This window comes from Heteronotia binoei, chromosome 3 (assembly GCF_032191835.1).
Source record: "Heteronotia binoei isolate CCM8104 ecotype False Entrance Well chromosome 3, APGP_CSIRO_Hbin_v1, whole genome shotgun sequence".
Taxonomy (NCBI): Eukaryota; Metazoa; Chordata; class Lepidosauria; order Squamata; family Gekkonidae; genus Heteronotia; species Heteronotia binoei.
In genome coordinates this window covers 188,373,558-188,444,648 of record NC_083225.1, presented here as the reverse complement: position 1 = coordinate 188,444,648, position 71,091 = coordinate 188,373,558, and the positions used below count along the sequence as shown (strand labels likewise).

Below are 71,091 nucleotides of genomic sequence, written 5' to 3'. Positions count from 1 at the left end.
GCATGGCGCCATGCCATAAAGTCCACAGTGCTTCGAAGCGGCCATTTTCTCTGCGAGCTGGAGATCAGTGGTAAAAGCGGGAGATTTCCTGGAGGCTGGGAACCCTACCTAGATGCCACGGAGTCTGCCCTTCAAAGCTGGAGACTGACAACTTTCCTGGCTTGCAGCTCACAAACATTATCTCATTTAATATTTTTTATTAATTTTTGAAATGATCGTAAGAACATAAGAGAAGCCATGTTGGATCATGGGCTGCCACCGGACATCCTACAGAAGCTGGTGGTCATAGTCAGAACCCAATACCGCCAGACTGGATTGAGATAGCGTAATAGTTTTAAACTGATAAATGTATTATGGTTTTATATGTTTTATGGAATTGATTGTTTTTATGATACTGTAAGCCGCCCTGAGTCCGCTTGCGGAGAGGGCGGGATATAAATGTAAAGTAATAAATAAATAAATAATAAATCAGGCCAATGGCCCATCCAGTCCAACACTCTGTGTCACATAAGAACCTAAGAGAAGCCATGTTGTATCAGGCCAAAGGCCCATCCAGTCCAACAACCTGTGTCACATAAGAACATAAGAGAAGTCATGTTGGATCAGGCCAGTGGCCCATCCAGTCCAACACTCTGAGTCACATAAGAACATAAGAGAAGCCATGTTGGATCAGGCCAGTGGCCCATCCAGTCCAACACTCTGAGTCACATAAGAACATCAGAGAAGCCATGTTTGATTGGGCCAATGGCCCATCCAGTCCAACACTCTGTGTCACATAAGAACCTAAGAGAAGCCATGTTGTATCAGGCCAAAGGCCCATCCAGTCCAACAACCTGTGTCACATAAGAACATAAGAGAAGCCATGTTGGATCAGGCCAGTGGCCCATCCAGTCCAACACTCTGAGTCACATAAGAACATAAGAGAAGCCATGTTGGATCAGGCCAATGACCCATCCAGTCCAACACTCTGGGTCACACAGTGGCCAATATATGTGTGTGTGTGTTTATATACATATATACACACATACATATATATATACATATACACACACACACACAAACATATATATATATATATATATATATATATATACACTGTGGCTAATAGCCACTGATGGACCTCTGCTCCATATTTTTATCTAATCCCCTCTTGAAGCTGGCTATGCTTGTAGCCACCACCACCTCCTGTGGCAGTGAATTCCACATGTTAATCACCCTTTGGGTGAAGAAGGACTTCCTTTTATCCGTTTTAACCTAACTGCTCAGCAATTTCATTGAATGCCCACAAGTACTTGTATTGTGAGAAAGGGAAAAAAGTACTTCTTTCTCATCTTTCTCCATCCCATACATAATCTTGTAAACCTCTATCATGTCACTCCGCAGTCGACGTTTCTCCAAGCTAAAGAGTCCCAAGCGTTTTAACCTTTCTTCATAGGGAAAGTGTTCCAAACCTTTAATCATTCTAGTTGCCCTTTTCTGGGCTTTTTCAAATGCTATAATATCCTTTTTGAGGTGCAGTGACCAGAATTGTGCACAGTATTCCAAATGAGACCGCACCATCAATTTATACAGGGGCATTATGATACTGGCTGATTTGTTTTCAATTCCCTTCCTAATAATTCCCAGCATGGCATTGGCCTTTTTTATTGCAATCGCACACTGTCTTGACATTTTCAGTGAGTTATCTACCACGACCCCAAGATCTCTCTCTTGGTCAGTCTCTGCCAGTTCACAACCCATCAACTTGTATTTGTAGCTTGAATTCTTGGCCCCAATGTGCATTACTTTGCACTTGGCCACATTGAACCACATCTGCCACGTTGACGCCCACTCACCAGCCTCAACAGATCCCTTTGGAGTGCCTCACAATCCTCTCTGGTTCTCACCAGCCTGAACAATTTAGTGTCATCTGCAAACTTCGCCAAGTTAATATCAATATTAATATTCATGTACAATTAATCTTATTAAATCAGGTTACAAACAAGCACAAATACTTACATACATATAATAAAATATCAAATAAGGAATTTAAGTTACATAGGTGTATCTAGATATGTAAACCATTTTCTATTCAAGGCAAGAGGTCAAGATGGATACAACTTCAAAATTAAGGCAATAATTCCTGTATCAAGATACAGTCAATCTAATTGAACCTATATTATTATAAAAATATCAATTATGCATTGATATGAATTCTTAACTCTAAATACTGTCTATGCAATCTATAAAGGTTATTCCTAAAATTACTATCAGGTAATTATTCTTAGGTGTGATCCACAGCTAGCACAGTAATAGAAAATGAAGGTAGAAAAAGAGAGAAAAGGAAAAAAAAGTATTAAAAGAAAGAAAAGAAACAAAAAAAGCAAAAGGAACATTTTTAATAACTTATAAGTAGGCCGAGTGCAGAAGAATAGATGCTTTTGAGCTGTGGTGCCGGAGAAGACTCTTGAGAGTCCCTTGGACTGCAAGAAGATCCAATCGGTCAGTCCTAAGGGAAATCAACCCTGACTGTTCCCTGGAAGGTCAGATGCTGAAGCTGAAGCTGAAATACTTTGGCCACCAAATGAGAAGGGAGCGCTCACTGGAGAAGACCCTGATGCTGGGAAAGACAGAAGGCAAAAGAAGAAGGGGATGGCAAAAGATGAGATGGCTGGACAGTGTTACTGATGTAACAAACACGAATTTGAGCAGACTTTGGAGGATGGTGGAAGACAGGAGGGCCTGGCGTGACTTTGTCCATGGGGTTGCAAAGAGTCGGACTTGACTGTGCGACTGAACAACAACGACAACAATAAAAGAGAAGATCAAACTGATTTGATGTTTACTCCGTGTGGCTATTCCATTAAGCACATTTGTCCACCCCTGGCTTAGAAGGACTATTGTCCTCAGGCCGTGACTGCCTCCTGATCTCCAGGAATTTCCCAAACTGGAGCTGGCAACCCTATAAGTGGCCAAGGAGGGGGGGGGACCCCAATCCGTGTCTGAATGCCCCATTGCCAACAGAAAAGTAATCGCGTAAATATGATCCCTTTCCCCCTCCGTTCTGGCCAGTTCTTGTACAATGCAGCTAGCAGTGCCCAGATCCAAGGCGCTGTGCTGGCTATTTTCAGGTTCCCCCCCCCTCCTTCTGCCCTTTCTAAATAAACAGTCGTTTTTTGTGGGTTTTTTAGAAAAACAAAAAGATGGCGTGACCTCTACCATGAGGGCAAGCCTTTTGTGTCGCTTGAAATAAAATCTCTTCGCGAAGCCCCATTGCCTCCGGAGATCAACGAGTGAGCAAAGGGCTACGTTTCTTAGGCCAATTATCCTTATTACAAAACCCAGTTCCTTTTCTTCTCTTTTTCCTCTGGGGTCCGTATGACTAGCGTTAAACCACAGGAGGGGAGGGGGGTTAGCTACAGGCAAGACGTTTTCCCCCTCCTCTCCCCCCCCCCCCCGCTACAAAAACACCATTTCTACTGGCTCGTACACTCCTTCTGTGAACTCAGGCAGATCATGAGAGGGAGGGCAGGAAGAGCTGTGTCAGTACTGAGTTCTCCCAGCCCTTTCTTACATGCCACTGGAATAAACTTTCTCATGTGGATGTCCGCCTGAGAATGTAATATAGAAAGTGGACCAGAAATTAGATGGCTAGCCTGCCTGTGGTAGAGTAGAGATCTGGGATTTCAGCTAAAGGGGGGAACTCCACATTTCAGAGGCACTAGGCCTCTGAATCCAAGAGCCAGGAGGCAACATCGGGGGAAGGCCTCAGCCTCCATGCCCTCTTAGGATCACATAATCATAGAGTTGGAAGGGACCTCCAGGGTCATCTTGTCCAACCCCCTGCACGACGCAGGAAACTCACAAATACCTCCCCCTAAATTCACAGGATCTTCATTGCTGTCTGATGGTCATCTAACAGAGGTTAAAAGCCTCTAAGGAAGGAGAGCCCACCACCTCCCAAGGGAGTCTGTTCCACTGAGGAATCTCTCTAACGGTCAGGAAGTTCTTCCTAATGTTGAGCCAGAAACTCTTGATTTAATTTCAACCCATTGGTTCTGGTCCTACCTTCTGGTGCCACAGAAAACAATTCCACGCACTCCTCTATATCAGGGGTGGCCAACGGTAGCTCTCCAGAAGTTTTTTTTTGCCTACAACTCCCATCAGCCCCAGCCAGCATGGCCAATGGCTGGGGCTGATGGGAGTTGTAGGCAGAAAACATCTGGAGAGCTACCGTTGGCCACCCCTGCTCTATATGACGGCCCTTCAAGTACTTGAAGATGGTGATCGTATCATCTCTCAGCCGCCTCCTCTCCAGGCTAAACATCCCCAGCTCCTTCAACCTTTCCTCGTAGGACTTGGTCTCCAGACCCCTCACCATCTTCGTCGCCCTCCTCTGGACCCGTTCCAGCTTGTCCGTATTCTTCTTAAAATGTGGTGCCCAAAACTGAACACAATACTCCAGGTGAGGTCTTACCAGAGCAGAGTAAAGCGATACCATCACTTCACGTGATCTGGACACTTGTTGGCCTTCCAAAGGACCTGACTGCCCACTGTGTGAGACAGGATGATGGATTAGATGGACCATCGGTCTGATCCAGCAGGAATCTTCCGATGTTCTTGGGAAGGCCTCGGCCTCTCCACCCTGCTGTTGGACTTCCAGAGGAACTAGTTGGCTACTGTATGAGACAGGGTGCTGGAGCAGATGGACCCTCAGTGGTCTGATCCAGCAAGGCTCTTCTTATATTCTTATCAGAGGTAGGCTTTGGCCTGTATGCCCTATTGTTGGCTGTCCAGAGGAACTGGTATGCCACCACTGGTCTGATCCAGCAGGGCACTTCTTATGTCCTTAATATTAGGGAAAGACCTTGACCCCTATGCCCTGTTGTTGGCCATTCAGAGAAATTGGTTGGCCACTGTGTGAGACTAGATGCTGGATTCATCTGATCCAACAGGGCTCTTCTCATAGTTTATGAAGGCCTCAGCCTGTCTGCCCTGTTGGGCCAGCTACCTGAACCAGCTTCCGCTGGGATAGAACTCAGGTCGTGAGCAGAGAGCTCAGATCACAGTACTGCAGTACTGCTGCTTTACCACTCTGCGCCACGGGGCTGCTAAAATGGAAGAGAGAACAATGTCAATCACTTTGGGTCCCCTTGGACACCGTTACCTGTCTTGACTGACAAATCTTCAAAACACCGAGGACTAGAAATTTACTTGTTGAGGAATTTAAAAAAAAAGAAAAGAAATGGAACCTGAGGTTCCTGGGAAGCCGATTTCTGCTGCCGGTACAACATTCTCCAGCTTCTGTGTTTCAGAAACAAGGAGCGCACACACACAACCCTGCCCTTGAATATAAAACACCGTAACACAATCACCCAGCTGATGCCATAGGGTATTTTTGTGTGTGTGTGTGATGGCCTAAATTCAAGCTTTGTCATTCTGATAGCTGCAAAAGCCAGTTTGGTGTGGAGAGCCAGTTTGGTGTAGTGGTTAAGTGTGCGGACTCTTAACTGGGAGAACCGGGTTTGATTCCCCACTCCTACACTGGCACCTGCTGGAATGGCCTTGGGTCAGCCATAGCTCTGGCAGAGGTTGTCCTTGAAAGGGCAGCTGCTGTGAGAGCCCTCTCAGCCCCACCCACCTCACAGGGTGTCTGTTGTGGGGAAAGAAGGGAAAGGAGATTGTGAGCCGCTCTGAGACTCTTCGGAGTGGAGGGCGGGATATAAATCCAATATCTTCTTCTTCTTCAAAAGGGACTCTGAGCTGGCTTTTGGAAAATGGTTCCTTAAATAATGTCATGGAACCTCCCCACCCACCCACCCCCGCCGCCATGATTAAAAGAAGAATTGCAGATTTATACCCCGCCCTTTTCTCTGAATCAGAGACTAAGAGCGGCTTACAGTCTCCCATATCTTCTCCCCCCACAACAGACACCCTGTGAGGTGGGTGGGGCTGGAGAGGGCTCTCACAGCAGCTACCCTTTCGAGGACAACTCCTGCGAGACCTGTGGCTAACCCAAGGCCATTCCAGCAGGTGCAAGGGGAGGAGTGGGGAATCAAACCCGGTTCTCCCAGGTAAGAGTCCACACACTTAACCACTACACCAAACTGGCTCTCAGGCCTTTAATTCAGCGGGAGCTCACAGGAGCACAGCTCCTAAACCTTTCTGATGCCCCCTTCCTCCTCCCCACCTACCTACCTGCCTGGTCCATTGAATAGTCGCAGCTGCATAACAATCCCTGGATTAGGAGAGCAGGCAGCCAGCCAGCCACCAGGGGCTTTGCCACACCCCCAGCAGCCCTCATTAACCGCTGGAGAAGCCCCCAACGCCCTTTCTCCACTTCTGATGTGATTTCGGGCAGTGGGTGGCTTGCTGGGGGAGGGGGTGGCCAAGGAGAGCCCCAGGTGAGCGAGGCCTGCTTGGGCTGGCTGGATCTCAAGCCAGCCCAAACAGGCCTCATCTGCCTGGGGCTCTCCTTTCTTGCGTCAGGTTGCTTTCGGTTGGCAGGGGGCGGCATATGGTAATGAGTTATTACTAATGAGCTCCACCACCTATTTTTCTACAAAACGACCCCTGATTAAAACACAAGGCTGGGGTGGACGTCTACAGCTCACTTTTGTCTTTCCCTTTCAAACGCAGCACGTCCCTGGTGTGCAGCCAGCCGACGTTGAAGAAGTAATTCAGAAGGGTGCGAAAACCGTAGTGATCGGCCGTGGCATGAGCGAAGTCCTGCAGGTAACCGTGCCGGAGGATGCTGGGCTAGATGGACCGCAGGCGGGGCTTTCTTTGCAGCAGGAACTCCTTTGCATCGGATTGGAGAAAGGGCAGAAAAGGGACAACTGGAATGCTTAAAGGGTTGGAACCCTTTCCCTATCAAGAAAGGTTAAAATGCTTGGGGACTTTAGCTTGGAGAAACGTCGACTGCGGGGTGACATGATAGAGGTTTACAAGATTACGCATGGAATGGAGAAAGTAGAGAAAGAAGTACTTTTCTCCCTTTCTCACAATACAAGAACTCGTGGGCATTCGATGAAATTGCTGAGCAGTCGGGTTAGAAAGGATAAAAGGAAGTACTTCTTCACCCAAAGGGTGATTAACATGTGGAATTCACTGCCACAGGAAGTGGTGGATGGGACATTGGCGTGATCCCACAGGGCTTCTCTTGTGTTCTTATGTGACACAGAGTGTTGAACTGGATGGTCCTTTGGCCTGATCCAACAGGGCGTCTCTTACGTTCTTATGTGACACAGAGTGTTGAACTGGATGGGCCTTTGGCCTGATCCAACAGGGCTTCTCTTTTGTTCTTATGTGACAGAGAGTGTTGAACTGGATGGGCCTTTGGCCTGATCCAACATGGCTTCTCTTACGTTCTTATGTGACACAGAGTGTTGGCCTGGATGGGCCTTTGGCCTGATCCAACGTGGCTTCTCTTACGTTCTTATGTGACACAGAGTGTTGGACTGGATGGGCCATTGGCCTGATCCAACATGGCTTCTCTTATATTCTTATGTGACACAGAGTGTTGGACTGGATGGGCCATTGGCCTGATCCAACCTGACTTCTCTTATGTTCTTATGTGACACAGAGTGTAGGACTGGATGGACCATTGCCTGATCCAACATGGTTTCTCTTATCTTCTTAAGGCAAATAGATGGGGGGGAGGAAGGTAGGTAGGTGGGGAAAAGGAGAAGTGGAAAGAAAGCAACTTTAACTTTATATGCATTCTCCAACTGCCGGCTGGCTTGTCTTGGAGAAGTGATTTAAAGAGAGAAATGCCTTCTCCAAGTTAGCCAGTGGGGCAGTGGGCGCTTTGAGAGCCGCACAACATGTGCAAAAGAGCCAGCAGACATGGTTCCCGAGCCACAGTTTGGCCACCCCTGCTCCAGGGGATCGAACCTCTGTAGATCAGTCGCGATTCCACTCGTAAGGCCTCGTAGAGGGGCTTCTCACCAAGGTGTTTTTCTGCCGAAGTCACTAAATCCGTGTCCCTCTCCCTCCCTTTCAAGGTGCCGTCCTCCACTGTGGACTATCTCAAGAAACACGGGATCGACGTGCGAGTCCTGCAGACTGAGAAGGCCGTGAGAGAGTACAACGCTTTGGCTCTGCAAGGGGTTAAAGTGGGCGGGGTCTTCCATTCCACCTGCTAGAGCCAGATTTACCACGCCCCGCCCCCCCCCTCAACTGTCCCACCATCTTGTGCCTTGGGCCGAATAAAATAAATTGGGGGTAGCGCGCAGTTTCTCGGTTTCTTGTCCGTTTTTAAGCCCAAAATTACAAAGCTGTTATCTAACCATTTTAAGAAAGATTATTTATAAATGCAAAGATTCAGAGTCTGATCGTAGCAGGCAGGATTAACCAATAAAAGCGGCAAGAGGTTAAGTCACTGATTGTCTTTTTTTGTTAACCCTACTGGCCACATGTCAGATTTATGGTCTGGTTTTTAGCATTTTCCATTCACCGTTATGGATCAATCAATCACCTTTTATTTGTATCCCGCCCTCCCCGCCGAAGCAGGCTCAGGGCGGCTAACAACAAGAATTCAATATATACATTGTACAATACAGCATTTTAAATACAATTAATTAAAATCTATCAAAATTCTGAAAACAGTGAAATTAATATTTTTGTGCTATTACCTAGATGGCAAACTTACTTAGCAGTTCTAATCAGCGAAGGCCATTCGAAACAAGATGGTCTTGCAGGCCCTGCGGAACTGTTCAAAGTCCCGCAGGGCCCGCATTTCTTCTGGAAGTTGATTCCATAATTGTGGAGCCATAACAGAGAAAGCCGGAGTGCGGGTACTTTGGAGTTTTACCTCTTTTGGCCCGGGGATAGTCAGCAGGTTATTCCCTGCTGACCTCAGTGCTCTCTGGGGTTCGTGTGGAGAGAGACAGTCCCTAAGGGAGGCAGGTCCTCGGCCATATAGGGCTTTAAAGGTGATAACCAGCACTTTGTAACGAACCCGGGTATACAACTGGCAGCCAGCGCAGTCCACGCAGCCCCGGCTGTATGTGCTCCCACTTTGGGAGCCCCAACAGCAGGAAGCCCCAACGTGAGGAAGGAGGGCTATTCTGTCTTGGGGGGAGGGCCGTTTCTGCTATTTCTCTTCTCCCCAATGAAAACTCCCCCTTTGCTGTTCTTGTGCTAAGACTGTGGCACAAAATTTCAGGGATGTAAGCTGACGGAGAGCCCCACGGCACAGGGTAGTAATGCTGCAGCATTGCAAACGAAGCTCTCTGCTCGCGAGCTGAGTCCGACCCCGGCAGAAGCTGGGTTCAGGTAGCCAGCTCAAGGTTGACTCAACCTTCCATCCTTCCGAGGTCGGTAAAATAAGTGCCCAGCTTGCTGGGGGGGGAAGTGTATATATATGGGGGGGAAAATCAAAATATATAGTGCGTTCGTTACCTACATTCAACAGAGCCCCGTGGCGCAGAGTGGTAAAGCCGCAGTACCGCAGTCTGAACTCTCTGCTCACGACCTGAGTTCGATCCCAGTGAAAGCTGGTTCAGGTAGCTGGCTCAAGGTTGACTCAGCCTTCCATCCTTCCGAGGTCGGTCAAATGAGTCCCCAGCTTGCTGGGGGGGGAAAGTGTAGACGACTGGGGAAGGCAATGGCAAACCACCCCGTCAAAAGTCTGCCGTGAAAAAGTTGTGAAAGCAACGTCACCCCAGAGTCGAAAACGCCTGGTGCTTGCACAGGGGGACTACCTTTTTATCTACATTTATGGCTTTATGTCTTCGGAGGCTCCAGTGGTGGCAAGACGTGCCCGACGGAAGATCACAAAGCACTTCCCTTCCCTTCCCTTCTTCCTTTCTCCAGTCGCCCAGCAAGAAGGGGACGCTTCCCCTCCTTCCACCAGCTGACATAAAAGCCACCCCTGCAATCTCGGTTAGAGCGCAGAGCCATTTCTGGGCTTGGCGCCAGGAATGTCTGACCCTCCCAGCTCCTGCCAAACGAAGGCAGACCTTAGCTTATCTCTGCGGTGCAGGGAGGGCAGGAGAAGCCAGCTGAAAGCAGAGAGGGCGGCAGCCTCCTTGACAAAGGCCGGAGTCCCACGTTGTGCTTTCCTCTCCGCGCTTAACAAACACACAGAGAAAGAGAAATTGCAGGCAGTTTTAAGTCAGACAAGTAGAGGTGCCGGTCTTCAGCTGGAGACCAGAGAACTCTTGGAATTACAAGTGATCCCCAGGCATACAGAAGGTCCCAGGTTCGATCCCCGGCATCTCCAGTTAAAAGGGCCAGGGAGTATAGAATCATAAGAGTTGGAAGGGACCTCCGGAGTCATCTAGTCCAACCCCCTGCTCAATGCAGAAAATTCACAAATGCCTACCCCCCCGCACACATGTTACCCGTGTTATGTATTTGCTGTGTTACCCGTGTTATGTATTTGCTGTGTTACATATTGCATCTCGTTGGGTTGTTATTGCCTGAGCTTGACAGTCACTCCTTGCAAACCAGGATCCTGAAGCCTGGAAGAACTGGCCAATCAGGATGCTAGGCATGGAACAACTTGTAACAGAAATGCAAATGAAGGATTCTGTAGTGAGCCAATAGGAGTAACAGTTGCCTGCTGGGGGGGGGGGGAACTGGCCAATCAGGATGCTAGGCATGGAACAACTTGTAACAGAAATGCAAGTGAAGGATTCTGTAGTGAGCCAATAGGAGTAACGGTTGCCTGCTGGGGGGGGGGGGACTGGCCAATCAGGATGCTAGACATGGAACAACTTGTAACAGAAATGCAAATGAAGGATTCTGTAGTGAGCCAATAGGAGTAACGGTTGCCTGCTGGGGGGGGGGGGGGGGGGGCATGGTTAACCATGGCTAAAGTGTATGTAATGAGTTGCCTGTGATGTTTGTGACTGTTTCTTGCAATAAAGTGTTTTTGGTTGATTCAAAGCTGGCGGAACTCACTTTACAATACCCTGCTCCATGCCCAGAAGATGGCAAAAAGCCTCCAGGATCCCTTGCCAAACCGGCCTGGAGAGAATTGCTTTGTTGTTGTCGTTTCTTGCATGTCTTTTTCTTTGGGATGGTGCTGATTGCTGCCTTCTGTACAATGTCACGAACCTCCGTCCATAGTGCTTCAGGCACTCTGTCTAGTTCCTTAAACCTATTCTTCACCTCCACTGTATATTCATAAGGGGTATGATCAAGGTCAAACCTGAATGGTCTAATGGCTTCCCCAGTTTTCTTCAGTTCAAGCCTGAATTTTGCAAGGAGCCGCTCATGATCTGAGCCGCAGTCAGCTCCAGGTCTTGTTTTTTGCTGACTGCTAGGAGCTTCTCCATCTTTGACTGCAGAGTATATAATCCATCTGATTTCTGTGCTGCCCATCAGGGGATGTCCACGTGTAGAGTCGCCTTTTAGGTTGTTGGAAGAAGTTGTTTGCTATGTAAAAAAAAAAGGTAAAGGCAGTCCCCTGTGCAAGCACCAGTCGTTTTTCGACTCTGGGGTGCTGTTGCTTCCACAATATTTTCACGGCAGACTTTTTACAGTTTGCCATTGCCTTTCCCAATCGTCTATACCTGTGGTCCCCAACCTTTTTGGCACCAGGGACCAGTTCTGTGGGAGACAATTTTTCCACAGTCTGGGGGAGGAGGGGGGATGGTTTCGGCAAAATACAACTGTGCACTTTACTTTGATGTGGTGGTTTAAGTGTGCAGACTCTTATCTGGGAGAACCAGGTTTGATTCCCCACTCCTCCACTTGCGGCTGCTGGAATGGCCTTGGATCAGCCATAGCTCTGGCAGGAGTTGTCCTTGAAAGGGCAGCTGCTGTAAGAGCTCTCTCAGCCCCACCCACCTCACAGGGTGTCTGTTGTGTGGGAGGAAGGCCTAGCCCAACATGGCAACAAGGTCTCATTTATATCAGTCCTCATAACAAATGAGTTCAACGCCCAAACCACCCTAGAGCAAAATATGACATTTTCAAAAGTGGGGAAACCGTTTCCAGTTACATTGGAGCCTGACTTCTCTGCTCTGGGCACACGACCTCTAGGTTCAAGCACTCTCACACACTCCTGGTAAATCCAATTAATCTTTATTTTAAAAAAAACCCAGCTTTCCAGAAGTGCTTTCACCGTCTAGCTGGCTTTGGCATGATGTACACTTTGACGGGCTTGCTGAACGGGATGGTCCCTTCGATGCCGTTCTCGGACGGGGGGAGGAGCTCGGTGCTGTCCCCCCAAGCGGCCCGCGAGAGCCTCGTAGGGCTTTGTTTCTGTCAGAATTGTAAGCCAGAAGCAGCCGCACTTCAATCTGACATGGCTCTGGGTGGGGAGAAAGCAGGGGATGGGGGGAAAGAGAGACAAAACAAAAGGAAATGGTTAGGGTCACAACCAATGTTTCCTCTAAGCTGCAGAGTCTCGCGAACTAAAATTCTATTTTGTGAGCTGCTGGCATGAAAGTTGTGAGCTAGTGCATAAATTAGTGGGCTCTGGGGTCATCCTTCCTGAGCCAAGACAAAAATGTGTGAGCTGGAGGCTAAAAATCTGTGAGCTAGCTTACGCTAACTCAGCTTAGAGGGGACACTGGTCAAGGGCCATCCTTCCTGAGGTAAAACAAAAATGTGTGAGCTGGAGGCTAAAAATCTGTGAGGTAGCTCACGCTAACTCAGCGTAGAGGGAACACTGGTCAGGGGCCATCCTTCCTGAGGTAAAACAAAAATGTGTGAGCTGGAGGCTAAAAATCTGTGAGCTAGCTTACGCTAACTCAGCTTAGAGGGGACACTGTCAAGGGCCATCCTTCCTGAGGTAAAACAAAAATGTGTGAGCTGGAGGCTAAAAATCTGTGAGGTAGCTCACGCTAACTCAGCGTAGAGGGAACACTGGTCAGGGGCCATCCTTCCTGAGGTAAAACAAAAATGTGTGAGCTGGAGGCTAAAAATCTGTGAGGTAGCTCACGCTAACTCAGCGTAGAGGGAACACTGGTGAGGGGCCATCCTTCCTGAGGTAAAACAAAAATGTGTGAGCTGGAGGCTAAAAATCTGTGAGGTAGCTCACGCTAACTCAGCGTAGAGGGAACACTGGTCAGGGGCCATCCTTCCTGAGGTAAAACAAAAATGTGTGAGCTGGAAGCTAAAAATCTGTGAGCTAGCTCACACTAACTCAGCGTAGAGGGAACACTGGTCAGGGGCCATCCTTCCTGAGGTAAAACAAAAATGTGTGAGCTGGAGGCTAAAAATTTGTGGCTAGCTCACGCTAACTCAGCTTAGAGGGGACACTGGTCAGGCACCATCCCTCCTGAGGTAAAACAAAAATGTGTGAGCTGGAGGCTAAAAATCTGTGAGCTAGCTCACGCTAACTCAGCTTAGAGGGAACACTGGTCAAGTATGCACTGGCCGGCTGCAGCTTCTGAAAGCGCCAACCTGCAAACAGGCAAGCTCAGCAACTGCCCATACAACACGCTTTCTCCCGCTGCGGCTCCTGCAATTCAGGCCATTTTCTGTTTTTACAACTGTTGTCATACTTTAATTATCCTGCCCCCCAAAACTGGCTCATAACGAGAAACCTTTCACAACCTCTCTCCAGCATTTAGCTGACGGTATTCTCTAAAAAAGTAGAGACATCACCCTGCCAACAAAAGTCCGTATAGTCAAAGTGATGGTATTCTCAGTAGTAATGTATGGCTGTGAGAGTTGGACCATAAGGAAGGCCGAGCGCAGAAGAATAGATGCTTTTGAGCTGTGGTGCTGGAGGGCTAAAAATCTGGAGAAGACTCTTGAGAGTCCCTTGGACTGCAAGAAGATCCAATCAGTCAGTCCTAAGGGAAATCAACCCTGACTGTTCCCTGGAAGGTCAGATGCTGAAGCTAAAGCTCAAATACTTTGGCCACCAAATGAGAAGGGAGCACTCCCTGGAGAAGCCCCTGATTCTGGGAAAGACAGAAGGCAAAAGAAGAAGGAGATGGCAACAGATGAGATGGCTGGGCAGCGTTACTGATGTAACAAACACGGATTTGAGCAGACTTCGGAGGATGGTGGAAGACAGGAGGGCCTGGCGTGACTTTGTCCATGGGAGTCGCAAAGAGTCGGATTCGACTGTGTGACTGAACAACAACAAATTCTCTAGGAGATTGACAGTTGTGAAGTAGATTTTTGGGGGCTTTGGCCCACCGTTTGCCACATCTTGTCTGGCGCTTCTCTCAGCAGCTGAAAAAACAAGACTACCGCCACAGAATCCCTGAAGCTCTGGTTCTTACTTGAGTGAAACCTAGCCTATGTCAGCTTCCCAGTGCAGAACATAAGGCATACTGAATGAGGGAAGAAAAGGCTTCCTTTACCTGTCCAGGCGGTGTGCGAGAGGTACACCTGAGTAATTAACCTGTGCCTTCCCGGTCCAGGATTTCGAAAGTCAGCTGGTTTAGGTTGGATCAGTTGGGCCTGCCCATCCGGATATAATACCTAGAAAAGGGCAGAAAAGTTACAGAAGACTGCACTTCAAATAAAGGTCTTTCCCAGGGGTGGAATTCTAGCAGGAGCTCCTTTGCATATTAGGCCACACCCTCTGGTTTAGCCAATCCTCCAAGAGCTTACAAGGCTCTTTTTTGTAAGTTCCAGGAGGATTGGCTACATAAAGGGGGTGTGGCCTAATATGCAAAGGAGCTGCTGCTAGAATTCCACTCCTGGTGTTTCCCCACCTCTCCAACTGCAGATCCTGCTACCTTTATTCAGTCAGGCTCGGCTTAGTGCTCCGGAACTATTTATTGATTTAAAATAAGAACATAAGAGAAGCCATGTTGGATCAGGCCAATGGCCCATCCAGTCCAACACTCTGTGTCACACAGTGGCAAAAAAATTTTATACATACACACACTGTGGCTAATAGCCACTGATGGACCTCTGCTCCATATTTTTATCTAAACCCCTCTTGAAGGTGGCTATGCTTGTGGCCGCCACCACCTCCTGTGGCAGTGAATTCCACATGTTAATCACCCTTTGGGTGAAGAAGTACTTCCTTTTATCCGTTTTAACCTGACTGCTCAGCAATTTCATCAAATGCCCACGAGTTCTTGTATTGTAAGAAAGGGAGAAAAGTACTTCTTTCTCTGTGACGCCTCTTCAGAGTTCCCCTCCAACCGGCTTTCAATTAAACGCACAATATTTTAAAACAAAAGCCACTAAAAAACAACAACCACAATGGTTGATCAGAGAAAAACAAAAAGAGGGAAATGCCAGGTCCCTGTTATTTTGGACTTCTGGAAAAAAGTAGTAGAACAAATACATAATATTTCGTCCTATGTTGTCCCTTTTTCAATTGAATATTACATAGTTGGAGTTCCTTTAAAATACGTTCAGTTTGTATGGAACTGATTTTAATTTTAATTGAAGAAGAAGAAGATATTGGATTTATATCCCGCCCTCACTCCGAAGAGTCTCAGAGCGGCTCACAATCTCCTTTACCTTCCTCCCCCACAACAGACACCCTGTGAGGTCGATGAAGATATTGGATTTATATCCTGCCCTCCACTCCGAAGAGTCTCAGAGCGGCTCACAATCTCCTTTACCTTCCTCCCCCACAACAGACACCCTGTGAGGTCGATGAAGATATTGGATTTATATCCTGCCCTCCACTCCGAAGAGTCTCAGAGCGGCTCACAATCTCCTTTACCTTCCTCCCCCACAACAGACACCCTGTGAGGTAGATGAAGATATTGGATTTATATCCTGCCCTCCACTCCGAAGAGTCTCAGAGCGGCTCACAATCTCCTTTACCTTCCTCCCCCACAACGGACACCCTGATAGGTCAGTTGGACCAGAGAGGGCTCTCACAGCAGCTGCCCTTTCAAGGACAACCTCTGCCAGAGCTATGGCTGACCCAAGGCCATTCCAGCAGGTGCAAGTGGAGGAGTGGGGAATCAAACCCGGTTCTTCCAGATAAGAGTCCGCACACTTAACCACTACACCAAACTGGCTCTCCATTGGTATGTTATTAGCTCTTATTCCTTGGTTTGTGTTATATCGATTTAAATTTGTATTTCTGATATTTTCTGCTTATTGTAAATTCATTAGCCGGGAGTACATTCACTGTCTCTGCTTTGCGCTGCATCTATCTCTGTGTAATGAGTGAAGCATTCTGTAAGGAACTGATTTTGCATAGTTGTTATCTGCAGCAAAAGCGATTGTGACAGGAGCTTGGAAGAGTACCCACGTATCCTCTATTAATGAAAGGCTGAAGAAAGCAACTGAAATTTTGTTTAATGGCTAAAATAGCACCTGTTGTTCAAGAAACTGAATCGCATCTTTATAGCCCTAATTTTGATTCAGTTTGGATGCCGTTTATATCTTACCTTTCGGGACTTGACCATCTGACTTGGTTAGCAGCTGCTAGATTGGCCTTGGGTCAGCCATAGCTCGGACAGAGGTTGTCCTTGAAAGGGCAGCTGCTGTGAGAGCCCTCTCAGCCCCACCCACCTCACAGGGTATCTGTTTTGGGGGGAGAAGATATAGGAGATTGTAAGCTGCTCTGAGTCTCTGATTCAGAGAGAAGGGCGGGGTTTAAATCTGCAATTCTTCTTCTTCTTCCTCTTAATTGGTATATTAGCTCTTCTTCCTTGGTTTGTGTTATATCGATTTAAATTTCTACTTCTGATATTTTCTTGTTCATTGTAAGTTCTTTAAAAGCTAACAAGAGAAAAATTGTTTAAAAAAACAAGAAGAAAATGCCAGGTGATAGATGACTGATTTATTATGCAAAGTCCCTGCACGTTTTGCCATGCAGGCTTCGTTGGGGGGGGGGGGGGGGTCAGAACAGACACCTACTTGCTGGGACCGTCCGCAGCAATCAAATGTTTTGTTTAAAAAAAAATTACCAAAATGCGCTCTTTGTAAAAGGAATTCAGCTGTTAGGGCTGGTTCTGGCACTAGGTGAATGTTCTGATTCCCCCCCCCCCCCATGATGAATCCTGAACAGCGAAATGCATAGGGACTTTGTATAATAAACCAGTCACCTACCACCCAGCATTTTCCCCTTTTTTGTTCTGCTGGACTCTTGCCATTAGCCAAGAGTACTTTCACTTCCCACTGTCTCTGCTTTGCTCCGCTCCTATCTCTGTGTAACGAGTGAAGCATTCTTTCTGCCTAGTCTCAGGGATGGCCAAAGTCGTTCCTGCCTGATTATGCTCGCACCTGTTTCTCCATGTTGAGTGCTGTGGGAATGGTCGGTGGGTGAACTTAACAGTGGGATATGTCTCTTTGAAGAAGGGTTTTCCTCGGAAATGGAAGTAAATGTGTTTTCCCGTCAGAGGCTTATGCCGTACCCACTTCCGATTATGAATATTCCTTCTGTGAGAACTAGAAGCCTGCACCGTTAACAAACAAAGTAATGGAAGCTGTAAAAGGTAAGAAGGACTCCTTTAAGCGGTGGAAAGCTAGTCCAAGTGAGATTAATAAAAGGGAACACAGGCAGTGGCAAATCAAATGCAAGATTGTGATCAGGCAGGCAAAAAGGGACTATGAGGAGCATATTGCAAAAAACATAAAGACCAACAATAAAAATTTCTTCAAATATATTAGAAGCAGGAAACCAGCCAGGGAGGCAGTGGGGCCCTTGGATGACCAAGGGGTAAAAGGATTACTGAAGGAGGATAGGGAAATGGCTGAGAAGCTAAATGAATTTTTTGCCTCCGTCTTCACTGTGGAAGATGAGAAGTGTTTGCCTGCACCAGAACCACTTATATCGGAAGGGGGTATTGAAAGACCTGAGTCAGATTGAGGTGACAAGAGAGGAGGTCCTACAACTGATAGACGAATTAAAAACAAATAAGTCACCAGGTCTGGATGGCATACATCCAAGAGTTCTGAAAAATTGTTCTATATATAACAATTTTTTGGCCACTGTGTGACACAGAGTGTTGGACTGGATGGGCCGTTGGCCTGATCCAACAGGGCTTCTCTTATGTTCTATGTGACACAGAGTGTTGGACTGGATGGGCCATTGGCCTGATCCAACATGGCTTCTCTTATGTTCTTATGTGACGCAGAGTGTTGGACTGGATGGGCCACTGGCCTGATCCAACATGGCTTCTCTTATGTTCTTATATGACACAGAGTGTTGGACTGGATGGGCCATTGGCCTGATCCAACATGGCTTCTCTTATGTTCTTACGTTTAAGCCATTCAATTGGGCGATGGTGTTGAAGCTTGGAAGAATTTTGAAACCATAAGGATATCTTTGCAATGGAAGCTTTGGAGCACCAGCACGTTAACTCGGCCTGCCAGAGCAAGTTTTAAAAGTCGGAAGCTGACGTTTACCGCATGGATTTCAATTAATACATTTTGAACTGTGTATTTTGATAATTTGATAATGTTGTAATTGTTGTTATTGTAGTTTAGAGATTGTAGTGCTGGACATTTATTATAAATTTGTGTAGTAGTTACGGATTTATTACAGCTGTACAGCTTTAAGTGGGTGAATAGTCAATACATTAGTTTCTTTATTATTTCTTTGTTATTCATTTCACAGTTTTTTGTATGTTTTTGCTCCTTACTGTGATACTCTAGGGTTGCTCGCACCTGCAAGGGGCCTGGGAAAGAACTATGTGGGGGGGAGGGACTGCTCGCTTCACGCCTTGAATTTGAAAGTATAACAGTCTAAGCCTAATCTATACGCAAGGGGCAGAAGCCCGCCAAAGCCAGTTTTCGCAAGGACCGTCTTGCTCTGACCTGTCATGTATCAATAAACAGCTATTCTTGCAATGGACTGTCTTTGATCACTGAAACTGCCGGGGACCTTGGACCAGAGAGAAATGCCATGTTTTTTAAGAAACTTCCACTTTGGTGGCCCGTGTGGATCAGTCACGAGGAACCTCTCTCAACTTGGCGCATCCTAATTATACATGCTCATGACCGCTAGTTTAAGGGCCCTAATCATGGAAAAAAGTCAATCATGGGTCAATTCAGTCATGGCAGCCAAAATGGAACCTCCACTTTCAGAGGCAGAGTGCCCTTTAATCCGGTTGTTGGGGAGGAAAATGGGGCATAGGTGGGGCTTTTTTTTGTAGGAGGAACTCCTTTGTACATTAGGCCACACACCCCTGATGTAGCCAATCCTCCAAGAGCTTACAGGGCTCTTAGTACAGGACCTACTGGAAGCTCCAGGAGGATTGGCTACATCAGAGGTGTGTGACTTAATATGCAAAGGATTCCTGCTACAAAAAAAAGCCCTGGGCATAGATACATATTTCTTGAATTCATCATTTTCATGCTTTGCTTACGAGTACCCATAAACACCTAGGAGGGACGGTGGCTCAGTGGTAGAGCATCTGCTTGGTAAGCAGAAGGTCCCAGGTTCAAATCCCCGGCATCTCCAACCAAAAAGGGTCCAGGCAAATAGGTGTGAAAAACCTCCGCTTGAGACCCTGGAGAGCCGCTGCCAGTCTGAGTAGACAAGACTGATTTTGATGGACCGAGGGTCTGATTCAGTAGAAGGCAGCTTCATATGTTCAAGATGGGCCTTCCATCTTTTGGGCAAGCTTATTCTCTGGTCCTTTGCGCCATTACCTGAACTTTAACCGTGTTCTGAGGATCCTGCACGTGTTCCAGAGTCGCGTCGACGTCCAAGGCGACAACCAGCCCCGATGTGAACCGCAGCGGGTTGTCTGATTCTCCCGCCGGTTCGATAATGGTGGCGGTCGCTCTGTGGATCTGTGGAAAGAAGGGAGCCACACGGCTGTCACCCCGAGGCAAAGCTGAGGGTCTTGATACCCTGGTTTTTGTCCAATGGGGGCAGATCGTCTGCAACGCAGGCAACCAAAACATTCTCAACGTTGGTGGAGCAGGACTCGCTGCAGCAAGCCAGGAACTCAAAAGAGACTTTCCTGGTGCTAGATGTACTGTATCACACAAAAGCCACAGGGTAACCAGGGGTGGAATTCTAGCAAGGGCTCCTTTGCATATTAGGCCACACACCTCTGATGTAGCCAATCCTGGAGCTTTCAAGGCTCTTCTTACAGGGCCTACTGTAAGCTCCAGGAGGATTGGCTACATCAGGGGGTGTGGCTTAATATGCAAAGGAGCTTCTGCTAGAATTCCACCCCTGGGCCACATGTCCCCTGATGTAGCCAATCCTCCAAGAGCTTACAGGGCTCTTCTTACAGGGGCCTACTGTAAGCTCCAGGAGGACTGGCTACATCAGGGTGGTGTACCTTAATATGCAAAGGAGCTTCTGCTAGAATTCCACCCCTGGGCCACACACCCCTGACGTAGCCAATCCTCCTGGAGCTTACAGGGCTCTTAGTACTGGGCCTACTGGAAGCTCCAGGAGGATTGGCTACATCAGGGAGGTGTGCCTTAATATGCAAAGGAGCTTCTGCTAGAATTCCACCCCTGGGCCACACACCCCTGACATAGCCAATCCTCCTGGAGCTTACAGGGCTCTTCGTACAGGGCCTACTGTAAGCTCCAGGAGGACTGGCTACATCAGGGAGGTGTGGCCTGACATGCAAAGGAGTTCCGGTTACAAAAAAAGCCCTGGCCCTCTTCTTTCTTGCACTTGGAACTTCCTGTGATTGGGGGGGGGGGGGGCTCACAAAAGCTTCTCCGCTGCCTCAAATTTTGCTAGTCTTCAAGGCTTTTTTTCTAGCAGGAACTCCTTTGCATAGTGGGCTTACACCCACCCCCCCGACGTAGCCCAAGAGCTTACAGGGCTCTTCTTTCAGGGCCTACTTTAAGCTCCAGGAGGATTGGCTACATCAGGGGGTGTGCCTTAATATGCAAAGGAGCTTCTGCTAGAATTCCACCCCTGATGTAGCCAATCCTCCCAGGAGTTTACACCCGTGATGTAGCCAATCCTCCAAGAGCTTACAGGGCTCTTCGTACAGGGCCTACTGTAAGCTCCAGGAAGACTGGCTACATCAGGGAGGTGTGGCCTAATATGCAAAGGAGCTTCTGCTAGAATTCCAACCCCTGACGTAGCCAATCCTCCAAGAGCTTACGGGGCTCTTCTTACAGGGCCCTACTGTAAGCTGCAGGAGGATTGGCTACATCAGGGAGGTGTGGCCTAATAGGAACAGGAGTTCCTACTACAAAAGAAAGCCCTGGTGTTGGAAATCTTGGAGCGCCATCGCAAATCGAAGTAGCCGAAGCTGGGCCCAGAGGTATAAGGAGGCATGGGATGGAGAGCTCGCTCACCTTCTCCGGGAGCGGGAGGGCGGAGGAAGGTGCTCTGACGCAGCACTGTCTGAAGGATCTTGAACGACTTCGGAAGGCTTGGAGGTCACCAGCCGCGGCATCAGGTCCAACAGCTTGTCCACAAAGCTGTCTTGCATCTGAGGGAGCTCGGCGATGAAACACCTGCGGAGTAGAGAGAGAGATCGCCGGGAGGGGGCCTCAGGGATCTTGCACGAACCTGCGAGAGTTCATCTCCCCACCTTTGCCGTGGAGGAAGGAAAACACCTGCCCAGATTGACCAGGTGAAATGCGGAACTACCAAAATGCGGAACGCATTTTGGAAGAAGACGACAACTGCAGATTTATACCCCTGCCCTTCTCTCTGAATCAGAGACTCAGAGCGGCTTACAATCTCCTGTATCTTCTCCCCCCCGCAACAGACACCCTGTGAGGTGGGTGGGGCTGAGAGGGCTCTCACAGCAGCTGCCCTTTCAAGGACAACTCCTATGAGAGCTATGGCTGACCCAAGGCCATTCCAGCAACTGCAAGTGGAGGAGTGGGGAATCAAACCTGGTTCTCTCAGATAAGAGTCCGCACACTTAACCGCTACACCAAACTGGCTCTCAAATTTAGGCAACAAGCCACCGTGTGCAGAAGGGGAGGAGGAGGAGGAGGAAGAAGACTGCAGATTTATACCCCTGCCCTTCTCCCTGAATCAGAGACTCAAGTGGCTTACAATCTCCTATATCTTCTCCCCCCCTCAACAGACACCCTGTGAGGTGGGTGGGGCTGAGAGGGCTCTTACAGCAGCTGCTCTTTCAAGGACAACTTCTGCGAGAGCTATGGCTGACCCAAGGCCATTCCAGCAGCTGCAAGTGGAGGAGTGGGGAATCAAACCTGGTTCTCCCCAGATAAGAGAGCTCTGGCTGACCCAAGGTCATTCCAGCAGCTGCAAATGGAGGAGTGGGGAATCAAACCCCGGTTCTCCCCAGAGAAGAGAGCTATGGCTGACCCAAGGCCATTCCAGCAGGTGCAAGTGGAGGAGTGGGGAATCAAACCTGGTTCTCCCCAGATAAGAGAGCTCTGGCTGACCAAGCCCATTCCAGCAGCTGCAAGTGGAGGAGCGAGGAATCAAACCTGGTGTCTGTTGTGGGGGAAGAAGATAAAGGAGATTGTAAGCCGCTCTGAGACTCTGATCCAGACATAAATCTAGCAAGAGTTGTCCTTGAAAGGGCAGCTTCTGGGAGTGCTCTCTCAGCCCCACCCACTTCACAGGGTGTTTGTTGTGTGTGTGTGTGGTGGTGGGGAGGTAAAAGAGATTTTGACCGCTCTGAGACTCTGAGAGTGAAGAGCGGGATATAAATCTAATATCATGCTGGGTGTCCTGGGGCCTGTTGCTCTCTGCCTGGTCCTACCTCGCAAGATTGTAGGGAGGATGAAAAGGAGAAAAGCAGTATGGCGTTACATGTTGCTATGAATCCCCACTGGGGAGAAAAATGGAGGATGTCGATATAAATAAAATACAATTCCTTTAACAAAAGAATGTGGGGGAGCTCCAGGGAGAAGGGGGGGGAGGGGGGGAACATACCTTTGAAAAGCGTCCACTTCTTGTAAAAATTTCTCACACATCCCAAAGAGAGGTTCTGCCCTAATAACACAAGGCAAAAGAATGACTGTATTTACTGAGGCCTTTCCAGTTTACTGTTGACTTTCGTTGTACTGATGCATGCAGACATTGGGGGTCAAAACGCAAGCTTACAAGCGGCACAGTTTGAGCGGCTTAGAGAAGAGCTTCAGCCTCTCTGCCCTGTTGTTGGCCCTCCAAAGGAACTCGTTGGCCACTGTAGGAGACAGGATGCTGGACTGGATGGACCACTGGTCTGATCCAGCAGGGCTCTTCTGATGTTCTCAGGAAGGCCTCAGCCTCCATGTCCTGTTGTGGGCCCTCCAAAGAAACTGGTTGGCCACTGTGTGAGACAGGAGGCTGGACTAGGTGGACCACTGGTCTGATCCAGCAGGGCTCTTCTTATGTTCTTAGGAAGGCCTCAGCCTCCATGCCGTTGTTGGCCCTCCAAAGAAACTGGTTGGCCGCTGTGTGAGACAGGATACTGGACTAGATGGACCCTCACTGGTCTGATCCAGCAGGGCTCTTCTTATGTTCTCAGGAAGGCCTCAGCCTCCATGTCCTGTTGTGGGCCCTCCAAAGAAACTGGTTGGCCACTGTGTGAGACAGGAGGCTGGACTAGGTGGACCACTGGTCTGATCCAGCAGGGCTCTTCTTATGTTCTTAGGAAGGCCTCAGCCTCCATTCCGTTGTTGGCCCTCCAAAGAAACTGGTTGGCCGCTGTGTGAGACAGGATGCTGGAATAGATGGACCCTCACTGGTCTGATCCAACAGGGCTCTTTTTGTGTTCTTAGGAAGGCCTCAGCCTCCATGCCCTGTTGTGGGCCCTCCAAAGAAACTGGTTGGTCACTGTGTGAGACAGGAAGCTGGACTAGATTGACCACTGGTCTGATCCAGCAGGGCTCTTCTTATGTTCTTAGGAAGGCCTCGGCCTCCATGCCCTGTTGTTGGCCCTCCAGAAGAACTGGTTGGCCACTGTGTGAGACGGGATGCTGGACTAGATGGACCCTCGCTGGTCGGATCTTATGTTATCACCTATTCATTCCTACGAGTATTTTCTGGGCCCTTACCCTCTCGAAGTCCGTGCTGTCACGATGAGCTGCAACGCTTTCGCCTGCAGCCTCATGTGGTGGATGATGACCACCTGCCTGTGCTCGACGCCGCTGTACATGAATTCCATCTTGTACGTCTCTTCCATGATCTGGACAAGAAGCGACACATTCTTAAGGCTGGCTCGCTACTCCATCTACTCATACCTTTTAAGCCCTGGCTCCTGCCTGGTGGAATGAGCTCCCCCTGGAGATCCGGGCCCTGCGGGATCTGCTTCAATTCCGCAGGGCCTGTAAAACAGAGCTCTTTCGCCAGGCTTTCAGCTGAGGCAGCGGACGTCACTTGTTACCGGCCTCCCCCCTTCATTCCATCCCAGAGCTATGAGATCTGCTGGATCTGGACGATAGGCCATGTCTGTGAGGCAGAACCTGCCATCTTAGTCTGTATTGTCACTCTGTCGTTTTAGAGTTTATATATTTCAAATTGGGTTTTTTATTGTGGATTGTTTTTATGATTTTGATGGTTTTTTGGCCACTGTGTGACAAGAGTGTTGGACTGGATGGGCCATTGGCCTGATCCAACATGGCTTCTCTTATGTTCTTATGTGAAACAGAGTGTTGGACTGGATGGGCCACTGGCCTGATCCAACATGGCTTCTCTTATGTTCTTATGTGACACAGAGTGTTGGACTGGATGGGCCATTGGCCTGATCCAACATGGCTTCTCTTATGTTCTTATGTGACACAGAGTGTTGGACTGGATGGGCCACTGGCCTGATCCAACATGGCTTCTCTTATGTTCTTATGTGACACAGAGTGTTGGACTGGATGGGCCATTGGCTTGATCCAACATGGCTTCTCTGATATTCTTATGTGACACAGAGTGTTGGACTGGATGGGCCATTGGCCTGATCCAACATGGCTTCCCTTATGTTCTTATGTAACACAGAGTCTTGTATTGGATGGGCCCTTGGCCTGATCCAACATGGCTTCCCTTATGTTCTTATGTGACACAGAGTGTTGGACTGGATGGGCCATTGGCCTGATCCAACATGGCTTCTCTTCTGTTCTTATGATGTAACCCAACCTGAGCCTGTTCTATGGAAAGGGCGGGCTAAGAACAGAATAAAAGAAACAAACAAACAAATAAATAAATAAATAATAGGAGTCCAGTCTTGAAATCCAAAGGGCTTTTTAAAGAGTTGTACCTCTATTGCAAACAAACAAAAAACTCTTAGGTGACTAGTCTGACACACCGAAAAAGACACCTTTCTCTAACACAGCAGCCTTAAGAAACCCAAAACCCTAGCACGATGCTTCACCAATCCCTGTGTAATGCTTTTGAAATTCAATCAGAAAATTAAAATAGACAGATGTGGAGATACAGCAGGACCCTTGTCCGTTCCGCTGTAAGAGTTTCTTTCCGCAACTGAAAAATATCAGAAAACTAACATGGATGGATGGATCCAGGTCCAGAGATATAGTGTGATTATATTCCATTCCACTACCAGGTACTCTTCCTTTCAGCAGAAGTAACCCTCCCAAGATTGAAAACATTCTTCTTTTTGCAGGATGATATGATAGAAGTTTACAGGATTATGCATGGAATAGAGAAAGTAGAGAAAGAAGTACAAGAACTCGTGGGCATTCAATGAAATTGCTGAGCAGTAGGGTTAGAACGGATAAAAGGAGGTCCTTCTTCACCCAAAGGGTGATTCACACGTGGAATTCACTGCCACAGGAGGTGGTGGCGGCTACAAGCATAGCCAGCTTCAAGAGGGGCGTGGATAAGCATATGGAGCAGAGGTCCATCAGTGGCTATTAGCCACAGCATATTGTTGGAACTCTGTCTGGGACAGCGATGCTCTGTATTCGTGTGCTTGGGGAGGGGGCACAGTGGCAGGGCTTCTAGCCCCGCTGGTGGACCTCTTCATGGCACTTGGGTTTTTTGGCCACTGTGTGACAAGAGTGTTGGACTGGATGGGCCATTGGCCCGATCCAGCATGGCTTCTCTTATGCTCTTATGTTCTTTGTATTTGTGTGTGTGTGTGCACACACACCTGGAGGTCATGGTGACCTCTGGTGACTGACCCCTCTTGGGGGCCTGGAGGATATTCAGAGAGGTGGCTGAGTAATGCCTGCCCCGTCCTCCCAACTGCTGGAATTTCAAAGAGGTCTCCCATATAAGGACTTGCCAGAGTCAACCCTACTTAGCTCCCAAGATCTGGTAAGACTGGGCTTGCCTGGGCTATCCAGGTTAGGCCTCAAGATTTTAAAAAGTCTTGAGTTGAGGGAAGATTTTTTTTCACCAGAGAAAAATGTCTTCTTCAATGGAAAGTATCCCCAGGAACCTTCCCTTTAAACCTAGAAGGAACACAATTACACAACAAATACATACAAATGTCCAAGAAATCTCAGTTGCGGCAAAGAAAAGCTATTGGTATTTGCTGCTTTTAGAACATACACATAAAAAACAAATTCTAACAAGTTCAAGCAGCAGTTTTCGAGATCAGGCATAAAAACTGCTCAAAAAAGAAGGGGGGGGTACAGATGTGAGGAGAAAATTCACTGGAAACATGGAAGCGATGAGACAATGGCTCAGAAAGTCCCCGTAACTCTCCTTTTCCCTCAGGAATTCCTTTATAAGATGGTCCAAAATAATTTTTTCCCTCATTAATATTGAGCTTCATGACTTAAAAAGTCAGAGAGGTGTCTGCTTTCCTGTCTTTCGCTGACTGAAAGCACATTCTGGGGGAACGGTGGCCTGGCTGAAAGAAACCAACCTCTCGGATACACATATTTTTCTCCCCCTCCCTTTTATTGTCTTACCTGTTTTGCCGCGGCAGACGCCAGAGCATTCTGCTTCAGGTACAGCGGGGCGGCCACGTTCCACAACTTCTCCTGAAGAGCCTGAGGAGATACCCCAACACCTTTGTGGCACGTTCAGGTAAAACAGAAAGGAATCATACGCCCTTGACCATCGGACGTAGAGAAAAGATAGGCTTTTGCCTTCCACAGCTGTGCTTGGTCGAATCCAACGGAGCTTTACACAGACCGCTCACAAATACTTTAGGACTCTCTGGGGCTTTTTTTTGGTAGCAGGAACTCCTTTGCATATTACGGCACACCCCCGTGATGTAGCCAATCCTCTTGGAGCTTACAGTAGGCCCTGTACTGAGACTTCTGTAAGCACTTGGAGGACTGGCTATATCCAGGGGGGCATGGCCTAATATGCAAAGGAGTTCCTGCTACAAAAAAACCCCTGGGACTCTCCAACACTAACCTGTGGGCACCTTTGGAATCCTGACACAGGGTGGTGGGTGCACCCACAAAATGGCTCCCATAGGATTCATGGCCATCTACAAAATGGCTGCCACAGAAGGCAGAACCAACGTCAGGGAGTCAGGTCTTGCACAACTCTAATAGTAGCGCCAACTGATTTCCAAAGGCCAATCTGGAAGCCCTGCTGGGCAAAAACTCCCCCTGGCCTCGCCTGATTCCTAAAAACACTTTATAAGGTGCCCAGGGGGACCCCTGCTCTAACAAGCATGGTTTAGTTGGGAACGCCAAAGATGGATTTGCAAGAAGGTGCTTGGTTTCACCTCACCCATCTCTCCAACAAGGGCTTTAGGTCAGGATCATCTGTCTAAATCTGTGAGAGGCAGAGAGGACTTCCCATAGACTTGTCCCAGGAGACCCACTCTATCATGCTATGAACTTTGGGAAAGCCAAAGCAGCCCTTCCTCAGAAGGAAGGGTTACACCTGGGTTACAACCGTTGGGTTAGAACGGATAAAAGGAAGTCCTTCTTCACCCAGAGGGTGATTGACACATGGAATTCACTGCCACAGGAGGTGGTGGCGGCTACAAGCATAGACAGCTTCAAGAGGGGATTGGATAAACATATGGAGCAGAGGTCCATCAGTGGCTGTTCACCACAGCGTATTGTTGGAACTCTCTGTCTGGGGCAGTGATGCTCTGTCTTCTTGGTGCTTGGGAGGGGCAACAGTGGAAGGGCTTCTGGTACCATTGCTGGATCTCCTGATGGCACCTGGGTTTTTGTAGCCACTGCGTAACCCAGAGTGTTGGACTGGATGGGCCATTGGCCTGATCCAACATGACTTCTCTTATGTTGTTATTTGACACAGAGTGTTGGACTAGATGGGCCATTGGCCTGATCCAACATGGCTTCTCTTATGTTCTTACGCCTGGGGCCTTCTTGGTGCTTGGGAGGGACAACAGTAGGAGGGCTTCTGGAATTCTGGCCCGCTGATGGACCTCCAGATGGCCCCTAGGTTTTGGCCAATGTGTGGTACAGAATGGTGGCCTGGATGGGCCATTAGCCTGACCCAACATGCCTTCGCTTATGTTCTTATCTCTGAGGCAGTGATGCACTGTCTTTTTGGTGCTTGAGAGCAACAATGGGAGGGCTTCTGGAGTACTGGTCCTGTTGGTGGACCTCCTGATGGCCCCTGGGTTTTGGTCACTGTGTGACACAGAGTGTTGGACTGGATGGGCCGCTGGCTTGACCCAACATGGCTTCTCTTATGTTCTTATGTGACACAGAGTTATGGACTGGATGGGCCACTGGCCTGATCCAACATGGCTTCTCTTATGTTCTTATGTGACACAGAGTGTTGGACTGGATGGGCCGCTGGCCTGATCCAACATGGCTTCTCTTATGTTCTTATGTGACACAGAGTGTTGGACTGGATGGGCCACTGGCCTGATCCAACATGGCTTCTCTGATGTTCTTATGTGACAGAGTGTTGGACTGGATGGGCCGCTGGCCTGATCCAACATGGCTTCTCTTATGTTCTTATGTGACACAGAGTGTTGGACTGGATGGGCCATTGGCCTGATCCAACATGGCTTCTCTGATGTTCTTATGTGACACAGAGTGTTGGACTGGATGGGCCGCTGGCCTGATCCAACATGGCTTCTCTTATGTTCTTATGTGACACAGAGTGTTGGACTGGATGGGCCACTGGCCTGATCCAACATGGCTTCTCTGATGTTCTTATGTGACACAGAGTGTGGACTGGATTGGCCACTGGCCTGATCCAACATGGCTTCTCTGATGTTCTTATGTGACACAGAGTGTGGACTGGATGGGCCGCTGGCCTGATCCAACATGGCTTCTCTTATGTTCTTATGTGACACAGAGTGTTGGACTGGATGGGCCACTGGCCTGATCCAACATGGCTTCTCTGATGTTCTTATGTGACACAGAGTGTTGGACTGGATGGGCCACTGGCCTGATCCAACATGGCTTCTCTTATGTTCTTATGTGACACAGAGTGTTGGACTGGAGGGGCCACTGGCCTGATCCAACATGGCTTCTCTTATGTTCTTATGTGACACAGAGTGTTGGACTGGATGGGCCACTGGCCTGATCCAACATGGCTTCTCTTATGTTCTTATGTGACACAGAGTGTTGGACTGGATGGGCCGCTGGCCTGATCCAACATGGCTTCTCTTATGTTCTTATGTGACACAGAGTGTTGGACTGGATGGGCCGCTGGCCTGATCCAACATGGCTTCTCTTATGTTCTCATGGCAGAGGACACCATTTAAGTCCCTGGCTCCAAGGCAGAGTGCCACCCCTTTTAAATTTCTGCCGCTTCACTGCAGCCCTTGCTTTGGGACCAGGAAGGTTGAACTGAGGTGTTGTTCAAAGAACAACTACTCTCACCAGGAGCTCTCCAGGGTCCTGCAATATCCTAGCCCTCACTTGTATGTTTTCTCCAGTAGCAAAGAGTAAGATCCTAGTAGAGCCAGTTTGGTGTAATGTCTGTTGTGGGGGGGGGGACCTAAAAGAACTTTGGCTACTGACAGAGCCAGTTTGGTGTAGTGGTTAAGTATGCAGACTCTTATCTGGGAGAACCGGGTCTGATTCCCCTCTCCTCCATTCACAGCTGCTGGAATGGCCTTGGGCCAGCCATAGCTCTTGCAGAGCTGTCCTTGAAAGGGCAGCTTCTGAGAGAGCTCTCTCAGCTCCACCCATTTCACATGGTGTCTGTTGTCGGGGGAGAAGATATAGAAGATTATAAGTCGCTCTGAGTCTCTGATTCAGAGAGAAGGGCGGGGTATAAATCTGCAATTCTTCTTCTTCTTCTTCTGTAGCACCTTAATGCTAAACAGAACTTGTGGCAGGGGACAACCTTTTGAGAGTCGCTGCTCGCTTCTTCAGATCAGTTAAAGAAGACGTACCTTAATAAGCAGCAGCTGACATCGGAGGTAAGCTGCAGAGAAGTCAGCCATCCCCGCCAGATCAGACTGGAGCTCTCCAAACCTCTGAAGATCCCTTGAACAAAAGAAGAGGAAAGGGGGTGGGGAGAAGAAATTTGTTTGTTATTGAGAGAGGGGTCAACTCAAGGAAGCAGTTTGCCTCTGTGTGAGGCAGAATGCTTTACTAAATGCACCACTGCTCTGATCCAGCAGGGCTCTTCTTATGTTCTTCTCAGGAGAAGGCCTCGGCCTCTGTGCCCTGTTGTTGGCCCTACAGAGGAACTGGTTGGCCACTGGGTGAGACAGGAGGCTGGACTAGATGGACCACTGGGCTGACCCAGCAGGGCTCTTCCGATGCTCTTAAAGCACATATTCCAACCTTTTAAATTACTTTTTACCTATAATCAGTAATATCTATGAGGTTATGAATTTTAATCCTTGTATATGCATTTCATATCTGTATGTAAACCGTTTGGCTGATTTTTGATCATAATAAATGTGGACAAACAAACTCAGTTTTGAATAATTTCGTCTGGGGCCAACCTGCTGTGCTTCCACCACCTCTTCTGGTTTGGCCTTTACGCAGTCTAACACAGGTGTCCTGCAAACCGAATTCCAGGAGGGTTGCTGCATTACCCTGTTTGCATTTGGAGTCCTTTTAAGGCCCTGAACTGTCTGAAATTCTCATAGCTACGATACCACTTCTCCCATTACAACCTCCCATGCTTCCTTTGGCCATCCTCTAGCAGCCCTCTTCAGCTGCTTGGCCCCAGGATGGCTTGTTTAGCTGTCATGAGGGGAGGGGCCTTCTCAGTTGTGGCCCCTGCCCTGTGGAATGCACTCTTGGATGACAAGTGTGTCTTAGAATAATAATAATAATAAATTTTATTTATATCCCGCCCTCCCCGCCTAAGCAGGCTCAGGGCGGCTAACAACAGATTCAACAAAAAAAAATTATACAGAATACAGTACATTTTTAAAACACAGAGTTGGAAGGGACCTCCAGGGTCATCTAGTCCAACCCCCTGCACAATGCAGGAAACTCACAAACACCTCCCCCTAAATTCACAGGATCCGCATATTGCTGTCATCTGGCCTCTGTTTAAAAACCTCCAAGGAAGGAGAGCCCACCACCTCCCGAGGAAGCCTGTTCCACTGAGGAACCGCTCTAACGGTCAGGATGTTCTTCCTAATGTTGAGCTGGAAACTCTTGTCATTTAATTTCAACCCATTGGTTCTGTTCCTACCTTCTGGGGCCACAGAAAACAATTCCACCCCATCCTCTAGATGACAGCCCTTCAAGGACTTGAAGATGGTGATCCTATCACCTCTCAGCCGCCTCCTCTCCAGGCTAAACATCCCCAGCTCCTTCAACCTTTCCTCATAGAACTTGGTCTCCAGACCCCTCACCATCTTCGTCGCCCTCCTCTGGACCTGTTCCAGTTTGTCTACATCCTTCTTAAAATGTGGTGCCCCAAACTGAACACAAGACTCCAGGTGAGGTCTTCCCAGAGCAGAGTACAGCGATGCCAATACTTCACGTGATCAGGACACTAGACTTCTATTGGTACAGCATTGGCCTTTTAGCCACCACATCACACTGTTTGCCTTGCCAGACTTGTTTAATTTCTGCGGGGCACGCAAAGCTGTATTGTTCAGGTTGGCCTTAAGCTACATGTGTGTGCTGTTTTAATAGTGGCACGGTGATAGCCGTGTCTTTTAATACTTTAATGTTAATATTTTATATTCAGTATTTGCTATTATATTGTTTTTAGCTTACAGGTTTTAATGCTGTAAGACCCTTCGGGCGAGCAGCGACTAAAAAAAAAAATCTAACATAGAAATAAAATGCATTTATTATTTATTAAAATAAAGTCTAACAAATAAATAAAATTTCAGTTTAAGGCCCAGAGACACTGAAACAACAGAAAAAGAGTTGCTGAGGAGAAGACTGCAGATTTATACCCCACCCTTCTCTTTGAATCAGAGACTCAGAGCAGCTTACAATCTCCTATATCTTCTCCCCCCACAACAAACACCCTGTGAGGCGGGTAGGGCTGAGAGAGCTCTGACAGAAGCTGCCCTTTCAAGGACAGCTCTGCGAGACCTATGGCTGACCCAAGTCCATTCCAGCAGGTGCAAGTGGAAAAGTGGGGAATCAAACCCGGTTCCCCCAGATAAGAGAGCTATGGCTGACCCAAGTCCATTCCAGCAGGTGCAAGTGGAGGAGTGGGGAATCAAACCCAGTTCTCCCAGATAAGAGAGCTATGGCTGACCCAAGGCCATTCCAGCAGGTGCAAGTGGAGGAGTGGGGGAATCAAACCCAGTTCTCCCAGATAAGAGAGCTATGGCTGACCCAAGGCCATTCCAGCAGGTGCAAGTGGAGGAGTGGGGAATCAAACCCAGTTCTCCCAGATAAGAGAGCTATGGCAGACCCAAGTCCATTCCAGCAGGTGCAAGTGGAAGAGTGGGGAATCAAACCCGGTTCTCCCAGATAAAAGCCCACAGGGGTAGGGAACGTTGGCTCTCCAGATGTTTTTTTTTGCCTACAACTCCCATCAGCCCCAGCCATTGGCCATGCTAGCTGGGGCTGATGGGAGTTGTAGGCAAAAAAAACATCTGGAGAGCCAACGTTCCCTACCCCTGCGACACCAAACCGGGGAATGAAAGGGAAGCCCCCTTACCGAATCGTGAACTCGAGCAGCTCCTGGGTGCCCGGCAGGTCCAAGTGCTGAAGATTGAAAACCCTCTCCAGGCTTTGCTGCAGAAACTCCTGTGAAGGGTCTTCCTGGAGAGCGCGAGTGGCCGAAACGGGAGAGGACACCAGCTTCTTCCCAGGCAACTAAGCAGAGAGATGAGAGGAGGACGTGTGAGAGCTAGCGCGGCTGTAGCGGTCAAAAATCAAGTCGCACCTGACTTACGGCGACCTTGCAGGGTTTTTAAGGCAAGGGACTTCAGAGGTGGTTGGCCGTTGCCTGCGTTGCACAAATCTGCAATCCGAATGCCTTTGCCCAATAAAAGGCATGCGGCGGATGTCCGGGCGAGGAGGCAAAATAATTTATTGCACTCAATTGTGGAGCAGAGCTAAGCCAAGGCCTGCATGCCACACTTCTCCGCCCCTTTCAAGGAGGTCAGAATCTTATATATACTTGATGACACGTTGGCTTGGCATATACTAAATGGCTACAATATCCAGCATAATTTCATTGCAAGCGTCAGCTACACCGTTACTATTACATTTTACCGAGTTTGCATCAGTTAAGTGGCTACACACTGTAGCATAGCAAACAATTCTGTACACCTGCAGCTGTCTTGACCTTTTAAATCCCGTTTGGGGGTCTAAGAACCTCCTACTTCTATTGTGACTTAGAAACGCAGCAAAGATTCAGTAAGGCATCGTGAAAATAATGTTTCTGCTAGAGATAAGGATGGTATGTTGGTTGTTTGGTCTCAGTGCCTGCGATGTGAGACTTTTTCCAGCCAAGTCTGTGCGTTAATTCTTAAATTAAGTGCTGAAAGAGCTGCACTGGCTACCTTTTGTGTTCCGAGTCCGTTTCAAGGTGTTGGTATTGACCTTTAAAGCCCTATAATGTCAGAGTCCTGCCTATCTACGGGACCGCCTTTCTCCGCAGGTTCCCCAGAGAGCACTGCATTCAGGGACACAAAACCTTCTATCTATCCCCGGACCAAAGGAAGCCAGGCTGTGCTCTGCACGGGCTAGGGCCTTCTCGGTGGCAGCACCAGAAATGTGAAATGCCTTCCTGGAGGCCGTAAGGGCCCTGCGGGATCTTTCCCAATTCCACAGGGCCTGCAAAACTGAATTATTTCGACAGGCTTTCAACGCCTAAACCAGGAGAGAGCTGCCACCCTACACTGCTGAGGAACTGTGATCGTTATAGGATCACTGTCGGACGAAAGAAAGATCAAGAAGAAGATAGAAGATATTGGATTTATATCCCGCCCTCCACTCCGAAGAGTCTCAGAGCGGCTCACAATCTCCTTTCCCTTCCTCCCCCCCACAACAGACACCCTGTGAGGTAGATGAAGATATTGGATTTATATCCCGCCCTCCACTCCGAAGAGTCTCAGAGAGGCTCACAATCTCCTTTACCTTCCTCCCCCACAACAGACACCCTGTGAGGTGGGTGGGGCTGGAGAGGGCTCTCACAGCAGCTGCCCTTTCAAGGACAACCTCTGCCAGAGCTGTGGCTGACCCAAGGCCATGCTAGCAGGTGCAAGTGGAGGAGTGGGGAATCAAACCCGGTTCTCCCAGATAAGAGTCCGCACACTTAACCACTACACCAAACTGGCTCTCCACACCTATATCTCCACACCTATATCGAAACGGAACAGTGCCATAAAATGCTTTTAAATTGTACTTTATTGTTTTTAAATTGCAATTGCAGATATCGGAATTGATGGTTAGCCGCCCCTGAGCCTGCTTGCGGAGAGGGCGGGATAAAAGTCTAAAGCAATAAATAAATCAATGTTGCTTAAGCAGGCTTGTGGCCTTCCCAACGAAAGCTGTGTCCCACTCCTGCCTCTGCATTACCTTGGCGGCCTCCCATCCAAACCGTAACCAGGGCCGACCCTGCTTAGCTTCCAAGAGCTGACAAGATCAGGCCAGTCTGCACCATCCAAGTCAGGGCAGATGAACACAGGCGGTTGGCCGTCGCCTGCCTCTAAGCAGTGACCCTGGAATTCCTTGGGTGGTCGCCCTTCCAAGTACTAACCCGGGCTGACCCACCTTAGCTTGCATCTTAGAACGGATAAAGGAAGTCCTTCACCCAAAGGGTGATTAACACCTGGAATTCACTGCCACAGGAGGAGGTGGCGGCTGCAAGCAAAGCCAGCTTCAAGAGGAGATTGGATAAGCATATGGAGCAGAGGTCCATCGGTGGCTATTAGACAGTGTATTGTTGGAACTCCCTGACTGGGGCAGTGATGCTCTGCATTCTTGTGCTTGGGGGGGAGGCAACAGACACCCTGTGAGGTGGGTGGGGCTGAGAGGGCTCTCACAGCAGCTGCCCTTTCAAGGACAATCTCTGCCAGAGCTCTGGCTGACCCAAGGCCATTCCAGCAGCTGCAAGTGGAGGAGTGGGGAATCAAACCTGGTTCTCCCAGATAAGAGAGCTCTGGCTGACCCAAGGCCATACCAGCAGCTACAAGTGGAGGAGTGGGGAATCAAACCTGGTTCTCCCAGATAAGAGAGCTCTGGCTGACCCAAGGCCATTCCAGCAGCTTCAAGCGGAGGAGTGGGGAATCAAACCCGGTTCTCCCAGAGAAGAGAGCTATGGCTGACCCAAGGCCATTCCAGCAGCTGCAAGTGAAGGAGCGGGGAACCAAACCCGGTTCTCCCAGATAAGAGTCCGCGCACTTAACCACTACACCAAAGATGGTGCCACTGCCAACCCCTGACTGAAATAAGGCTGCTTAGAGATCAGGAAGTTAAATAACAGATTTTGGGTAGTGGCAGGAGAAAGGTGTTGGTCCTTACCTTTAAAGCCCTTTACGGCCAGGGGCCTGCATATTTCGGGATCACCTCTCCTTATATGAACACCCCACCTCCCCCACCGGGCTCTGAGGTCTGCTGCTCAACATCTTCTCATAGTCTCTTGTCCTAAGGACGCCCAGCCGGCTTCAACAAGGGCCGGGGCCTTTTCGGTCCAGGCCCCTGCCTGGTGGAACGAGCTCCCACTGGAGATCTGGGCCCTGCTGGACTTACCAAGGTTTCACAGGGCCTGTAGGACAGAGCTCTTCTGCCAGGCTTTAAATTAATCCAGCGGGCGTCCTCTGAAAGTCATCACTTCCCTCAGCATTTCACCATCAGCTGCATACTGTTTACTGCCTGTGTCCATAAGACTGTTTACTGTGCTGCCCCCGTTTTTATGGTATTGTTTTAACTCTGTTGTTTTATTGTTGTGAGCCGCCCTGAGCCCGCTTGCTGGATAGGGCGGCGCATAAATCTAAAATTTAAATTAAATTAAAGGACAGAAACATCCTAAAATACAGCAAATCAATCAGAAAGATAACATACCAATCTTGAGGCCCGCTAATCAAAGTCGCTACAAGGATCTTGCAGCTCTGCTCAATTCACAAAGGTGAAATAAAAGACTGTTAAGAGCCTTGCGTCAGCCAGAGCTCTCTTATCTGGGAGAACAAGACTGTTAAGAGTACGTTTATGTGTATTCATTGTGTAATGTAACTATAAGGTAAAAAAAAATGAAACTCACTCTCAAGGGCGGCACAAGGTGAGAGAGACTGTCTCGAAGGTAAGCGTAGTGCCTGAAGGTGTGGTCCGAAAAGAGGGCTGGCATCGTAGGGCACGATTTGGCAGCGTTGAAAATCAGAACCAGGACTGCGATATCTGAGCGGGAAGTTTAAGAAAACGAGGATCCCTCCAGGACGACGAACTTTTTCATTTCTTTGCGAATGAATACGAAGGACTATCCACGAGGATGGACTGCAATTACAGCTTTTGGTATTTTTTTTCTTGCTTTTTTTATGAAGAAAGGTTCTTTAAATAGATAGAGTTTATTACCTTATAACAAATTAAATAGAACAGTAACAGGGAGTTGTTTGTTCAGGGGGTTGGCACTGCGGGGGGTCACCAAAAGGGGGGTGGGGTGGAGAAAATGTTATATGCCATGCTGGGAATTATTAGGAAGGGAATTGAAAACAAATCAGCCAGTATCATAATGCCCCTGTATAAATCGATGGTGCGGTCTCATTTGGAGTACTGTGTGCAGTTCTGGTCGCCGCACCTCAAAAAGGATATTATAGCATTGGAGAAAGTCCAGAGAAGGGCAACTAGAATGATTAAAGGGCTGGAACACTTTCCCTATGAAGAAAGGTTGAAACGCTTGGGACTCTTTAGCTTGGAGAAACGTCGACTGCGGAGTGACATGATAGAGGTTTACAAGATAATGCATGAGATGGAGAAAGTAGAGAAAGAAGTACTTTTCTCCCTTTCTCACAATACAAGAACTCGTGGGCATTCGATGAAATTGCTGAGCAGCCAGGTTAAAACGGATAAAAGGAAGTACTTCTTCACCCAAAGGGTGATTAACATGTGGAATTCACTGCCACAGGAGGTGGTGGCGGCTACAAGCATAGCCACCTTCAAGAGGGGTTTAGATAAAAATATGGAGCAGAAGTCCATCAGTGGCTATTAGCCACAGTGTGTGTGTACGTATAAAATTTTTTGCCACTGTGTGACACAGAGTGTTGGACTGGATGGGCCATTGGCCTGATCCAACATGGCTTCTCTTATGTTCTTATGTGTATTAGCTTTTAAGAACAATTGATAATACGCTACTACAATATATTACATTATAATAAACTGTTTTAAAATCAGAACGACTAACTCCGGTTTGTAAATATCCTTTGGAGAAAAACCTATTCCAAGGAGCAGCTAAAACGACTAACAAACGAGCGTAGAAGCGAGTGTAAAACCCAAGCCATGTAGTGGAGCAGAGTTCCCTCAGGGCGTGTCTACACTACAAAGCCAAGCCAGTTTTAATTGTTTTGGTGCCTTTTATCCTCTCCACAGAACCCTGGGAAATAAGGATTTTGCAAGAGCAGAATTTCTTACAAATAACATACACTTACAAAAAACGTCCATAAAACCCTGTGAATGTAGCGAGGAGGTCTTTGTGAGTTTCTTGCATTGTGCAGAGGGTTGGACTAGATGACCCTAGAGGTCCCTTCCAACTCTAGGATTCTAGGAGAGCCGAAGATGTAGGAGAGCCAGTTTGGTGTAGTGGTTAAGTGCGTGGACTCTTTTCTGGGAGAACCGGGTTTGATTCCCCACTCCTCCACTTGCAGCTGCTGGAATGGCCTTGGGTCAGCCATAGCTCTCTTATCTGAGAGAATCGGGTTTGATTCCCCACTCCTCCACTTGCACCTGCTGGAATGGCCTTGGGTCAGCCAGAGCTCTCTTATCTGGGAGAACCAGGTTTGTTTCCCCACTCCTCAACCTGCAGCTGCTGGAATGGCCTTGGGTCAGCCAGAGCTCTCTTATCTGGGAGAACCAGGTTTGATTCCCCACTCCTCTACTTGCACCTGCTGGCATGGTCTTGGGTCAGCCAGAGCTCTCTTATCTGGGAGAACCAGGTTTGATTCCCCACTCCTCTACTTGCACCTGCTGGCATGGTCTTGGGTCAGCCAGAGCTCTCTTATCTGGGAGAACCAGGTTTGATTCCCCACTCCTCTACTTGCACCTGCTGGCATGGTCTTGGGTCAGCCATAGCACTGGCAGAGGTTGTCCTTGAAAGGGCAGCTGCTGTGAGAGCCCTCTCCAGCCCCACCCACCTCACAGGGTGTCTGTTGTGGGGGAAGAAGGTAAAGGAGATTGTGAGCTGCTCTGAGACTCTTTGGAGTGGAGGGCGGGATATAAATCCAATATCTTCTTCTTCTATGACATACACTTCTCAGGATTCTTTGGAGCAGTCACTACACTTAAAAACAGGAGGAGGAGGAGGAGAGATTGGATTTTTACCCCGCCCTTTAGAACCTGAAGGAGTCTCAGAACAGCTTACAATATCCTTTCCCTTCCCCTCCCCACAAAAGACACCCTGTGAGGTAGGTGGAGCTGAGAGCTCTGACAGAAACTGCTCTTGAGAGAACAGCTCTGCGAGAACTTGCAACTGACTCAAGGTCAAATCAGCTGGTGCATGTGGAGAAGTGGGGAATCAAACCCGGTTTTCCCAGATAAGATCCTGCGCGTTTAACCACTACACCAAACTTGATAAAAGCTTCCTCTTGTAAATTTCTCACACGTTGACATGAGTGCCATTTCCTCATACGGAGAAAGGTTAAATGGAGACCCTGGAAGCAACGGTGCAACAGAAGCGTACAGGTGAGGAGGACTTGAAAGAACTTAAGTAAAGTAAAGTAGTAAAGTAAAGTAAATTTATTTTTATATCCCGCCCTCCCCCGCCAAAGGCGGGCTTATGGAAAGGGTCTCATTTTCCCCTCCCCCACGATTTCCCCTTTCCCAAACTCCCTTCATACCTTCTCCCCTTTCCTGCTGCCTTCTTTCCACTCCACAACCAACCTGTCTCATCTGACCCTCCCCATCTTCAGCTCTCCATAGCCTCTCTTGTTGTTCTGATCATCAGGCTTGACCAAGCCCAACTGTATTGGAATTGTATTGGTGAGGAGATGGGTCACCTCACTTTCCCCTGTATCCACCCCCTCCTCATGATATTTTCCGTTTCCCTCCTCCTGGAAGCCCCCATATCCTCCCCATTCCCTGCTCCCTTCTCTGCCTTCCACTAACCAGTCAACCTCTCGTCTGCCATTTGTCTTTAGCTATACTGACATCATTTAGACCCTGCTTTTCGCCACAATGAGGACTTCAGACAGCTTACATCGTCCTGTCCTCCGTTGTATCATCACAACGACCCTGTGAGGTAGGCTAGATTGAGAGACAGATTCACCCAGCAAGCTTCCAAGACAACAGAGACTGAGGAGAACCTCCACATTCAGAGGCAGTAATCATCTGAATCCCAGAGCCAGGAGGCAACCTCAGGGGAAGGCCTTGACCTCTGTGCCCTGTTGTTGGCCCTCTAGAGGAAGTGGTTGGCCACTGTGTGAGACAGGAGGCTGGACTAGATAGACCCTCATTGGTCTGATCCAGCAGGGCTCTTCTGACATTCTTATGAAGGCCTCAGGCTCTGTGCCCTGTTGTTGGCCCTCCAGGAACTGGTTGGCCATTGTGTGAGACAGGATGCTGGACTAGATGGACCACTGGAATGATCCAGCAGGGATCTTCTGAGATTCTTACAAAGGCCTTGGGCTCTCTGCCCTTTTCTAGGCCCTACAGAGAAACTGGTAGGTCATTGTCTGAGACAGGGTGTTGGAATAAATGGACCATTGGTCTGATCCAGCAGAGCTCTTCCTTATGTTCTTAGGAAGGCCTTGGCCTATCTACCCTGTTGTTCAGTAACTGGCTGGCCACTGTGTGAGACAGGGTGCTGGACTAGATGGACCTCTGGTCTGATCCAGCAGGCCTCTTCTTATGTTCTTACAAAGGCCTCAGCCTCTATGCCCTGTTGTTGGCCTTCCAAAGGAACTGGTTGGCCACTGTGTGAGGCGGGATGCTGGACTGGATGGACCACTGCTCTGATTCAGCAGGGCTCTTCTGATGTTTTAAAGAGATCTGAGGGCACCCAAGTGATGATCTCGACAGCGGCTCTAAATGACAAGTCCAAATCCATATTTCCCCCTCCCTCCCGCCCCTAAGAAAGAACTTTTGAAAAGGAAACAGAAGAGGATACAAGCTGGGTCGTCCATGTTAGGTTCCGGGGTATCAAAGAAAGGGTGGGTCCCCAGCAGTTCGGGAACAAGTGGGAGCACCAGGGTGGGGTGCCTGCCCCCCAGAAACTTCAAGCACCTGCGAAGACACAGATTAAGAGCAGTGAGCACCTGAAATCTGCAGAGGAGTTCTCACTCCTGATAACCCAAAAACAAAAAAGGTGGGAACGAATCCAGCTGTCAGGAGCTGGAAGGGTTAACAGACCTGGAAGAGCTGCCAGCCAGTTCCTCAGTTGAACAAACAGCAGCTGGCCCATCAATCACTCTCCAGACACCAATGTCAGCTGTTGACAATCAATCTCCTCCACGCTCTCCTCCTCCCATCTCAAGAGTTCAAAGCAGGCTCCGGAAAGAACTTTCAGAGCGAAGACATGAGGCACGCAGATGCTTCAGATCTCTCAGCCCTGAGTTCTAGCAGTCTCACTGCCACCCAGGAAGCAGGCTGAGGCTCCATATAGCTCCCACCCAGAACCTGGTAACCTTGTGGAAGCAACAAGTCTATTCTCTGGCTTGCATCCACGCTCCTTCCTGATTCCTGACCCTGACCTGCTTGATTTCCTTGGCACCCTGACCTTTTGGCTTTTGGACAATAACTTCTGATTCCGGTTTGTGATTCTGCATTGGTGACTTGGCTCCTGCTTCACTTCCTGGACTTTGGCCTTGGACTGGCTTTGGACTACTGCCTGCCTGCACCCTGAGAACGTGACACCAGCAGGGGTCCAGTGAGCACGATTGTGACACCCGATGCTTCAGTCTTTCTAAAGCTAAAAGGCTAGGTGCCCCATCAGTTCCATGCACAGGAAGAAGAAGAAGAAGAAGATATTGGATTTATATTCCACCCTCCACTCTGAAGAGTCTCAGAGCGGCTCACAATCTCCTTTACCTTCCTCCCCCACAACAGTCACCCTGTGAGGTGGGTGGGGCTGGAGAGGGCTCTCACAGCAGCTGCCCTTTCAAGGACAACCTCTGCCAGAGCTCTGGCTGACCCAAGGCCATTCCAGCAGCCGCAAGTGGAGGAGTGGGGAATCAAACCCGGTTCTCCCAGACAAGAGTCTGCACACTTAACCACTATACCAGACTGGCTCTCCTTTCAGGAGAGGAACTAGATTCAAGCACAGTAGCACCTTAAAGCAGGGGTGTCAAACATGCCACCTGGGCCGAATCAGGCCCCTGGAGGGCTCCTATCAGGCCCCCAAGCAACTGGCACTTGCTTGCTTCCTTCTGCATCTCAACTTGCTTTGCCATGCATGCTCAATTGCACAGGAGCTACAGAACAAAACTTCTATTTTCTCCATTGGTTGAGGTTCACCGCCCTTTTCAGTCATCCCGATTCCTATTGGGACGGGGGCGGTGTGTGTGACAACACTTACTTCCATATAGAGTCTCTGTCAGTGGGGTACTTGGTGAGGTTTTTCAAGAGTTCTGCCAAGGCGAGGTGGATTCCTTCTTTTGTTGAGACGTTGGTACAACACAGCAGTTCGTGGAGAGCCTCCCGTATATCTCGGGACGAATCCTAGGGTGAGATGCGCATAAAAAGACACTCTGTGTCACATAAGAACATAAGAGAAGCCATGCTGGATCAGACCAATGGCCCATCCAGTCCAACACTCTGTGTCACACAGTGGCCAAAAAGCCAGACACCATCAGCTGCTGGAATGGCCTTGGGTTAGCCATAGCTCTTGCAGGAGTTGTCCTCGAAAGGGCAGCTACTGTGAGAGCCCTCTCAGCCCCACCCACTTCACAGAGTGTCTGTTGCGGGGGGGGAGAAGATAAAGGCGATTGTAAGCTGCTCTGAGTCTCTGATTCAGAGAGAAGAGCGGGGTATAAATCTGCAGTCGTCTTCTTCTACAGGCAGACTAACATGGCTACCCCTCTTGAAGGGGGGGAGTTTAAGAGAGTAAACACTTTCCAAACCTCTGTGCATGAATCAAATCGGAGAAGGAACGGGGTGAGGGGAGAGCCACAGGCTAGCTAGCCAAAGAGGAAAGGGCCTTGTAGCCTTCCGGAGAATTCCTGATCTAACAGCAGCCAAGAAAGTGTCATGGGTGCTGGGGACCCTTCAGAGGAAGTTGAGTCTGATGCGGAAACTGTGCCCCTGCCACATGCACCAGTGCCCCTGCCTCCTGCTGGAGAAGATCCCAGCCCCCCTGCCTCGCCCTCTCGGGTGGCTCGTGTGCGTGACCGCCTCCGGCAGGACCTCAGGGATCGGAGGAGGGCGGCACGCTCACAAGCAAGACGCTCCCTGAGCCCTGAGTTCTGAGAGGATTCTGGCCCTTCTAAGAGCAAGGATGCTTGAGTGGTAACAGGATCCTGGCTGCCTCCCTGAGCCAGCAGTTAGCCCAAACAGGCAACAGCCAGCAGAGGGCTATATAGCTGTGGGCTTTGGGAGGAGGCTTTGTGGAAGCAACTAGTCACCTCCCTGACATTCTAGCATCCACTCCGGCTTGACCTTGGTTCCTGACTCCCTGACTTTGGCTTTGGACTTCTGGACTCCCTGACCTCGGCTTCTGGACCTCGGACCTGCGATACTTCTACAGTGATTCGGATTTGGCACCTCGGACTGTCCTGCTTACTGGCTACAGACCTCGGACTGCCTCTGGACTTTGCCTGACCCGGCCCCAGCCGTGACAGAAAGCGCTTCCGAGAGGAAAAACTTGCCTCCAGGACCCCCAGCACGGTGTCGAGCTGGTCTTCTCGGAGAGTTATGTTATTGGAAATCTTCCTCATGGTGTGAATCGACTGCAGCCGCACCTCTTCGATCTCGTCATTGAACATGTCTACCAGGAAATCGAGGCACTTCTCGGCGAAGGAGGGCGAAGACTGGGCCAGCATGCAGAGGGCTTCCACGGCAGCGATCCGGACCTCTGGAAGTGGCAGAGAGAGGGCAACGCAAGGTCAAGAAATGAAGCTGTAAGGAACCGGCCAGGGTCAGCTTGGGAGGGTGACCACTCTGAATTTTTCCCTCTCACCTTCCCTCAGCACCTCAGGCACACACACTGAAATCCTGTCAGACTTATAAAACTAGGCACCAGACGCACTAAAGTCAAAAACCAAAAGAATATTTATTGGTTCACAAAAGGCAAGGGGGGGTTAAATAAATAATATATTAATTAGGCTAATTAAAAGGCAAATCAAGTCGGCAGGCAGAACTTCAAAACAATCTCTGATCACCAGAGATTTATCAGGCTGAGAGAGTTTAAAAATATATAAACAGGCAGGCTTTGGACAGGCGGGCAGTGCCTACTGGGCACTAAAAATGCTTTGTAGAGATGATGGTATTGCCCTATGCTCTGGCTTCTCAAACTGGAGAGCCAGTTTGGTGCAGTGGTTAAGTGTGCGGACTCTTATCTGGGAGAACCGGGTTTGATTCCCCACTCCTCCACTTGCAGCTGCTGGAATGGCCTTGGGTCAGCCATAGCTCTGGCAGAGGTTGTCCTTAAAAGGGTAGCTGCTGTGAGAGCCCTCTCCAGCCCCACCCACCTCACAGGGTGTCTGTTGTGGGGGAGGAAGGTAAAGGAGATTGTGAGTCGCTCTGAGACTCTTCGGAGTGGAGGGCAGGATATAAATCCAATATCTTCATCTACCTCACAGGATGTCTGTTGTGGGGGAGGAAGGGAAAGGAGATTGTGAGCCACTCTGAGACTCTTCAGAGTGGAAGGCAGGATATAAATCCAATATCTTCATCTACCTCACAGGGTGTCTGTTGTGGGGGAGGAAGGTAAAGGAGATTGTGAGTCGCTCTGAGACTCTTCGGAGTGGAGGGCAGGATATAAATCCAATATCTTCATCTACCTCACAGGATGTCTGTTGTGGGGGAGGAAGGTAAAGGAGATTGTGAGCCACTCTGAGACTCTTCAGAGTGGAAGGCAGGATATAAATCCAATATCTTCATCTACCTCACAGGGTGTCTGTTGTGGGGGAGGAAGGTAAAGGAGATTGTGAGCGCTCTGAGACTCTTCGGAGTGGAGGGCAGGATATAAATCCAATATCTTCATCTACCTCACAGGGTGTCTGTTGTGGGAGGGAAGGTAAAGGAGATTGTGAGTCGCTCTGAGACTCTTCGGAGTGGAGGGCGGGATATAAATCCAATATCTTCATCTACCTCACAGGGTGTCTGTTGTGGGGGAGGAAGGTAAAGGAGATTGTGAGCCGCTCTGAGACTCTTCGGAGTGGAGGGCGGGATATAAATCCAATATCTTCATCTACCTCACAGGGTGTCTGTTGTGGGGGAGGAAGGTAAAGGAGATTGTGAGCCGCTCTGGGACTCTTCGGAGTGGAGGGCGGGATATAAATGCAGTATCTTCATCTACCTCACAGGGTGTCTGTTGTGGGGGAGGAAGGTAAAGGAGATTGTGAGCCGCTCTGAGACTCTTCGGAGTGGAGGGCGGGATATAAATGCAGTATCTTCATCTACCTCACAAGGTGTCTGTTGTGGGGGAGGAAGGTAAAGGAGATTGTGAGCCGCTCTGAGACTCTCCGGAGTGGAGGGCGGGATATAAATCCAATATCTTCATCTACCTCACAGGGTGTCTGTTGTGGGGGAGGAAGGTAGAGGAGATTGTGAGCCGCTCTGAGACACTTCGGAGTGGTGGGCGGGATATAAATCCAATATCATCATCATCATCATCTTCATCAAATCATAAAATAATCAACTGATTCACTCTTTCACACAAACTGAGGACTCCTGATTTGTGCTAGATAACTTTTCCCTCACAGACATACACACTAGCTCACCGGACTCACACCCTTTTGAGTGCTCTAACTAGCCCCTCAACTCCTGGTGTGCCTCAGTTCCAGCTAGATTCCTAGTCTGACTCTTGGGATCCTTTTCTAGCCACATGAATCCAGTCCACCCTTCAGAGTGGTTGAGTGTTCTCAGTTGAACTAGGAGTTTGCCTTGTGCTAACAGAACTCCTCAGAGAGTTTCTCCTCACAGATGGTTCCTGGCTGTGGCCCCCTTCTGACCAAAAATAAGTAACAAACAGAATGAAAGGGAATGAAAGGGAACAAACAGAATGAAAGGGAACACACAAAATGGAAGACTCCGGAAGAGCCTCTTTCCTCATTCGGTTTGGAAACGTGCAGATTTGCTCAGATTAAAATGGACACATAAACGGGAAATACATGGATTCTTGGAAGAAGCAATTTTTAAAAAGGCATTCAAGAATATCAGCAGGAAGGCTTCCACGTACCGTACATCTCATCTTCCAGACCATGGACAAAAGCTCCACATGCACCTGATTCTATTAGGTTCACGGCACCCGTGTCCACTTCTTCTTTCGGAGCGTCGTCTCCCCATTTTCTGCCACTCGAGAATTCTCCAGAGCTGTAAAGTTCCTTGGCTCGTTCATGGGCTGTGAGCCTCCGCTGTAGATGAAACAGATACAAGAACTTAAGAAGAGCCCTGAATGAAACCAGTGGTCCATCTAAGTCCAGCATTCTGCATCACAAAGTGGCCTCAGCCTCTCTGCCCTGCTGTTGGCTCTACAGAGGAACAGGTTGGCCACTGTGTGAGGCAGGATGCTGGACTAGATGGACCACTGCTGATCCAGCAGGGCTCTTCTTATGCTCTTAGGAAGGCCTTGGCTTACCTACCCTGTTGTTGAGGAGCTGGTTGGCCACTGTGTGGGACAGGATGCTGGACTAGATGGACCCTCACTGGTCTGATCCAGCAGGGCTCTTCTGATGTTCTTAAAAGCCAATGGCCCATCCAGTCCAACACTCTGCGTCACACAGTGGCCAAAAAAACCCAAAATCCAAGTGCCATCAGGAGGTTCACAATTGGGGCTAGAAGCCCTTCCACTTTGCTTCCCCCCCCCCCACCAAGCACCAAGAATACAGGGACAGTGTGAGAATCAGGGCTTTTTTTGTAGGAGGAACTCCCTTGCATATTAGGTCACACCCCCTGATGTAGCCAATCCTGGAGCATTCCGTAGGCCCTGTACGAAGAGCCCTGTAAGCTCTTGGAGGATTGGCTACGTCAGGGGTGTGTGGCCCAGGGGTGGAATTCTAGCAGAATCTCCTTTGCATATTAGGCCACACACCCTGATGTAGCCAATCCTGGAGCTTACAGTAAGGCCCTGTACGAAGAGCCCTGTAAACTCTTGGGAGGATTGGCTACATCAGGGGTGTGTGGCCAAGGGGTGGAATTCTAGGAGAAGCTCCTTTGCATATCAGGCCACACCTCCCTGATGTAGCCAATCCTCTTGGAGCTTACAGTAGGCCCTGTAAGAAGAGCCCTGTAAGCTCTTGGGAGGATTGGCTACATCAGGGGTGTGTGGCCTAATATGCAAAGGAGTCCCTGCTACAAAAAAAAAGCCCTGAATAATAATTTTTAAAACTTTGTGAACAATATTACGCCACTTCACCAAAGAACCCGCTCTGGGCAGCTTCCATAATACGACTGGGTCATAAAACAAGGAAGAGCAGAAGGAGCATTTCTCCTGGGCAAAGGAATGTGCCTCCCGCCTCCCCCACTCCGTAACGTTGTCACTTAAGATGAGCAACGCCTCATTTCCCAGAAAAGGGGATGGGGATTCATTACAAGACTACAAAGACTTCATGAACACCGATGCCGGCTTACGTTTCACAGGCTTCCGAAGATGCCACCTTCAATTGCCTCCAGGCTCAGAAACCCACACGGAGAGGGGGTGGGCTGCCAAAAAAGAACTCACCGTTCCAAGTTTTATCCTGCCGGGATTAGCACTCGCCTCTCCCCCTCCCCAACGAAAAAAAAAACACACACACACGTTTCCGTACCCGGAGGTCAGACATCAGTTTCTTGTCCAGGGTCTGTTCCAAGAAGTGAGAACTGACTTGCTGCATGGATCCCTAGAGAAAGGGCAGACGGAGAACGTCAAGAAACGAAGCAATTTGAAATGTAGCGCCGGTGAAGTTCACGCCCTGACCTGGGCGGCCAAGGCTAGTCCAATCTGGCCAAATCTTGGAAACTAAGGAGGAGATCAAAAGCAACGCTTCTGTGTAAACCGTCCGAACAGATTTCTTAAAAGAATAAAGACATTAAACATCAAATCAGCAAAACATCTAAGTTCCTTATCAGTGCAACTATTGAACATAGAAAACCAACGAAACAAAGCGGTTAACGGGAAGAGGACGTTGGCTTTCCATGTTCAATAGTTCGTTTTCTATGTTCAATACGTTCTATGTTTCCTATGTTCAATAGTTGTTTTGTTGGTTTTCTAGCCCAATCTCACCAGATCTCAGAAGCTACGCAGGGACAACGTTGGCTATTCTTTGGTTGGCGCAGTGGTTTGGTGTAGTGGTTAAGTGCATGGACCCTTATCTGGGAGAACCGGGTTTGATCGCCCACTCCTCCACTTGCACCTGCTGGAATGGCCTTGGGTCAGCCATAGCTCTCTTATCTGGGAGAACCGGGTTTGGTTCCCCCCTCCTCCACTTGCAGCTGCTGGGATGGCCTTGGGTCAGCCATAGCTCTCTTATCTGGGAGAACCGGGTTTGATTCCCCACTCCTCCACTTGCAGCTGCTGGAGTGGCCTTGGGTCAGCCATAGCTCTCGCAGGAGTTGTCCTTGAAAGGGCAGCTGCTGTAAGAGCTCTCTCAGCCCCACCCACCTCACAGGGTGCCTGTTGTGGGGGGAGAAGCAGGCTCAGGGCGGAGTATAAATATAGGCGATTGTAAGCCGCTCTGAGTCTCCGGTTCAGAGAGAAGGGCGGGGTATAAATCTGCAATTCTTCTTCTTCTTCTTCTTGGGAGACCACCAAGGAAGTCCAGGGTTGCAACGCAGAGGCAGCCAATGTCAACCCTTCTCTCTTCATCTGTCCTGATGCGGATGGCCCAGGCTAGCCCGATCTCATCAGATCTCAGAAGCTAAACAGGGACAACCTTGGGTTATTCCATGGATGGGAGACCACCACGGAAGTCCAGGGTTGCTGCGCAGAGGCAGGCAATGGCTAACCACCTCTCAGCATCTCTTGCCATGACCTGGGTGGCCCAGGCTACAAGAATCTCATCAGATCTCAGAAGCTGAAAAGGGTCATCCCTTGTTCCTACTGGGATAGGAGATTATCAAGGAAGTTCAAGGGTTGCTACGCAGAGGCAGGCAACGGCAAACCACCTCAAAGCTTCTCTTGCCATGACTTAGATGGCCCAGGATAGCTCAGTCTCGTCAGATCTCAGAAGCTAAGCAGGGTCAGCCCTTAGTATTGGGATTGGAGACTACCAAAGAAGAGTTGTTACGCAGAGGCAGCCAACGGCAAACCACCTCTGTTCGTCTGCCCTGACCTGGATAGCTCAAACCTAGCTAGATCTCATCAGATCTTCAGAAACTAAGCAGAGTCAGTCATGGTCCGTATTTGGATTGGAGACCACCAAGGAAGTCCAGAGACAGGCAATGGCAAACCCCCTCTGTTTATCTGTTCTGACCTGGACAGCCCAGGCTAGACTGATCTCATTGGATCCTGGAAACAAGGCAGGGTCAACTTGGTCAATACATGGATGGGAGACCACCAAGGAAGTCCAGGGTCGCTACGGAGAGGCAGGCAATGGCAAACCACCTCTCAACATCTCTTGCCATGACCTGGGTGGCCCAAGCTACAAGAATCTCATCAGATCTCAGAAGCTAAAAAGGGTCATCCCATGTTCCTACTGGGATAGGAGATTATCAAGGAAGTTCAAGGGTTGCTACGCAGAGGCAGGCAACGGCAAACCACCTCAAAGCTTCTCTCGCCATGACTTAGATGGCCCAGGATAGCTCAGTCTCGTCAGATCTCAGAAGCTAAGCAGGGTCAGCCCTTAGTATTGGGACTGGAGACTACCAAAGCAGAGTTGTTACGCAGAGGCAGGCAACGGCAAACCACCTCTGTTCGTCTGCCCTGACCTGGATAGGCCAAACCTAGCTAGATCTCATCAGGTCTTCAGAAACTAAGCAGAGTCAGTCATGGTCAGTATTTGGATTGGAGACCACCAAGGAAGTCCAGAGACAGGCAATGGCAAACCCCCTCTGTTTATCTGTTCTGACCTGGACAGCCCAGGCTAGACTGATCTCATTGGATCCTGGAAACACGGCAGGGTCAACCTGGTCAATACATGGATGGGAGACCACCAAGGAAGTCCAGGGTCGCTACGCAGAGGCAGCCAATGGCAAACCCCCTCTGTTTATCTGTTCTGACCTGGACAGCCCAGGCTAGACTGATCTCATTGGATCCTGGAAACAAGGCAGGGTCAACCTGGTCAATACACAGATGGGAGACCACCAAGGAAGTCCAGGGTCGCTACGGAGAGGCAGGCAATGGCAAACCACCTCTCAACATCTCTTGCCATGACCTGGGTGGCCCAGGCTACAAGAATCTCATCAGATCTCAGAAACTAAAAAGGGTCATCCCTTGTTACTACTGGGATAGGAGATTATCAAGGAAGTTCAAGGGTTGCTACGCAGAGGCGGGCAACGGCAAACCTCCTCCCTTCACCTGTCCTGACTTGGATAGCCCAGACTAGCCCGATCTCATCAGCTCTTGGAAGTCAAGCAGGGTCAGCCCTGGTTAGTACTCTGAGGGGAGACCACCCAGGTTTCTACGCCGAGGCAGGCAACGGCAAACCACCACTGTTTGTCACTCGCTTTGAAAATCCTATTGGGGGGAGGGTCACTCGAAGTTAGCTGTGACTTGCTGCCGCTTTCTATTGCCATCATTTAATGCGCCCGAACAAGAAGACACTGCAAGTCGTCGTTTAAAAGGCGCCCCGCCGGCAGGTTTACAATCCCAAAAGACAATCGTTTAAGCAGCTAAGCGGGGAGTGGCGCGGATATCCGGGATGGGGCCGCGGGGAGGGAGGATGAGCTTCGGGGGAAAGCAGCGGGACGGGAGAGAAGCGTGAAGCAGAAGTAATCCGAGGCTCGGCTAATAATGAAAAAAAGGATCAGGCGCGAGAAGGGAGCAGACAAAGAAACGAAAGAGGCAGAACAAATATGCGGTTTTGAAAGACTGAGGGCAAACTTCGTGTTGAATCCGCCTGAGGCGAGAAGGCAGTCGGGTAGAACCAATCCAGGATATTTTTAAAAAAAAAATACATTCAGAAATGTATTTCTTCACAGATAAAATCTCAACTCTCCGCCATAATCTCCCAGAAACAACTGTCACAGTACGGGAACTGGAAGCCTGTTGGCCATCTTCGGGTCCCACATTAGACCACTTCAGCCGCCTTTCTCAGGAGGATGTGGAAAAGATTCTGGCTGCGGTGAAACCCGCCCTTCTCTCTGAATTAGAGTCCCAGAGTGGCTCACAATCTCCTTTATCTTCTTTCCCCCAACAGACACCCTGTGTGGTGGGTTGGGCTGAGAGAGCTCTCACAACAGCTGCCCTTTCAAGGACAACTCCTGCAATACCTATGGCTGACCCAAGGTCATTCCAGCAGCTGCAGGTGGAGGAATGGGGAATCAAACCTGGTTCTCCCAGGTAAGAGTCCACACATTTAATCACTACACCAAACTGGCTCTCTTTTTAAGAAAGGTCAGCGCTTGTTTCCCACTTTTCGCCGCCGATAGGAACCTCAAAGCAAGTCACAACCACCTCCCCCTCCTCTCCCCACAACAAGCACCCTGTGAGGTAGGTGGGGCTGAGAGAATGTAACTGGCCCGGGGTCACCCAGCAGGTTTCGTGGGGTGGGAGGAGATGGGGAATCGAACCCGGTTGATCAAGCCAGATCCGAAACCGCCGCTTTTCCCCACTACGCCACGCTGGCGTAGGAGGAGGAAGGAGGAGAAAAAAATTGTAGATTTATACCCCGCCCTTCTCTCTGAATCAGAGTCCCAGAGTGGCTCACAATCTCCTTTATCTTCTTTCCCCCAACAGACACCCTGTGTGGTGGGTTGGGCTGAGAGAGCTCTCACAACAGCTGCCCTTTCAAGGACAACAACTATGAGAGCTATGGCTGATCCAAGGCCATTCCAGCAAGTGCGAGTGGAGGAACGGGGAACCAAACCCGGTTCTCCCAGATAAGAGTCCGCGCACTTAATCGCTGCACCAAACTGGCTCTCTCCAGTATTCCCTTTAAGCTGAGTCAGCGTGAGCTAGCTCACAGATTTTTAGCCTCCAGCTCACGCATATTTTTGTCTCCGCTCAGGAAAAATGGCCCCAGAGCAAACTAATTGATGCAGGAGCTCACCACTTGGATGTTAGTCGCTCGTGAAGCAGAATTTTTGCTCACAAGACTCCACAGCTTAGGGGGAGCATTAGAGGGCACCACGATGAATCCTCTTGCGTTCTGCGTTCAACACAAAGGGTCATTAATATAGGGAATTCACCACCATAGGAGGTGGTGGCAGCTACAAGCATTAGAGGGCACCACAATCAATCCTCTTGCGTTCTGCGGCCCGGAAAGCAGTTGTATCGTGCTCACCCCCACCCCACACAACTTACCAACAGCTTCGCAGCCTGGACTCTCACCACCCATGAGCCGTCGCTGACCATGTGGCAAATCTTCCCAAAGGCATCATCGACCAGGCGGATTTCTTCATTAGAGGAGGCGACGGGGACAATGCTGCGGAGGAGACACAGGGGTACCTCAGCCAGGCTGCTGTAGAGACATGCTGCAGCAAAATTTGCCCTCAGCTGCCAAACCGACGGAAAGCGGAAGAACCTTGGTTTAGGGAGGGGCCGTGGCCAAAGGGCTGAGTATCCGCTTGGCATGCAGAAGGTCCCAGGTTCAATCCCCGGCATCTCCAGTTAAAAGGACCAGGCAGTAGGCGATGGGAAAGACCTCAGCCTGAGACCCTGGAGAGACATACAGTGGGGCTGTAGCTCAGTGGGAAAGACCTCAGCCTGAGACCCTGGAGAGACATACAGTGGGGCTGTAGCTCAGTGGCAGAGCATCTGCTTGGTAAGCAGAAGGTCCCAGGTTCAATCCCCGGCATCTCCAGTTAACAGGACCAGGCAGGAGGTGATAAGAAAGACCTAGACCTGAGATGCTGACTCAGTGGTAGAGCTTCTGCTTGGCATGCAGAAGGTCCCAGGTTCAATCCCTGGTATCTCCAGTTAAAAAGAGCAGGCAGGAGTTGATAAAAAAGACCTAGACCTGAGATGCTGGCTCAGTGGTAGAGGCTCTGCTTGGCATGCAGAGGGTCCCAGGTTCAATCCCTGGCATCTCCAGTTAAAAGGACCAGGCAGGAGGTGATAAGAAAGACCTAGACTTGAGATGCTGATTCAGTGGTAGAGCCTCTGCTTGGCGTGCAGAAAGTCCCAGGTTCAATTCCTGGCATCTCCAGTTAAAAGGACCAGGCAGGAGGTGATATGGAAGATCTCGACCTGGACATCTAGTGCTGGTCTGGATAGACAATTCTTATTTAAATGAATTAAAGAAGAAGAGAAGAGATTGGATTTATACCCCTCCCTCTGCTACCCAAAGGAGTCTCAGAGCGGCTTACAAACCTCCTTTCCCTTCCCTTCCCCACAACAGACACCCTGTGAGGTGGGTGGGGCTGAGAGAGCTCTTCCAGAACTGCTCTTGAGCAGAACAGCCTTGAGAGAACATAAGAGAAGCCATGCTGGATCAGACCAATAGCCCATCCAGTCCAACACTCTGTGTCACACAGTGGCGAAAAAAACCCCCACTGTGGCTGGCTTAAGGTCACATTAGCAGGTGCGATCTGATTCAATATAAGGCAGCTTCAGGCGCTAAATTTTCAAAGAAGTCTGCAAACAGATGACGCAGGGGACAAACAGCCTTCCCTAGCCGGGCTGCCAGTCACCTTTCCTCTGACACAGATCCCCAAATCACTGGTCAGCAAAGAACTGATCCTCTTGATGGCATCTGGGTTTTGGCTACTGTGTGATGCTCTTGTTATACTGGATGGGCCATTGGGTTGATCCAACATGGCTTCTCTTACATTCTTATGTCTGGGTCAACAATGTTCGGGATTCTTGGTGCTTTGAGGGGCAAGAGTAGAAGGGCTTCTGGAGTTGTGGACCCACTGGTGGACCTCCTGATGGGTTTTGGCCACTGTGTGACACAAAGTGCTGAAATGGATGGGTCACTGGCCTGATCCAACATGGCTTCCCTTATGTTCTTATGTCTGGGGCAGTGATGCTCTGTCTGCTTGGTGCTTGGGGGGCAAGAGTGGGAGGGCTTCTGGAGTTCTGGCTCTGCTGGTGGACCTCCTGACAGCACCTGGGATTGGACCACTGTGTGACACAGAATGTTGGACTGGATGGGCCATTGGCCTGATCCAACAGGGCTTCTCTTATGTTCTTAAGTGACACAGAGTTTTGGACTGGAGGGGCCATTGGCCTGATCCAACAGGGCTTCTCTTGTGTTCTTATGTGACAAAGAGTGTTGGACTGGATGGGCCATTGGCCTGATCCAACATGGCTTCTCTTATGTTCTTATGTGACACAGAGTGTTGGACTGGAGGGGCCACTGGCCTGATCCAACATGGCTTCTCTTATGTTCTTATGTAAGTAAGTAAGTAAAATTTTATTTGTATCCCGCCCTCCCCCGCTGAAGCAGGCTCAGGGCGGCTAATGTGACACAGAGTGTTGGACTGGATGGGCCATTGGCCTGATCTAACAGGGCTTCTCTTATGTTCTTATGTGACAGAGTGTTGGACTGGATGGGCCATTGGCCTGATCCAACATGGCTTCTCTTATGTTCTTATGTGACAGAGTGTTGGACTGGATGGGCCATTGGCCTGATCCAACATGGCTTCTCTTATGTTCTTATGTGACACAGAGTATTGGACTGGATGGGCCATTGGCCTAATCTAACAGGGCTTCTCTTATGTTCTTATGTGACAGAGTGTTGGACTGGATGGGCCATTGGCCTGATCCAACATGGCTTCTCTTATGTTCTTATGTGACACAGAGTGTTGGACTGGATGGGCCATTGGCCTGATCCAACATGACTTCTCTTATGTTCTTATGTGACCCAGAGTGTTGGACTGGAGGGGCCACTGGCCTGATCCAACATGGCTTCTCTTATGTTCTTATGTGACACAGAGTGTTGGACTGGATGGGCCATTGGCCTGATCCAACAGGGCTTCACTTATGTTCTTATGTGACACAGAGTATTGGACTGGATGGGCCACTGGCCTGATCCAACATGGCTTCTCTTATGTTCTTATGTGACACAGAGTGCTGGACTGGATGGGTGATTGGCCTGATCCAACAGGGCTTCTCTTATGTTCTTATGTGACACAGAGTATTGGACTGTATGGGCCATTGGCCTAATCTAACAGGGCTTCTCTTATGTTCTTATGTGACACAGAGTGTTGGACTGGATGGGCCATTGGCCTGATCCAACATGACTTCTCTTATGTTCTTATGTGACCCAGAGTGTTGGACTGGATGGGCCTTTGGCCTGATCCAACATGGCTTCTCTTATGTTCTTATGTGACACAGAGTGTTGGACTGGATGGGCCACTGGCCTGATCCAACAGGGCTTCTCTTATGTTCTTATGTGACACAGAATGTTGGACTGCATGGGCCACTGGCCTGATCCAACATGGCTTCTCTTATGTTCTTATGTGACACAGAGTGTTGGACTGGATGGGCCACTGGCCTGATCCAACAGGACTTCTCTTATGTTCCTATGTGACACAGAGTGTTGGACTGCATGGGCCACTGGCCTGATCCAACAGGGCTTCTCTTATGTTCTTATGTGACACAGAATGTTGGACTGGATGGGCCACTGGCCTGATCCAACATGGCTTCTCTTATGTTCCTATGTGACACAGAGTGTTGGACTGGATGGGCCACTGGCCTGATCCAACAGGGCTTCTCTTATGTTCTTAACATGATGCTCATCCTTCATCCCCACACCTGACTTTGGGTCTACCTTATATTCCATACCTACCTTTCCGGATAAAGCTGGCTGAGAACCCAAGTAAGCTGAACTGCGGCACTCCGGACCTGTTCATAGTCGTCTGTTAAGAGTTTGCAGGCCTGAAATGAAGTTTCCAGTTAGATATTAATGCTCTGCCTCTTAAACAGTGCATCTTCAGCCAGATTAGAATCCAGCAGCAGCCAGGTTTTCAGAGCATGAGTTTCCAAAAGTCAAAGCTCCCTTCATCAGATATCCAAGGCACCTTTATCTCTCAAACTCAAAACCTGAAAATCTTGTCGGTCTCTGAGGCGGTGCTGGACTCGAATCCAGTTCTTTTACTACAGACCAACACAAAGGGTCATTAATATAGGGAATTCTCCGCCATAGGAGGTGGTGGCGGCTACAAGCATAGACAGCTTCAAGAGGGGATTGGATAAGCATCTGGAGCAGAGGTTCATCAGTGACCATTAGTCACAGGGTACTGATGGAACTCTCTGTCTGGGGCAATGATGCTTTGTATTCTTGGGGCTTGGGGGGAATCTGTGGGAGGGATTCTGGAGTTCTGCCCCCACTGGTGGACCTCCTGATGGCACCTGGGGTTTTTTGCCATTGTGTGACACAGAATGTTGGACTGGATGGGCCATTGGCCTGATCCAACATGGCTTCTCTTATGTTCTTACGTGACACAGAGTATTGGATTGGATGGGCCATTGGCCTGATCCAACATGGCTTCTCTTCTGTTCTTACGTGACACAGAGTGTTGGACTGGATGGGCCATTGGCCTGATCCAACATGGCTTCTCTTATGTTCTTATGTGACACAGAGTGTTGGACTGGATGGGCCACTGGCCTGATCCAACATGGCTTCTGTTATGTTCTTACGTGACACAGAGGGTTGGACTGGATGGGCCACTGGCCTGATCCAACATGGCTTCTCTTATGTTCTTACGTGACACAGAGGGTTGGACTGGATGGGCCACTGGCCTGATCCAACATGGCTTCTCTTATGTTCTTACGTGACACAGAGGGTTGGACTGGATGGGCCACTGGCCAGATCCAACATGGCTTCTCTTATGTTCTTACGTGACACAGAGTGTTGGACTGGATGGGCCATTGGCCTGATCCAACATGGCTTCTCTTATGTTCTTACATGACAGAGAGTGTTGGACTGGATGGGCCACTGGCCTGATCCAACAGGGCTTCTCTTATGTTCTTATGTGACACAGAGTGTTGGACTGGATGGGCCACTGGCCTGATCCAACATGGCTTCTCTTATGTTCTTATGTGACACAGAGTGTTGGACTGGATGGGCCATTGGCTTGATCCAACATGGCTTCTCTTATGTTCTTATGTCTGGGGCAGCAGTGCACTGTATTCCTGGTACTTCAGGGGCAGCAGCCTCCTGTCTCTAGAGTTCTGGCCCTGATAGTGGCCCTCCAGATGGCACCTGGGTCTTGGCCACTGTATGCTGCGGAGTGTTGGGCTGGCCAGATCCAATGTGGCTTCTCTTTATGTTCTGACACTTGTTATCCCCTGAAACTGCCATATGTTTCCAATTACCATTCAACTCTTGCAATTTAGTTACAGTTTTTACTTATTCATTTACATCATTTGTAGTCTGCCTTTCTCACAAGGACTCAAGGCGGATTACACATAGGGAGCTAGTACAATCGAAAGAAATGGGACCTTCATTAGCCAACGGATTAGGATTTTAGAAGTTTGGAACCACCAGAAAGAGCTGAAGCAGAGCATCGGAGTGAACATGAGACAGAAAAGGAACCTGCTTACAATAAACTCTGGGCAGCAGTACAAGCCACACTTCCTGATCATTCATGCAACCAAGTTTGTAAAAGCATTTTGCACAGGGCAACCGTATTACCCGGGCAGAAACGCCCTCTTGAATAGTTCTACTGTGCACAGTTAGTGGAAGGCCGGGACAGTGGGAGCCATCTGGACCTCCTTGGGTCCAGACTGAGTTGCGTGCAATGAGCTAGGCCAGATTCTCAGGTTCAAGACCCAACGAGAAGCATAAGGTTGGCCTTTAATTTGCTGTGAGACGAAATGATATTTTCCTCCTTGACCTGAATGGGTCAGGCAAGCCCAATCTCGTCAAGATTCTGGAGGTTAAGCAGGGTCAGCCCTGGCTATGGGAGACTTCCTAGGAATACCAGAGCCGGAAACAGGGGCAGGCTTTATTCAGGTACCTCTTTTTTTTTTAATTTCAAAAACAGCATGCATAAATGGTTCCTGTAACAACATTCAAACTAACTCAAATAACTGTTTACAAAATCGTCTAGAAGCAGATCAGGTTATGCTACAGTACATTTTTTGGTAAAACATCTTGTTCAGTTAGATATGTCACCACCGGGTACTATAAGTCTATAATCTCCGTTCCATATAACGTTGGGGGCTTGTCTTTGTTCAGGTAAGCCAGCTTGCTGAGAATAAAATAGTCCCAAATCCTCTTTCTCCATACGTTTACAGTCGGAATATTGTGGGAATTCCAGTTGTACGGTAAAAGAGTTCTTGCAATTGCTAAAAGGATTGTTAAAAGGTACTTCTGAAAGACCTCCATTCCTTCAGTGAGAGTCAGTTAGCAGTGGTCGCTACGACTTCCAGGTGCGTGCGCACACGCAGACACACATGTACGTGAGCGCACATGTACACATCACAATTTTTTTTTAAATTATCTTTTCCTTTCTCTTTCTGGGCTGATCGGATGCAAAAGGGAGTATGGAATAAAGCTGTTAGCTCTTGTTTGGGAAATACTTTTAGATTTGGGGAGTGGCACTCAAGGAGGCTGGAATTTGGGGAGGGGAAGGAATCCCACAGAATCCACCTTCCAAAGCAGCCATTTCCTTCAGAGGAAACTGATCTCCGTTGCCTGGAAATGAGCCGCAATAGCAGGAAATCTCCAGGTCTGATCAGATGTAATAGCAGGAGATCTCCAGTTCCCACTTAGAGGTTGGCAACCCCAGCCTGGAGGAATTTGAACACCCGAACGTCGTGGGGGTTGAGTGAAGGGTACCAGGTCTTCACAACTGCCAGGTTTTCTCCCAAAAACCCACACAATGCAAGGGCCCTTGTTGGATTTATAGTCACGTACTTACCTGGCCGTAAATTGCCTGTTGCAGCTTCAGTCCCCTTTCGTGTAGCTGGAGCTACAAATAAATACAGGAAAAATACCAAAAGGAATTGTTTCTTCCATCCCCTCACAAACTGTTATTTCAGCGCTTCGGCTTTTCTCCTCCCTCTCTCTCTAAAATATTTCAGCAGCAAATTTGGCAAACAAAATTAGACGATAAATCACAGCCAGCAAGATGCAAAGATAATTTTACAAGATGATAAAGTAGCAGTTCTTATCCCCTGGGAAAACTATGCCACGGTTCCCAGAGTGGTGCCCATGGGTGCTGTGGAACCCACCGACACCTCACCTTGGCTCTGGCCAAGTATTTTTTAGAAAGGAAGCCGGGCCAGGTGGGCCTTTTGTCCAGCAAGAGTGCTTATTGGCTGTGTAGATTTTAGGTGGTTGGTTAGCAGCTGCCCCCGCAGCCCCAAGAGCCTCCCTCTGGCAGCCATTTTGTGGCCGTTTCCACCTCTCAAGGTGGCTGTTTTTGTGGCAGCCATTTTGTGGCCTCACCCACCACACTGGACCGGGATTTCAAAGGTGCCCACGGGCTCAACAAAGGACGGGGACCCCTCCGCTGTGTAAACTCTGTCCCGGAAACCGCCAAGCAATGCAGCCCGAGCGAGTCATTTGCTCGAAAAGTCAGAACCCTTTTTCAAAAACGAAACTGCTTCAAAGCAGATCGTCAGCTGCCCCCTCCACCAGCCGTGCCTACCATTGCTTTAATGGCTGCCGTCCTCACTCGAGGGTCCTGGTCGTTGAAGTGGTCCCCGATGATCTTCTGGACGTCTTTGGCTGGCTGGCCTTCCAATTCCTTCGAAGGTCCTTTCTCCACACTCCCAAGGAAGCCCAACAATAGCAGGCACTTGTTCCGGACTCCGTGGGAGGAATCGGTCAGATGCTGAAAAACCAAAGGGGCTGTCATGATCCTGGGCCTACAGTGAGGCCTACAGGCCTCAGAGAAGCCTGCCTAGGAGTTATTACAGAAAGTCTACCTTTCCCAGGATCCCCTCTGTCCCTCTGCAAGGTTTTGGAGGGAAAGCTGGCCCAGTGAGTGGCGAGACCTGGGAGGAAAGCTGAAAAGGGCCAAGCACAGGCAGGGAGGAATCGGTCAGACGCTGAGGGCTTTTTTTTGTAACAAGAACTCCTTTTCATATTAGGCCATGTCACTCCCGATGTAACCAATCCTCCGAGAGCTTACAAGGCTCTTAGTACGGGGCCTACTGAAAGCTCCAGGAGGATTGGCTACATCAAGGGGAGCGGCCTAATATGCAAAGGAGTTCCTGCTGCCAAAAAAAAGCCCTGTAGAAGAACCAAAGGGAGGATGGCCCGAACGCTCAGGGAAATACTAATCAGGACGTAACGGAACTTGGGAGTGAGACGGGATTGTCAAGTGAGAGCGAAAAGCCAGTGGGGGACTTGAAGCTCCAGGAGAGGGGAGGGAAGAATTTTGCTTGAACTCCGACGCAAGTACGTAGTCAGCTGGCTGTCATTTGAACATGTGAAGCTGCCTTCTACTGAATCAGACCCTCGGTCCATCAAAGTCAGTATTGTCTTCTCAAACTGGCAGCGGCTCTCCAGGGTCTCAAGCTGAGGTTTTTCACACCTATTTCCCTGGACCCTTTTCATTGGAGATGCCAGGATTGAACCTGGGACCTTCTGCTTACCAAGCAAATGCTCTACCACTGAGCCACAGCCCCGTTCATGGCTCTCCAAGGTCTCCAGCTGAGGTTATTCACGCCTACTTGCCTGGACCCTTTTTAGCTGGAGATGCCGGGGATTGAACCTGAGACCTTCTGCTTACCAAGAAGATGCTCTACCACTGAGCCACTGTCCCTCCCTAATGCATTTAAAGGGACCGCATTCCTTTTAAATGCCTTCCCTTCATTGGAAATAACAGCGGAGGCAGGCACCTTCTTCTGGGGTTCACAGGACCAGAGGGTAAAATCTTTTTGAAACTTGGGGGAGGTTTGAGGAGAGGCACCAGAAGCTATGCTGAAAATCTGGTGCCTTTACCTCAAAAAGCAGGGGACCCCAGAGCCCCAGATACCTATGGATTGATTCTCCATTATACTCTAGGGGGACCAGTCCCCCAGTTTGACGTAGTAGTTAAGTGTGCAAACTCTTATCTGGGAGAACCAGGTTTGATTCCCCACTCCTCCACATGCACCTGCTGATGTGACCTTGGGTCAGTCACAAGTTCTCTCATAGCTGTTCCTCTCAAGAGCAGTTTGTCAGAGCTCTCTCAGCCCCACCTCCCTCACAGGGTGTCTGTTGTCGGGAGGGGCAGGGAAAGGAGATTGGTAAGCCACTCTGAGTCTCCAAGTGAAGGGTGGAGTATAAATTCAATCTCTTCTCTTCTTCTTCTGTCTCCACAGGGTATAATGGAGTGCCCAGTGGCTGTTCCCCCCCCTTTCTGAGAGCACTGAAGCAGGGGGAGGGGCTCCAACCTGGGAGATTCCCCCACCCCCAACCGGGAATTGGCAACTCTAGAGTGAGAGCAAGATGGAGAATGAGGGCCATGTGTGGCAACTAAGGGGCTGAGGGAGGTGAGAGTTACTCGGCAGGGAAATGTACTACAGGTGTCTCTATGCCAATGCTAGAAGTACCCAAGCTAAGCTGAGGGAACTAGAGCGCTTGGTGTTCAATGACAATTTAGATATAGTAGGTATCTCAGAAACACGGTGGAATGGGAAAAAAAATCTATGAGATATCGTCATTCCTTGGTGGCCAAGGGCGGCCATGTCGGTGCGGGTGTTTGCAGAGAGAGCGGTGTGATGTGCTCAACGGTGAGCCCCAGGAAAGAAGTGAGCCAGACACCTGCAGCTAGTGCTAAAACGGTGTATTTACAAATTATATACAGTGTGCTCACTAGTGCAGAGATATACATTAAATACAGGACCAAAGTGCTCCGCCAGCATGTGTCTCCTCGAAGAGAGACCTGTGCATTGCCAGCACAGTCCATATATAGTTCCTTCAGCCAATCCTGGCAGTCCACAGTCATGCTGACTCAGCAGGTCCTTTCCACCTGTCCTCTGCCGGCTAGAACCGGCCTGTAGATAAGGTCACTGTGACCTAGCTTGCCAGCTAGATCACCTGCTGTCACAATAGAGCTGTCAAACTGTGTAAAGGTAGATTCCAATACTGACAGGCCAAACTGTAGCTCGAGAGTCACATGTGGCTCTTTCACACACACTGTGTGGTTCTCAAAGACCCCACTACCCCAACGGCAAGCTCGGAGAAGGCATCTGTCTCCTTAAATCACTTCTCCAAGCCAAGCCAGCTGGCAGCTCGGAGAATGCATTTCAAGTTAAAGTTGCTTTCTTTCCACCTCTCCTCCATCTGTTTGCTTTCCTTCCTTGCAGCTCTCAGGCATCTGTCGTTCATGTCTGGCAGCTCTCCAACATTTGACATTTATTCTATGTGGCTTTTACATTAAGCTAGTTTGGCCACCCCGGTATAAGTTCTACAGGCAGGGACAGGTTGGTGGTGGTGCCGCATTGTACATCAAAGAGGACATAGAATCAGATCAATCAGAAAACTTCGGGGGAATTAACTCCCCAACCGGAGCAACACGGGTAGAAATCCTGGGTTACTTCAAAGTGCGAGCTTGGCTTTTAACTAAATCAAAACTTCCTTAAAAGAAAACAGCAATATTTCTTTACAATTGAAATAAAATAGCTTTAAGTTGGCTGGCAGCCTCGCTTACCTTGCAGGCGACGTCCACCAGGCGCGACCGCACTGCCGGGTTCTCCTGCAGCTTCATCCCGATCGCCAGCAGGCTGTCCAGCAGCTGAGCCAGGACCTGGTGGGATTCTGAAGGGCAACACACGGTCACCACCAACAGACACAGAAGGCCATAAGAACACAAGAGAAGCCATGTTGGATCAGGCCAGGGGCCCATTCAGTCCAACACTCTGTGTCGCACAGAGGCCCAAACCCAGGAACTATCACGAGGTCCACTAGCAGGCCAGAACTCCAGAAGCCCTCCCATTCTTGCCTCTCACCCCCAAGTTCCAAGAATACAGAGCAGCACTGCCCCAGGCATAAGAACATCAGAGAAGCCATGTTGGATCAGACCAATGGCCTATCCAGTCCAGCACTCTGTGTCACATAAGAACATAAGAGAAGCCCTGTTGGATCAGGCCAACGGCCCATCCAGTCCAACACTCTGTGTCACATAAGAACATCAGAGAAGCCATGTTGGATCAGGCCAGTGGCCCATCCAGTCCAACACTCTGTGTCACATAAGAACATAGGAGAAGCCATGTTGGATCAGGCCAATGGCCTATCCAGTCCAGCACTCTATGTCACACAGGGGCCAAAACCCAGGTGCCCTCAGGAGGTCCACCAGCAGGACTAAAACTCCAGAAGCCCTCCCACTCTTGCCCCCCCACCCCAAGTTCCAAGAAGACAGAGCATCACTCCCCCAGGCATAAGAACGTAAGAGAAGCCATGTTGGATCAGGACAGTGGCCCATCCAGCACAACACTCTGTGTCACACAGTGGCAAAAAAAAACAGGTGCCATCAGGAGGTCCAAGAATACAGAGGATCACTGCCCCAGTGTCAGGCTCTGTAACTTTCCTATAATAAAAGCCATATAATACTAACCAAATGGACTCTTCATACTAACCCCAAAAGCCTTTGTTGAGTTGTAGCTAGTATGCATATCAAAGAAAGACTGTTTGAAGTGTTAACCTTGTGCAGTGTGTGAAAGGAGTAAAAGAATTTGGCCGTTAATAGATACCATGTCCGGCCAGCATCCTCCCTTAGGCAAAGAGATAAGGGGGAGCTCTCATGTGAAAGTTTGCACCTTCAGTTTCTTTGTTATGAGAATCACTTTGTTTAGATAATACTTTGATGTAGAATTCCATAAGACCCAGGGACCCCTAGTCTCTGGCATTAGTCTCAACTTCTGTATCTTGCAATGAGTTTCCAATAAAGTGTCCATTTTTATCAATGAACATGGCCTTGAGTCTCCATCGCCTGACACCCAGACAGAGAGTTCCAACAATACCCTGGGACTAATAGCCACTGATGGACCTCTGCTCCAGATGTTTATCCAATCCCCTCTTGAAGCTGTCTGTGCTTGCAGCCGCCACCACCTCTTGCGGCAGTGAATTCCATGTGTTAATCACCCTTCGGGACTTCCTTTTATCCATTCTAACCCGACTGTTCAGCAATTTCATTGAGTGTCCACGAGTTCTTGTATTGTGAGAAAGGGAGAAAAGGACTTCTTTCTCTATCCCAGGGGTGGCCAAACAGTAGCTCTCCAGATGCTTTTTGCCTACAACTCCCATCAGCCCCAGCCAGCATGGCTGATGGCTGGGGCTGATGGGAGTTTTTAGGCAAAAAACATCTTGGCCACCCTTGCTCTATCCCATGCATAATCTTGTTAAAGATTTCAGGTTTTCACGGCTGGCATCATCATTAGGGTTTGTAGAATCTTTCAGGCTCAAGTGCCGTGTTCTACTGGAGAAAGATTTTCTTCCAGACGTTTCGTTCTCAGCTGCGGAGAACATCCTCAGTGGCGTTGCATTGTGCACAGCAGCCAAGAAGGTCAGAACGCCTGCTCCGGCTGCAACGCCACTGAGGAAGTTCTCCGCAGCTGAGAACGAAACGTCTGGAAGAAAAACTTTCTCCAGTAGAACACGGCACTTGAGCCTGAAAGATTCTACAAACCCTAATGAATCTTGTTAAACCTCTCTCATGTCACCTTTCAAAAAGAGCCCCAAGCATTTTAACCTTTCTTCATAGGGAAAGTGCTCCAACCCTTGCATCATTCTAGTTGCCAGGAAGAAAGAAAGCCAGGAGGGGAAGGGGAGGGCTCAGAATAGAAGCCCAGAAGAGAGGTCACTTCTGATTAGGTTTCCTGTCTCATTACTGATGCTGATTTCAACTCCCCCCCCCCTCTGAATATCACACCTGATCCAAACATGCCTACTATCGGGGCTTTTTTGTAGCAGGAACTATTTTGCATATTAGGCCACATCCACCCTGATGTAACCAATCCTCCAAGAGCTTAAAGGTCAAGGCAATCCCCCTGTGCAAGCACCAGTCGTTTTCGACTCATGGGGTGACATCGCATCACGACATTTTCACGGCAGACTTTTTACGGGGTGGTTTGCCATTGCCTTCCCCGGTCTTCTACGCTTCCCCCCAGCAAGCTGGGGACTCATTTGACCGACTTCAGAAGGATGGAAGGCTGAGTCAACCTTGGGCCGGCTGCCTGACCCCAGCTTCCGCCAGGATCGAACTCAGGTCGTGAATAGAGCTCAGGACCGCAGGATTGCAGCTTTACCACTCTGCGCCACGGGGCTCTTAGTACAGGGCCTACGGTAACCTCCAGGAGGGTTGGCTACATCAGTGGGGTATGGCCTAACAAGGATTTTTTGTAGCAGGAACTCCTAGGAGAGCCAGTTTGGTGTAGTGGTTAAGTGTGCAGACTCTTATCTGGGTGAACCGGGTTTGATTCCCCGCTCCTCCACTTGCAGCTGCTAGCATGGCCTTGGGTCAGCCATAGCCCTGGCAGAGGTTGTCCTTGAAAGGGCAGCTGCTGTGAGAGCCCTCTCCAGCCCCACCCACCTCACAGGGTGTCTGTTGTGGGGGAGGAAGGTAAAGGAGATTGTGAGCCGCTCTGAGACTCTTCGGAGTGGAGGGCAGAATATAAATCCAATATCTTCATCTACCTCACAGGGTGTCTGTTGTGGGGGAGGAAGGTAAAGGAGATTGTGAGCCACTCTGGGACTCTTTGGAGTGGAGGGCAGGATATAAATCCAATATCTTCATCTACCTCACAGGGTGTCTGTTGTGGGGGAGGAAGGGAAAGGAGATTGTGAGCCGCTCTGAGACTCTTCGGAGTGGAGGGCGGGATATAAATCCAATGTCTTCATCTACCTCACAGGGTGTCTGTTGTGGGGGAGGGAGGGAAAGGAGATTGTGAGCCACTCTGAGACTCTTTGGAGTGGAGGGCGGGATATAAATCCAATATCTTCATCTACCTCACAGGGTGTCTGTTGTGGGGGAGGAAGGGAAAGGAGATTGTGAGCCGCTCTGAGACTCTTCGGAGTGGAGAGCGGGATATAAATCCAATGTCTTCATCTACCTCACAGGGTGTCTGTTGTGGGGGAGGGAGGTAAAGGAGATTGTGAGCCACTCTGAGACTCTTCGGAGTGGAGGGCAGGATATAAATCCAATATCTTCATCTACCTCACAGGGTGCCCGTTGTGGGGGAGGAAGGGAAAGGAGATTGTGAGCTGCTCTGAGACTCTTCGGAGTGGAGGGCGGGATATAAATCCAATGTCTTCATCTACCTCACAGGGTGTCTGTTGTGGGGGAGGGAGGGAAAGGAGATTGTGAGCCACTCTGAGACTCTTTGGAGTGGAGGGCGGGATATAAATCCAATATCTTCATCTACCTCACAGGGTGTCTGTTGTGGGGGAGGAAGGGAAAGGAGATTGTGAGCCGCTCTGAGACTCTTCGGAGTGGAGAGCGGGGTATAAATCCAATGTCTTCATCTACCTCACAGGGTGTCTGTTGTGGGGGAGGGAGGGAAAGGAGATTGTGAGCCACTCTGAGACTCTTTGGAGTGGAGGGCGGGATATAAATCCAATATCTTCCTATGATTCTATGAAGTGCTGGGAGAATTCAAATCTTGCACCAGATTTGTCACAAAGGGAAAAAAAACCCATCACGTACTCTCGTTCTGAAGGGTGTTAACGGCGTCGTCCAGAACGCAGTCGGGAGAAAACCCGGAGGCCTTGGAAAGCAAACCCAGCAAGGAGGCTATCTTCAGCCTGACGGAGGAGTCGCTCTCCTAGGGTGACACAAGGGGACACAGATAACGCCACCATCCTCACATCTCCCTCCACTTTATCCTGCCTGGGAGTTTGGGGTAGATTATTCACTCGGCATTTCCAACATATTTCCTTAAAAGCAGAAGTCTGCATGACATGTGGGCCAAAGTCCCCTTTTTCAAGCATGCCCAGCTTGGAAGTCTTATCTGGCTAGCCGGAAGTCTCCGATGCCTTCCTCCACAGTTCCTCCCAACGCTGGCCTGGGACCAACATACCTTAAGGGCCACTTCTTCCCATATGGACCTACCCATATACTCCAGTCATCTTTAGAGGCTTAGCTTCTGACAGCCCCACATCTGAAGGCTGAGAGGTGGCAACCCGAGAAAGGGCCTTCTCGGTCATGGTACCAAAACTGTAGAACTGTAAAACTGTAGGTGTCCAAACTGTGGCTGGGGAGCCGATGTGGCTCTTTCACACACATTGTGTGGCTCTTGAAGCCCCCACCAGAGAAGGTATTTGTCTCTTTAAACCACTTCTTCAAGGCAAGCCAGTCAGTGGCTTGGAGAATGCCTTTAAAGTTCAAGTTGCTTTCTTTCCATCTCTCCCTCCGTGCTCCCTCCCACCATCTATTTTCCTTCCTGCCTGCCTGCTCCCAGACATCTGACGTTTGTGTCTGTTGGTTCTCACACATCTGACATTTATTCTATGTGGCTCTTATGTTAAGCAAGTTTGGCCACTCCTGGTGTAGAACTTCCCTCCCCAGGGAGATGAGTCTGTATCCCTCTAGTGGTTTCTTTTGCCAGCAGGTGAAAACATCTGATGTTTATTCTATGTGGCTCTTCCATTAATTAATTAATTAATTAATGATTGATTGATTTGATTTATATCCCGTCCTCCCCTCTGAAGCAGCCTCAAGTTAAGCAAGTTCAGACACCTTTTCAACAGGAACTGAACCCAGCCTTTTCAACAGGAACTGAACCCAGGACCTTCTGCATGCTAAACAGATGCTCTATCACTGAGCTGGGGCAGCCGACATAAACGAACACTCCTTTTCCTGAGTTGGACCCTTAGTCTACCTCATGCTTTTAACTGGAGATGGTGGGGATTGAACCTGGGACTTTCTGCTTACCAAGCATAAGAACAGCCATGTAGGATCAGGCCAATGGCCCATCCAGTCCAACACTCTGTGTCACACAGTGGTCAATATATGTGTGTGTGTATGTATACACACACACACACACACACATATATATATACACACATACACCACTGAGCTACAGCCCCACTGTATGTCTCTCCAGGGTCTCAGGCTGAGGTCTTTCCCATCGCCTACTGCCCGGTCCTTTTAACTGGAGATGCCGGGGACTGAACCTGGGACCTTCTGCTTACCAAGCAGATGCTCTGCCACTGAGCTACAGCACCACTATATGTCTCTCCAGGGTCTCAGGCTGAGGTCTTTCCCATCACCTACAGCCTGGTCCTTTTAACTGGAGATGCTGGGGATTGAACCTGGGACCTTCTGAATGCCAAGCAGACGCTCTACCACTGAGCTACAGCCCCACTGTATGCCTCTCCAGGGTCTCAGGCTGAGGTCTTTCCCATCGCCTACTGCCCGGTCCTTTTAACTGGAGATGCCGGGGATTGAACCTGGGACCTTCTGCTTCCCAAGCAGATGCTCTGCCACTGAGCTACAGCCCCACTGTATGTCTCTCCAGGGTCTCAGGCTGAGGTCTTTCCCATCGCCTACTGCCCAGTCCTTTTAACTGGAGATGCCGGGGATTGAACCTGGGACCTTCCGCTTACCAAGCCGAGGCTCTACCACTGAGCCACAGCCCCCCTTCCCCAAGCATTGCAGGACTCTAGCACATCTGAAGCACTTTCCATACCTTATAAAAATGCTCCAGCAAGACCCGGACGACGCCTTCCACGCTTTCCGCCTCGACCGGCTTCCTGGCGAACTGCAGCAGGTACTGTAGCGCATCGGCGGGCAAAGTGGCTTTGCAGAGGTCCACATGGAGGGCCGCAGACTTGCTGGGCTTGGTCAGCCGGAGTTTCTTCGCCGTGAGTTCCTCATGCTGCTGTTGCTGAAAAGGCCAGCACAAGCGTCAGGCTCAGTTCAGACGGAAGTAAGGCGAGCAGTTCCCTCTAAACCAGAGGTCCCCAACCCCTGGGCCATGGACCGGTACCGATCCGTGGCCTGTTAGCAACCGGGCCGTGTGTTGTATAATCATTTCATTATATATTAAAGAGGTCAAGGTAGTCCCCTGTGCAAGCACCAGTCGTTTCCGACTCTGGGGTGACGTTGCTTTCACGTTTTCACAGCAGACTTTTAACGGGGTGGTTTGCCATTGCCTTCCCCGGTCCTCTGCGCTTTCCCCCCAAAAGGCTGGGGACTCCTTTGACCGACCTCGGAAGGACGGAAGGCTGAGTCGACCTGGAGCTGGCGACCTGAACCCAGCTTCTGCCAAGATTGCCATTGCCTTCTTCAGTCATCTATACTTTCCCCCCAGCAAGCTGGGTCCTCATTTTGACCGACCTCCAAAGGATGGAAGGCTGAGTCAACCTCGAGCCGGCTACCTGAACCGACTTCCGCCAGGATCGAATTCAGGTCGTGAGCAGAGCTTAGGACTGCAGTACTGCAGCTTTAACACTTTGCACCACGGGACCCACTAAAGCAAAGGTAGTCCCCTGTGCGAGCACCAGTCGTTTTCGACTCTGGGGTGACGTTGCTTTCACAACATTTTCACAGCAGACTTTTTACGAGGTGGTTTGCCCTTGCCTTCCCCAGTCATCTATGCTTAGCCCCCAGCAAGCTGGGGACTCATTTGACCGACCTCGGAAGGATGGAAGGCTGAGTCAACCTGGAGCCGGCTACCTGAACCAGCTTTACCACTCTCCACCACTGGGCTCTTTCATTATATATTACAATGTAGTAATAATAATAAAAAGTAGAAGACGACATTGGATTTATATCCCACCCTATACTCTGAATCTCAGAGTCTCAAAACTGCTCACAATCTCCTTTACCTTCCTCCCCACACCAGACACCCTGTGAGGCAGGTGGGGCTGAGGGAGCTCTCATAGCAGCTGCCTGTTCAAGGATAACTCTGTGAGAGCTCTGGCTGACCCCAGGCCATTCCAGCAGCTGCAAGTGGAGGAGTGGAGAATCAAACCCGGTTCTCCCAGGTAAGAGTCCACACAGTTAAGCACCACACCAAACTGACAGAAATAAAGTACACAATTGCATCATCCCAAAACCATCACTCCACACACACACACACGGTCCATGGAAAAACTGTCTTCCACAAAACTGATTCCTGGTGCCAAAAAGATTGGGGACCACTGAGCTGAGTTAGCGTGAGCTAGCTCACACATTTTTGTCTTAGCTCAGGAAGGATGACCCCAGAGCACACTAATTTATGCAGCAGCTCACAACTTTAATGCCAGAAGCTCACAAAGTAGAGTTTTTGTTCACAAGACTCTGTAGCTTAGAGCTGGGGTGTCAAACTCATTTGTTATGAGGGATGGATCTGATATAAATGAGACCTTGTTGGGCCATGTCAGGCTGGGCCACGTGTGTGCCTATTTAAGATTAGGTAGCAGAAATATAAATTTTATAAATGACATAGACAAACACAAAGATTTTTTTTAAAAAAACTTAAAATAAAACATGCTTAAGACATTAGCACTTAGTCTTAAAGATGCTTTGTATTCCTTCCATGAGATCAAGAGAACTGAACAAAGAAAACTCTGTTTCCTTCCTTCCCCAGGGGACCAGGAGGGGGAAGAGCCTCAGCCAATAGAAGGAAGACAGGCCTGGCTCAGTAGCTCTGCTGTGTGAGGGAGAGAGCCTGGCAAAGCAAGCTCTGCCCCCCCCCGCTTCCTCCTCAAGGGAGGAGCCTCAACCAATGGAGAAAATAGAGGTTTTGCTCTGTAGCTCCTGTGCAATTGATCAAGCCTGGCAAAGCAAGCTGTGATGCAGAAGGAAGCAAGAGAGAGGGAGAAGGAAGCAGATGACAGCCAGTTGCTTGGAGGGGCCTGATAGGAGCCCTTTGAGGGCCTGATTTGGTCCCTGGGCCACATGTTTGACATCCCTAACATAAGTGGTTGCTAGCTAGCTCCCTTAGGTTTTTGTTCAGCAACCCAGATAGCTTAAAATTGGCAAGCACATCCATCAAGCCATCAGGGTCTCCCCGTTGCTTGGCAGCAAGGAAAGCAGCAATCCTGGGATTTGCAAGGCTCACCTGCCTGCTGGCTTCTGCAGCCTCAAATGCAATCGCGGCTCATCTCCCTCCCCCAGCCCAGCACTGAACTGCAGGCCTCCAGCCTCTCCACGCCCCGCCTCCCTCCTCCCCGGCTCACCTGGACCACCACTTTGGAGAACTCTTCATAGACTCTCTTCTTCAGGTGCGCCGCCATGCCCGGCGGCCCCGAAAACTCTCTGGGGTCCGTTTTGCAATCGCCTCTGAGCCCTCGCGGCCACCGTAGACGGCTGCTCCTCTCTGAAGGTGCACCAAGAAACAGAGGTCGTTGTTTTCTTCTAAGGCGTCCTGTACGCAAGCGCACTCACTTCCGGTTCCCGATTGCCTTTCGTCACATGAGGGGCAAAAGTAGAAGAAATAAATGGAGGAAGGAAAGGAATGGTCCCCTGTGCAAGCACCAGTCGTTTCCGGCTCTGGGGTGACGTTGCTTTCACAACATTTTCATGGCAGACTTTTTATGGGGTGGTTTGCCATTGCCTTCCCCAGTCATCTACGCTTTCCCCCCAGCAAGCTGGGGACTCATTTGACCGACCTCGGAAGGCTGAGTCAACCTCGACCCGGCTACCTGAAAGCCCAGCTTCCGTCAGGTCGTGAGCAGAGCTTAGGACTGCAGTACTGCAGCTTTAACACTCTGCGCCACAGGGCTCTTATAATAAATGGAGATCCCTGTACAATTTCCAGCGTCACCAAGATCCAAGTGGGCAGCAGTGTCCCCTCTAAGCTGAGTTAGCGTGGAGCGGCTCAAAGATTTTTAGCCTCTAGCTCACACATTTTTTGTCTTTGCTCAGGATGGATATCAGCTGCAG

The 71,091-nt window shown here is 49.4% G+C and overlaps 2 protein-coding genes across 2 annotated transcripts in view; one reads left to right on the top strand and one right to left on the bottom strand.

Moving 5' to 3' along the window:
- Positions 1-8,210, top strand: part of AAMDC (adipogenesis associated Mth938 domain containing) — an 11,342-nt gene extending 3,132 nt beyond the window's left edge. Inside the window, exons 2-3 of the mRNA XM_060235205.1 lie at positions 6,619-6,714; positions 7,986-8,210. Of these exons, the coding sequence (XP_060091188.1) occupies positions 6,619-6,714; positions 7,986-8,126 (237 nt within the window). The 3' untranslated portion in view covers positions 8,127-8,210. The remainder of the gene's footprint in view (positions 1-6,618; positions 6,715-7,985) is intronic.
- Positions 8,211-12,029: 3,819 nt separating this feature from the next.
- INTS4 (integrator complex subunit 4) lies at positions 12,030-70,538 on the bottom strand. The gene is given in 26 exon segments (XM_060235015.1): positions 12,030-12,191; positions 12,194-12,247; positions 14,259-14,379; positions 19,477-19,620; positions 21,106-21,123; positions 21,125-21,166; positions 21,168-21,267; positions 22,673-22,732; positions 23,779-23,909; positions 26,587-26,667; positions 29,970-30,063; positions 32,672-32,829; positions 36,221-36,354; positions 40,271-40,386; positions 41,678-41,820; positions 42,966-43,171; positions 45,500-45,674; positions 47,067-47,138; positions 51,701-51,821; positions 55,131-55,219; positions 58,210-58,260; positions 58,942-59,127; positions 61,936-62,042; positions 65,926-66,043; positions 67,910-68,107; positions 70,386-70,538. Coding segments are annotated over 26 exon segments (2,913 nt in total). The 5' UTR covers positions 70,443-70,538; the 3' UTR covers positions 12,030-12,054.
- Between the last annotated feature and the right edge of the window lie 553 nt (positions 70,539-71,091).